Below are 72,089 nucleotides of genomic sequence, written 5' to 3' on the forward strand. Positions count from 1 at the left end.
AATAGCTCAACAAGCGAGTTAAGTTAGACAGTAAGATAGTAAAGAAGCTAACCAAGAACCTTTGTTAACCACAAACTTAAAGCCTGCAATGGCAATAAATTCATACCTTTCAATAATCAACTTAAATGTAAATGGACTGAATGCACCAATCAAAAGACACAGAGTAATAGAATGGATAAAAAAGCAAGATACATCCATATGCTGCTTACAAGAGACCCACCTCAAACCCAAAGACATGCACTGACTAAAGTCAAGAGATGGAAAAATATATTTCATGCAAACAACAGAGAGAATAAAGCAGGTGTTGCAATTCTGGTATCAGACAAAACAGACTTCAAAATTAAGAAAGCAACAAAAGACAAAGAAGGACATTACATAATGATAAAGGGCTCAGTCCAACAAGAGGATATAATCATTATGAATAAATATGCACCCAATACAGGAGCACCAACATACCTGAAACAAATACTAACAGAACTAAATTAGTAAATAGAATGCAATGCATTCATTCTAGGAGATTTCAACACACCACTCACTCCAAAGGACAGATCTACCAGACAGAAAATAATTAAGGACAAAGAGGCACTGAACAACACACTAGAACAGATGGACCTAATAGACATCTACAGAACTCAACATCCAAAAGCAACAAGAGACACATTCTTCTCAAGTGCACATGGAACATTCTCCAGAATAGACCACATACTAGGACACAAAAAGAGCCTCAGTAAATTCCAAAAGATTGAAATCCTACCAACCAACTTTTCAGACAACAAAGGCATAAAACTAGAAATAAACTGTACAAAGGAAGCAAAGAAGCTCACAAACACATGGAGGCTTAACAACATGCTCCTAAGTAATCAATGGATCAATGACCAAATCAAAATGGAGATCCAGTAATACATGGAAACAAATGACAAAACAACACTAAGCTCCACTTTCTGTGGGACACAGCAAAACCAGTCTTAAAAGGAAACTATATAGCAATCCAAGCATATTTAAAAAAGGAAGAACAAGCCCAAATGAATGGTCTAATGTCACAATTATCAAAATTGGAAAAAGAAGAAAAAATGATGTGTAAGTCAGCAGATGGAGGGACATAACAACCATCAGAGAAAAAATAAATAAAATTGAGAAGAATAAAACAATAGCAAAAATAAATGAAACCAAGAGCTGGTTCTTCGAGAAAACAAACAAAATAGATAAGCCTCTAGCTGGACTTAATAAAAGGAAAAGAGAGTCAACACAAATCAACAGTACCAGAAACGAGAAAGGAAAAATCATGATGAACCCCACAGAAATACAAAGAATTATTAGAGAATACTAAGAAAACCTATATGCTAACAAGATGGGAAACCTAGGAGAAATGGACAACTTCCTAGAAAAATACAACCATCCAAGACTGACCCAGAAAGAAAGAGAAAATCTAAACAGACCAATAACCAGCAACGAAATTGAAGTGGTAATCAAAGAACTACCAAAGAACAAAACCCCCGGGCCAGATGGATTCACCTCAGAATTTTATCAGACATACAGGGAAGACATAATCACATTCTCCTTAAAGTTTTCCAAAAAATAGAAGAGATGGGGAAACTCCTAAACTCATTCTATGAAGCTAACATCACCCTAATACCAAAACCAGGCAAAGACCCCACAAAAAGAAAACTACAGACCAATATCCCTGATGAACGCAGATGCAAAAATACTCAACAAAATATTAGCAAACCGAATTCAAAAATACACCAAAGGATTGTACACCATGACCAAGTGGGATTCATCTCAGGGATGCAAGGATGGCACAACATTCGAAAGTCCATCAACATCATCCACCACATCAACAAAAAGAAAGACAAAAACCACATGATCATCTCCATAGATGCAGAAAAAGCATTTGACAAAGATCAACATCCATTCATGATAAAAACTCTCAGCAAAATGGGAATAGAGGGCAAGTACCTCAACATAATAAAAGCCATCTATGATAAACCCGCAGCCAACATTATATTGAACAGCGAGAAGCTGAAATCTTTTCCTCTGAGATCGGAAACTAGACAGGGATGAGCACTCTCCCCACTGTTATTTAACATAGTACTGGAGGTCCTAGCCACGGCAATCAGACAAAACAAAAAAAAATACAAGCAATCCAGATTGGAAAAGAAGAAGTTAAACTGTCACTATTTGCAGATGACATGATACTGTACATAAAAAACCCTAAAGACTCCACCCCAAAACTACTAGAACTGATATCAGAATACAGCAAAGTTGCAGGATACAAAATCAACACACAGAAATCTGTGGCTTTCCTATACACTAACAATGAACCAACAGAAAGAGAAATCAGGAAAACAACTCCATTCACAATTGCATTAAAAAAAATAAAATACCTAGGAATAAACCTAACCAAAGAAGTGAAAGACTTATACTCTGAAAACTACAAGTCACTCTTAAGAGAAATTAAAGGGGACACTAACAGATGGAAACGCATCCCATGCTCGTGGCTAGGAAGAAATAATATCATCAAAATGGCCATCCTGCCCAAAGCAATATAAGATTTGATGCAATCCCTATGAAACTACCAGCAACATTCTTCAATCAACTGGACATAATAATTCAAAAATTCATATGGAACCACCAAAGACCCCGAATAGCCAAAGCAATCCTGAGAAAGAAGAATAAAGTAGGGGGGATCTCACTCCCCAACTTCAAACTCTACTATAAAGCCATAGTAATCAAGACAATTTGGTACTGGCACAAGAGCAGAGCCACAGACCAATGGAACAGACTAGAAAATCCAGACATTAAGCCAGACATATATGGTCAATTAATATTTGATAAAGGAGCCATGGACATACAATGGTGAAATGACAGTCTCTTCAACAGATGGTGCTAGCAAAACTGGACAGCTACATGTAGGAGAATGAAACTGGACCATTGTCTAACCCCATATACGAAAGTAAACTCAAAATGGATCAAAGACCTGACTGTAAGTCATGAAACCATTAAACTCTTGGAAAAAAACAAAGGCAAAAACCTCTTAGACATAAACATGAGTGACCTCTTCTTGAACATATCTCCCCGGGCAAGGAAAACAACAGCAAAAATGAACAAGTGGGACTATATTAAGCTGAAAAGCTTCTGTACAGCAAAAGACACCATCAATAGAACAAAAAGGAACCCTACAGTATGGGAGAATATATTTGAAAATGATACATCTGATAAAGGCTTGACGTCCAGAATATATAAAGAGCTCACACGCCTCAACAAACAAAAAACAAATAACCCAATTAAAAAATGGGCAGAGGAACTGAACAGACGGTTCTCCAAAAAAGAAATACAGATGGCCAACAGACACATGAAAAGATGCTCCACATCGCTAATTATCAGATAAATGCAAATTAAAACTACAATGAGGTATCACCTCACACCAGTAAGGATGGCTGCCATCCAAAAGACAAACAACAACAAATGTTGGCGAGGCTGTGGACAAAGGGGAACCCTCCTACACTGCTGGTGGGAATATAAATTAGTTCAACTGTTGTGGAAATCAGTATGGAGGTTCATCAAAATGCTCAAAACAGACTTACCATTTGACCCAGGAATTCCACTCCTCGGAATTTATCCTAAGAATGCAGCAATCAAGTTTGAGAATGACAGATGCACCTCTATGTTTATCACAGCACTATTTACAATAGCCAAGATTTGGAAGCAACCTAAATGTCCATCGATAGATGAATGGATAAAGAAGAAGTGGTACATATACACAATGTAATACTACTCAGCCATAAGAGAAGGGCAAATCCTACCATTTGCAGAAACATGGATGGAGCTGGAGGGTATTATGTTCAGTGAAATAAGCCAAGCGGAGAAAGAGAAATTCCAAATGATTTCACTCATCTGTGGAGTATAAGAACAAAGGAAAAACTGAAGGAACAAAAGAGCAGCAGAATCTCAGAACTCAAAAATGGACTAACAGGTACCAAAGGGTAAGGGGCTGGGGAGGATGGGTGGGAAGGAAGGGATAAGGAAGGGGGAAGAGTGTGGGGTATTAAGATTAGCATGCATGGGGTGGGTGGGAGGAAGGGGAGGGCTGTACAACACAGAGAAGGCAAGTAGTGATTCTACAACATTTTGCTATGCTGATGGACAGTGACTGTAAAGGCGTTTATATGGGGGACCTGGTATAGGGGAGAGCATAGTATCATAATATTCATCATGTAAGTGTAGATTAATGATAACAAAAAAAAGCAGTTCCTTTGTGGTGACCTCCAATGACTATAATACAATGGTGTAAAGGGCATATAAAAGTGTAGGAAAAGGGTCTGTTTTTGTTTATACAGAGGATCAAAGCCTAATTTCGCTACCCTGAAAATGATCTGAGATATGATATGAAAAAGATCTTCCAATGTCAGCACTCTCTGGAAGACTCATACCAGAAGATGATCATCAAAAAACCCCAACAAATATCCACGTGCTGCTACAGCTGTAGATGCACTCATCCCACCGGTTCCTGGACTTGCCATGGGAATGAAGAAAGAGATATCTAAGCTGGCCTGTGCATACAGTAAAACAACAAATTTGACTGGATCTATACTGTTGGAACTCAACCAAGAATTAGGAGAAGTGTATATTGTAGCGCTCCAAAATCTTACAACTACAGACTATTTACTGTTAAAAGAACATATGGGATGTGAACAGTTCCCAGGAATGGGTTGTTTTAATTTGTCTGATTTCTCTCAGACTGTTCAAGTTCACTTGGACAATATCCACCATACCTTAGATAAGTTTTCACAAATGCCTAAGGTGCCTAACTGGTTTTCTTGGTTTCACTGGATATGGCTGGTAATTACAGGTCTGCTTTGGTTATGTAACTGTAGTCCTATTATGTTAATGTGTGTGCGCAATTTAATTAGTAGTTTAAAACCTATACATGCTGAAATTACTGTATAAGAAGATATTTCAAAGAAATAATCAATCTTCCCAAGTTTTCTTCTGCCTGCTACTTGTATAGCTTTTCTTCTTCCTACCTAATTACAAAGCTTAAATAGAATTCATGCCTCATATCGAATTTACCGAGTATCATAATTCTTCCAAGTGGTAGAGACACCTCAAGACAAATGCTGGGCATAGAAGCCACAGAGCATAAATATGCAAAGAAGTAAAAAGCTAACCTTTTCGAACAATAAGGCTTCTCTCTCACTTACCAACTTTACATTTCCCTGTATGGCCCCAGAAGATGACTGGTTAGCCAGAGACGGGTAAGATTCCTCAAGGGAGGAAAAACCTAAGACAGGCACAGTCGCAGGGGAGCCATCAGGTGAGAAATTGGGGATCAACAGAGGTGAAGCTTAGAACCTCACCCCCTCATTCTGAGAAAAATCTTCTGCATCCGTGGATGTTTTATTGCCCTTGTCTAGCTTGGATTAACACATAGTCTACAGGCACACACCTGATCATATACATTTGCTCTCTTACAACACTAAACTATGTTTTCTACCTTTATCTTGCATCTACCTACCACTTCAGCATTTTATTAAAAATAATAATAATAAAGAGAGAAATGTGGTATCCACATATAAATCAAGTATAAAAATCAAACGAATATTCATATTTGAACTGATTGTTTATATTTCATAATGCATGAGCAATACCAAAAGTTTCTGTGATGACTGCCCTTGTACTGTTCACCATGTAACTTATTCACTATGTAAGAATTTGTTTTCCGTGTAAGAACTTGTTTGTTATGCCTCAGAAGATTGGAGACTGATGAAAATTAGGCTTGGGGTGGATTAATGATTGTGCATTGAGCATTGACTCCCCTATACAGAATTTTATTGTTGTTAACAAACATTTGATCAATAAATATGAGAGATGCCCTCTCAAAAAAACAAAAAAAAATACACACTTTCAATTGTAAAATAAATAAGTAACCAGGATGTAATGTATAGCATAAGGAATATAGTCAAAATATTGTAACAACTTGGTATGGTGATAGCTGGTACCTAGAATTATCATGTATATAAATGTTGAATTACTGTGTTGTTCACCTGAAACTAATGTAATACTGTGTGTCAGCTACCCTTCAATAAAAAATAATTACCTACAAAAACAAAAATAAATAAAAATTAAAATTAAAAAAAGTAGTTCCTCTTTGATGGTGTAAAATAGGGTCTTCACAATGGTATAAAGGTCATATAAATGTGTGGGCAAAGGGTTTTTTTGTGTTTATATAGAGGATCAAAGCCTAATTTGGCTACCCAGAAAATGAAATAAGATACGATATGAAGAAGAACTTCCAATATCAACATCCTCTGGAAGAGTCACTCCAGAAGATGATCATCAAAAACCTTCAACAAAGATCCTGGCACTGTTGCAGTTGTAGCTTCATTCATCCCACCGGTTCCTGGACTTGCCATTAGAATGAAGAAGGAGATATCTAAGCTGACCTGTGCATACAGAAAAACAACAAATTTGAATGGATCTATATTGTCAGAACTCAACCAAGAATTAGGAGAAGTGCAAGTTGCAGTGCTCCAAAATCATGCTACTATAGACTATCTACTGTTAAAAGAATATATGGGTTGTGAACAGATCCCAGGAATGTTTCGTTTTAATTTGTCTTTTTTCTCAAACTATTCAAATTCAGTTAGACAATATCCATCATATCATTGATAAGTTTTCACAAATGCCTAGGGTACCTAACTGGTTTTCTTGGTTTCACTGAATATGGCTGGTAATTGTAGGTCTGTTTTTTTGTTATGTAGCTGTATTCATATTATGTTAATGTATGTGCGCAATTTAATTAGTAGTTTAAAACCTATGCATGTTTATGTTATGCTACAAGAAGATATGTCAAAGAAATAACCACTTTTCCCATGCTTTCTTCCATCTGCTACTTTTATAGCTTTTCTTCTTCCTTCCTAATTACAACCCTTTAGTAGCATTTGTGCCTCATATCGAAAATTACCAAGTATCATAATTCTTCCAAGTGGTAAAGATACCTCAAGACAAATGCTGGGTATAGAAGCCACAGGGCATAAATCTGCAAAGAAGTAAAAAGCTAACCTTTTCAAAGAATATTGCTTCTCTCTCACTTACCAACTTTACATTTCCCTGTTTGGCCCCGGAAGATGACTGGTTAGCCAGAGACGGGTAAGATTCCTCAAGGGAGGAACAACCTAAGACAGGCACAGTTGCAGGGGGGCCATCAGGAGAGAAATTGGGGACTAACAGAGGTGAGGCTAAGAACCTCACCCCTCCTGTTTTGAGAGAAATCTGCATCCGTGGATGTTTTGTTGCCCTTGTCTAGCTTGGATTAATACTTAGTCTATAGGCACACACCTGATCATCTACATTTGCCCTCTTACAGCACTAAATTATGTTTTCTACCTTTATCTTGCATCTACCTACCATTTCAGCATTTTATTTAAAAAATAATAATAATAATTATAAGGGAGAAATGTGGGATTCACATATAAATCAAGTATAAAAATCAAACGACTAATCATGTCTGACTTGATTGTTTATAGTTCATAATGCGTGATCAAAACCAAAAGTTTCTGTGATATGACTGCCCTTGCACTGTTCACCATGTAAGAACTTATTCACTATGTAAGACCTTGTTCACCATGTAAGAACTTGTTTGTTATGCTTCAGAAGATTGGAGACTGCTGAGATATAGGCTTGGGGTTGATTAATGACTGTGCATTGTGTCCTCTATACAGAATTTTATTGTTGCTAACAACCATTTGATCAATAAATATGAGAGATGCCCTCTCAAAAAAAAAAAAAAACATTGCAAATCCTGAAATTCATTTCCTGACATTTTTCCAAAATAATTACTCTTAGTTTTTTTTGCCATGACTGTGCTTCTACAAAAGAAAAACTAACTAAAATGATCTGTTAAACATTATGCATGTTAAATAAGTACCTAATTGTAAAAAGAAACAATAACCTTCAGGATACGATCTCTAAACTGAAAACCATTGTTCTTTTAGTCCCCAGTGTATGGTCATTCTTTCTGATGCTTTTTTTTTAAGGTAACACTGAATCATTAATATACAATCGTATGACGGTTTTTACAACATTCACCATAGGTTCAAGGCCCCAGCACACCCCATTGCGGTCACTTTCCATCAGCATAGAAAGATGCTACAGAGTCACTACTTGTATTCTCCATGCTATACTACCTTCCCCACGAGCCACCTACATTATGTGTGCTAATCATAAGCCCCCTTAATCCCCTTCTACCTCCCCCCAACCCACCCTCCCCAACCCCTCCCCTTTGGTAACCGCTAGACCCTTCTTGGAATCTGTGAGTCTGCTGCTGTTGTGTTCCTTCAATTTTGCTTTGTTGTTATACTTCACAGTGAGTAAAATCATTTGGTACTTGTCTTTCTCCACCTGGCTTCTTTCACTGAGCATTACATAGCACCCTGCTTGTATCCTCTTCTAGGCTTTACTGCTGGCTCAGAAGGGTAAGTCTGGGAGACTTTGTTCTGGGGAAAGTGATGAGGTTTAAAAAAGTGCATGGACTAGGGAGGAGACTAAGCAGGAATTTCATGAGGAAAAAAAGGGTGCTCACAGACCAATGAGAAGAGAAGCACAAATCCATCTCCCCAAGCATCCTAGACATCTACATAAAACCACATCCTGGAGCATTCGAGAAATCTTAGAAATTCAATTTAGAGCCACACAGATACAGTAATTTACTCCAAATATCTAAAATGAGGATGGATTTAATACTAAATTGTTGGAATGACTGGATAGCCAAAATGGAAATGGATGGAGGGGGTCCTGGAGAAGCAAGCAAGAAAGAAGTTACTCCAACTCTAGGCTGAGGCTGATGGCTCCACACTGGCTGCCATTCCACTGGGGACACCAGGGCCACGACCACCTAGGAGAGGCATCGCAGACCACGCTGGGACTGCCGATGAGGTGCTGGGTGCCGCATGCTGGGATCAGACGCGCTGCAGTGTCTCCCTCTCCTCCTCCTCCTCCATTCTTCTTCAATCCTCCTCTTCCTCATACTCTTTTCTCCTTCTTTTATTTTTAATTATTATTCGAAGAGACCGCTGTTCTCTGATTGGCTCAATGTAACCAAAAACCTATGAGCAAGAGAAGTTGGGAAATATTCTGTACAGGCATCCAGCCCAGGCCACGTAAAGTCAAGAATATAAAGGTGAATGTAGGGCTTGTAAATGATTAGAAAGGAGACACCTGGGAGGCCAAGCACTGGGAGCCTAAGTCTGTACCTGCCCTGCAGAGCAAATGGCTGCTCAGCATAAGGATGGATCTGAAGAATTCCCTGCCCCAGTGATTGCACAGATACATAGGCAAAGGACTGATGTAATTTCCATAACTCTAAGTTACAATATTGCAATTTGAGGCTCTGAGGTGCCTCTGGCTTTTTGTCCAAACTGTGGAAACTTTGGAAATTACCAGGCAGCTTTCAGAGTAAAGCTGGTTAAGGACCCTCTTTGCTTTCTGTGTCCCTCTCACTTTATGGAGTCCCTTTTCCCCCAGGCAACTGCCCTGTGTAGACTTCTCCTGGCTCTTTCATTGATCCAGCAAATTCACCTAAGGTTTTGTTCTCTGTTCTTTAAAAAGTGTTTACAAAAGGAAATTTGGCTAATGCAGTTTTTCCTAATAATCACCTCCACTAACAAAACATTTACTTATTATCTGATTTCAAAATTTCGTATAAGATGGACCAGTTTCAGTTCTTTCCAATCTTTTGCCCTATTTTAGACTTGTTTTCTACTATGGAAATTTCAGAAGTTTTGCATTGTTTATTTAGTGGCATTATAAATATTCATCAAATATTCAATTCTTAGTATATAATTCATTAAAGTTGTAGTTTATGATGACTCAATTTCTTTTAGATCTTTTGTCTCATGTTTGCATGATTTTTGCAATATGCAGGTTTATACAACAAATCAACATCTATCTGTTTTTCTTCATATTAGATACAAGATTGAAAATATTTCCTGGATATTATTTAAATTATTTTTCACTTTAATTTTAACTATGTTGAAATCGTAAAGTATTATTGATTCATGTAAACTACTAATATTTTTATTTAAATATTTTAAAATAAGAAATTATTAAAAACAGGAAAATGTTTTTACTGCAGAGTAAAAATCACTGTTAACATTTTAGTTTATATCAGACGAATTTTACTATAAGAAATGTCTCTAGGCTACCTGCTTATAGATAGGTATAATTATAATTCATAAGCAATTTTGTTTGTTATAAAATAACCATTCCCATTTTTAAAAATATTTAGTCTCCACTGTATTTTATCAAGAACAAAGAACGGCGGTCATCATTTATTTAACAATTTCCCTACTATTGAATATCACCAATGTTTCCCTATTCCATTCACTCATTTATGTAGTAGTTGTTCTAAAGAGTTTTCCCCTCCATCCCCTCCACTTTTCCATCTGTTTCTCCTTTCTTTCCTTCACACCTTTTTATGTTTTCCTGATTTAAGATTTCAGGAGGATATATTGAATTATTCTTAATTCCTTGTTCATAATATGCTACCCATCGGTGCATATATACTACTGTTTTGTGCTGGTCTCAGCTTATTGATAACCAATGTTGTGGTTGGACCAGCCCTTGTGGTTCTTCTGATTGCAAGAGACCCTTCAGCAACACACACCTCTTTTGGAAAAATAGAAGTTTATTAATTAAAATACCTAGAAATAACACAGCACTCCTGGGGCCACATAGCGAGTTCAAGGGGAAGAAAGAGAACATGTGCTGGGTTTCTGCTCTTACTGGGGTTGAGGGTGGGGCCTAGGGTTTTGACGCTAAAATAATATTGCTGATCTTGGAGCATAAGCGCAGGAATTTACAACTCAAGGAAGAGAAAAGACACTTGGCCCAAAAGGTCATGTATAAAATCAGCAAAGATCCCTAAGACAATCATTTCTAAAAAATGTGCTTCGATGAACGATTATCCAAATTCTGGGATTAATGACATCCTCTCTGCTGGTTCATAATGGGCAGACTTTTCTTGAAACAGAGGTCTTTGCTTCCTGTGTGTCTTGGTATTGTTCTTAAGTATCCATTTACCATTAATTAATATTACTCTTTTAGAGTCTATCAAATAAAAAAAGTCAGTATTGTTATTGGAACAAACAGACAGACCCACAGCAGGAGCCCAGCCTTCTATCATAGCGCTTGACTTTGCTGGATCGGTCTCCCCTTCTTTCTTGAATCTGCAGCTTCTTTTGTACTGTAAACATGTATATCATAAACCTTAAACTCAATTTCCTTCTATGAGGCTGTTTAGCTTAGTTACAAGCAGCAAATTTTGAAATCTTATGATATATATTTGAACACTGACTCCACCATTGAATAACTTTGTAAACTAGACTAACTATTCCACTGCACCTCAGTCTCCTCTCCTTTGAAATGGCGGTAATGAAATGTTCCAGCTCCTAACACTGTTGTGGGGAATTACCATGTCTAAAACATGGAGAACACTGCCTGGAATTTGTTAAGAAATTAATAAGCATTGACTATTACTTTACTGTTGCTCTGGTCTCATTCTCTTCCAAAATTTTGTAAACACCAGTTTTTAGCATTAATGCACATCTAGGTCATCCTCAGTCTGACTAATGCTTGCCGTTCTCTATAGACAATATAGTGTAAGTCTAAAATAACAGGTACTTTGCATTTCTAATCCCTCAGAATCAAGCTGCTGTGGGTTGATGGCTCAATTTAACACCATCTCTCCCCTTGGCTTTCAACCCACATTCAGCTCTTTCCCTGAAAACCTTTCTGCTGACACAGTGATCACTAAAATATTCATCTGAGAGATGTGTATGAATTCAAACCATGTGGGTAAAGGGAAATAACCTGAAGGTCAGTTAAAGGTCAATGGCCAGATTTCCTTTACCTCCCCAAGTGTGATATCCCTATACAAAGCGCACAAGGAGGCCACCACCCACCTGTCTCCTTTCAAAGCTCACGGGACACCTGAGAGTTTCATTAAAGTCAAAGCTTCAACACAAAAGTTGCGAAGGACACACTAAGTAGAATCCCTTGAGTTTTTAAAAATGTGTTTGTGTATGAGTCCAAAATTAGCCTTCAATTTGTGACTCCAGAGAATTAAGAACAGAGGCTCCTCCATCTCCTAATCGGCCAGGCTCAGCCAGCCAGTCACAGCTGCCCAGTCTGTACCTGCCCTTCTGAAGGGTTATATCTGAGAACCACTCACAGATTCTCCTAGCATAGTATTTAGAATCAGACAGGAAACTAAAACAAAGGAAGCCCAGGTGGTTGAGCTTAAGGCTGTCAGAGAGAAGCTCCCCACAACTTTTGCAGAGGGTTTGATAATCCTGTTGGACAGTGGGACCGAAAAGCAGCACCAAGCCAGAGCTCATAGGATGAGCGTCCTGAAGCATCTTGGGTTATAGTTTGCAGTGCTCTCTTGGGGACCTAGCAAGAGAAATCAATCATCTGAAGTCCTGTAATTTAGTTATCAAACTACTGGTCCTCATGAACACAGACACCTCTCAGCCTCAGGTTCAAGATCAGAACAGCAGGAAGTCTTCTGAGCCACAAAACGCCAGAGCTTGGTAATGTCCCGATTCTCTGGTTTCCCTCTCTCTCTTCCTTCCCACTCCTCATATGACCTCTTTCTGGATCTCTGAGACCACCTGGGCCTTTCCATAGACATTCTAGTTGCTGGAGACTGAGCCCCAATTTAGGGCAGACTTCCACACACTCCATGCAGTGGGTCTGTGTGCTCACCTCTCTAAGCAGCTACATGGGAAATCCTGTTCGGCCTCAGTGACTGCAGTGGGCATGGAGGTTTCATGCATTCTGGGTTGAAACTCTGCAGTAGCCCTAGGAATACAATGAAAGCAGGGTAACTTCAACTAGACTGACAGTCAGGGAGGGATGGTGACGGGACATGAGTACAGATGGATATTTGCTCCTGTTTATGGTCCATTCACAAGTATATACAAAGTTCCCTTCTCTGCTATCACCAACTCTCTCCTTCAAAACTGACCAAACTGATGTAGGTGCTGTAGCACACAGGAGACAGGCAGAAGCCAACGAAAATTAAAGAAAAAAACCAAACGAAGTGCTGTTCTTATTACATACTTGTCCACTTTCATCCCTTCCTCTATTTCCAGAGCCTCCCTGACACCTGGGGGATTAATCCTGCCTCTGACCACCCACTTATCCCCTCCTGGGTCATCCCGTGATCAGTCAATAGAGGAAACCCCAAAACTCTCTTGTACCCTCTCATTAACCCATTGGTCCCAGTGTGATGGGAAATTGTGAAATTAACTAACAGTTTTACTTGAAATAGATTGGAGCCCAGCAAAGTGATAGGAATCTCTTGCTCTTGGTCTCACTCTCAAGACATATTTCCCTCTACCCATCCCCTAAGAAAGGGTGTGGTAAGCACATGTCAAACCCGGAGCTCAAATTCATCTCCAGCACTTGAAGCCTTTGTGACCTTGGGCACGTTGCCTAACTTCCTTTCCTAAATTCCTCACCTGTTTTTTTACAAAGAAAAGGATAAAGAAAGACAATGACCTCCATCAGGTAAGACTTACTTGAGAAATAAGTAGGTTAATACATTTCAGGTGCTTGCAGGGTGTCCAGTATCATCTTCACATCATCAGCACCATCATAACCATTACTCATTAGATACAGAGGTGTTAAAACTGAGCTGAGCTTGAAGTGCTAAACTGTATTTAAATGTATACTCATTCTAGTGGAGAAAACAGTAGGACAAATGACCTTTAAAATAACTCCCAAAATTCAACATCCTGCTGATCTGTAGAGTGTTTTTGGATAAATGTGTTCTCATTCTGCAACTTATACAGATTTGTAAACCCAGCTTTCCGTCAGGAGCGGCACTCTAACTCCTATGTTGCTCTCACTTTCCTCTTGGTAAAGATGAAGTACATCCCTTCCACTTCTTTGGATCCGGCTCAGTCACCCAACATTCAGTATGAATTGAAAACACTGTGATCTCTCTCTGCAGGGGTAAGTGAGCACCAGGGGCTGGAGGAGTAAATGTGGATTAATTAAAACAACTATCTGCTAATTCACACAGAAAATTCCAAACACAGAAATGTACATATTCTTATATATGTGACCTCAGTTTCATTTATGCTTCATTTTTTTTTTTGCTAGTATAAGTATGAGAGAAGATGTTTTCTTCCAACAGGATTTGACAAATAAGGAGATGAAGGCCTCCTTATTTCTTATTTTGTCCAACAGGCTGTTCCCCACATGGTGAACTTGAGTTGGTTTGAACCATATTTGCTGCATTATTAGCCTTGTAAGAAGACTTGTGATGTAAATGAAATCTAAAAACTTCCCACAGTCTAGGAAACTGTTGAATATACACTATTAACAGAGGATAAATGATGAGAGAGAACATTAACTTGGAAGGTGGCTGCTCTATGGGATTTAACTTGTGAGTGTGTCAGGCAAAACCAAGGTCACACTCTGTGGTATCAGGGCAAAGCCTGAGAATACAGGGCAGATTAGAGCTATAAAGGGACCGGTCAGAAGACTGTGTGATGCCACCAATCCAGATAATAGTTTTCATGAATAGGCAGAGCCTACGTGTATAGACACATATCAGGCATGAAACTGGGCACTGGAAAGGCTGAGAGAATAAATCCATGAATGCAGGGCAAGAGTGGCAAAAAATCTGAGGGAAAAAAAGATTTGTCATATAACAGTTGAACAGAGGAACAGAGAGGTGGTATCCTCTCGATACCTAGCGTAGTCTGGCATATACAGGCAGTTATGTGACAATTTGGCATCTGAAAAAATGGGTTTATAGAGTAATCATAGAAGATAGTTCTGTAGAAATGGAAAGAGGGATTGTGAAATTGAATCTTTGAATTACAAAGGAATGGATGACTAGGAAATGGACAAGGATAAGTGGAGGATGGATGGATGTGGGGATGGGTGGGTGGGTGGGAGGTTATAGGTTGAATGTCATGGTTTTCTAGTATTGTTGTTGTAAATATACATGACAGAAAACTTACCATCTTAACCATTTTTAAGTGTCACGGGTTAACAGTTTTTCTAGTATGGTCAAAATTTTGGTGTGGAGTACCTCGTCACATACAGGAGTCAGGTAGATACACACACACACACACCTCTTTCCCCTTTTCCCTTGCACTTCACCTTAGTCCTAAATATTTATCAAGCTTTATGGGCTTGAGCTCTTCTCCAAGAAACATTAACTACACAGTCTGTACAATGCACACCACTATTTTCTTTCTTCAATGAGCAAGATGAATAAATACTCATATGCATTTCCCGTCACTGTGCCAGATGTTCTGGGTACAAAATATTAAATGGCACAGCCACTGTTTTGAAGACATTCTGATGTCATTGGAGGGGAAAAGAAAGAAATACATGAGATATATATTAACACTAACTACGAGATCAAGAGAGTGATTCATGAGATATCATTTAGGGAAGAATTACTTAATGTGAGCTGATGAATTGTATCATACTGCAGGGAGACATTATGTCATACTTAGGAGGAAAACCAAAAAATGCTTCAGAAGGAAGGGATAGGACAGAAAACTTTCCTTTTTAAAATAGAGATCAGAGTTGTACTCATGCTGATGATTTTTGGGAAGATATCCAAATACGTTCCGTATTTTAAAAATCTGGACATAATGATTTGCCCAGTTTTTTCTAACAATTAAAAACCAAAGCATAGAATTCATCAGGATCTCACTAAACAATATTTCGCCTTTACATATTAAGGTAAGTTTGGAGAAGGAACTTACAAAGGAAGATCTAAAAAAGAGTTTAAGATGACAGTTAAAATAGGAATGGGATTTGGGTTGAAAAGCAGAGCATCCAGAGATGTTTGAGCAAAGGCAGGAAGAAATGATATCAGTGGGGTGCTGAGGGGTAAGTACACTAGTCTGCCCTTAGCAGTGAGTCTTTTCAAAAATGTGGATAACCTTAAAGATCCATAAATGCCCCATGATTGAGGATATTCATTGCTAAGCCTTCATTGAAAGATACTGCATGGCAGAAAGACCTCTTGCCTTGTGCCCCTACATAATGAACTCAAATACTGACTTTTCAAACTGGCAATTCAGACAAGTTACATCACATCTGATACTCAATTTTCTCTTCTGTAAAATCTATTTAGCAAGTCCCTCTCTCATTTCTCCTACCACGTCATCACATGCAGAGACAAAGAAATAAACACATACAGACACACTCCCGTGCTGGTTCTTGAACACATGCTCGTGTCTACACCTTTTAATCTTGTCCCAAATATAAAATAGGCAATGTATGTTAAATTACCATGTGAAAAAGCTAAAGATAAGCAAAAGTAATACCATTAAGCAGTTATGCACCTTGGGTGGGTCTTGAATAGGGGTAAAATACTTAAGGATGCAGAAAAAAAGAAAATTTGGAACATTAAGTCTAGGCAGTCCACCACAATATACAATGTATACTGAAAATAGTTGAGCACTCTTTCAGCTAACAGAAGGAGACTACATTAGATCATCATCCACTTTGGAAATATGTGTTAATTTTTTAAGAAATCTCAGAAATAGAATATCCACTAAAGAGTTATCACACTGATGTTGACCCAATGTTAAGGGCTGAAGTAGATCATTACCACAGGAAGAAAGGATTCTAAAGAATGAGTGAAGGCACATATGCAGGCTAAATTAGTTGGGATCCTGCATTCTGGTAATTGAGTTGGTCCATAGAGTTTTCACTTTTGTTGCTGTTTTTAATAAGTGTTTTACGGAAGCAAAATTTACATAAGGCAAAAGTATTTTTAACTGGATAGCTTTATTTACTAATGTTGTTCAATAACCATTTCTGTCAGTTTCAAAACATTACCATCACTTCAATGTAACACCTAAGACCACTGAGCATTTTAACTCCAACTACCCCTGACCCTGGCAACCACCAATCTCTGTTTGTCTGTATGGATTTTATCTGTATTATGTATTCTGGATACTTCAAATAAGTGGAATCATACAATACGTGACTTCCCTGTCTGTGTTCTTTCACTTAGCCTAATGTTTTGGAGTTTAATCCTCAGTGAAGCATGTATCAATACTTCATTCCATTTTATGACTGAATAATACTCCACTGTGTGTAATACAACAATTTGTTAATTCATTTATCAGTTGATGGGCATTTGGGCTATTTCCATCTTAAAGTTGTATTGAGTATTACTGCGATGAGCATGGGTTTATATATACTTGTTGGAGTACCTGTTTTCAATACTTTTGTTATATACCCAGAAGTGGAGTGCAGGGCTATGGTAATTCTGTTTAACTTTTTGAAGATCATCAAACTTTATTCAACAATGGCTGTATCATTTTGCATTTTTAACAGCAATATTCAAGGATTCCAATTTCTCCACATTCATGTCCAAACTTGTTACTTATTTTGTTTCGGTTAATTACTCTTATAGCCACCTCAGTGGATGTAAAGCAGTACCTCATTATGGTTTTTGGTTTAAATTTTCCAAATGACTCAAGCTATTGAGTATCTTTTAATGTTCATTTTGGCAATCTTGTATATCTTCTTTGGAAAATGTCTGTGAGTTTTGCCCTTTTCCTAATTGGATACTTTGCATTTTCTTGTTGAACTGTCAACGTTATTTCTGGATAGCAGATGTTTTTCAGACATACAATTTGCAAATATTCTGTAGATTGTCTTTTCATTTTGGTAGTGTTCTATGATGCACAAAACTTTTTAACTTTGATGATATCAATGTTATCTACTTTTCTTCTGGCATTCATGTTCGTGGTGACATATCAAAGAAACCATTGCCAAATCCAAGAATGTGATAAACTATGTTTCTTCTAACAGTTTTATGGGGTTAGCATCCATATTTAGGTTGTTCATTTATTTTGAGTTAATTTTCAGTATGAAATTATTGGGGGTCAAATTCGGTCTTTGCACATTGACTTCCATGTGTCCCAACTCCACTATTTGTAGAGACACTTCTTCCTTTATTGAATGGTCTATAAGTACCAGTGATCAGCCATAGTCTTATGGGTTTATTTCTGGAATTTCAGCTTTATTCTGTCGTCTATATGTTTATCCTTATGTCAGTACTACACTGTTTTCTATTAACATAGCTTTGTAGTATGTTTTGACATCGTGAAGTGCAAGCCCTCCAACTGAGTTATTCTTCTTCAAGATTGTTTTGGCTATTCATGATCTCTTCTAATGCTATATGAATTTGAGGGTCAGATTTTTCATTCATGAAAAAAAAACATTGGATATTTGTATGTTGATTGGGTAGTATGAACATCTTATCAGTAGTGTCTTACAATCCATGAATATGGAATATCTTTCCATTTATTAAGATCTTTCATTTTTTCAGCAATATTTTATAATTTTCAGAGTTCAAATCTCCCATTTCCTTAAGTTTTTCATAAATATTTTACTTTATTGGGTACTATTTTTTAATTGTGCTCTTGATTTACTTTTCAAATTGTTCCTTGATTATTTATGAAAATACAACTGATTCTTATATTTGCTCTTTACTCTTTGCTGAACTTTCCTGCAATGTTGCTGAATTTTTTTGTAAGCTCTAGCAATTTTGTGTTTGTTCATTGGGATTTTCTATTCATAAAATCATGTCATTTATTAATAGAAGTTTCTTTTTCTTTCCAAATTGGAATGCCTTTCTATCTTTCTCTTGTCTTATTTCTCTAACTAGAACTTACAGTACAATGAGTAGACATCATTGTCTTGTTCCAATTCTTATGGGTTAAGCTTTCACTCTTTCACCATTATGAAGTACTGCCCATTATGAAGACTACTATGCAAACTACATTTTTCTTTTCCTAAGTGCTCTTTGTCATGTTGAGCAATTTCCCTTTGTTCATAGTTTTCTAAGTGTTTCATTACATAGAAAAGATCTTTGAATGCTTTGTCTTGACAACTGAGATGATGAGCTATTTTTTTCTTTGTTGTACTTATATTGTGTATTACATTTACTGATTTTCTTAGATTGAATCACACTTCTATTTCTGGATTAAATCCTACTTGTTTATGGAGTACAAATCTTCCAATATACAATTGGACTCGGTTTGCCAGTATTCTCTTGGATCTTTTTACATCCATATTCATAAAGGATATTTTTAATTTTCTTATCTTGTGATATCTTTATCTTTTTTTATATTAAGGTAATGGTGACATCATTATGCATCTCAATAAAGCTGGAGGGGGGATGTTCTTGTCTAGTAAGAACAATGTCTAGGCTGCCTTACAGACAATTTATGTCAACTAACTTTTGTCCTTAGAATGGGCCATACTTTCTTGTTTATGTATCTTGTAATATTTTGTTGAACACTACACATTTAAATATTGTGATGTGGTGTCTCTGGAAATTAGATTCTCCTCCTTTTATGTTTTTATATTTGAAAGCTCTACTCCTCTTATTTAGTGATTTCTCCAAACTATTTTTGCAAAGATTATATATTGTACTATGTGCTTACTGAAGTCTCTTTTCGTTGAGCTTGAATTCAATCAGTGTTTTGCCAGAGATCTCCTTGATTTCCTGAGCTAAACATTTTTTAAATTTTGAAACACCCCTCTAGGTCTTTGCAAACTGGATGTGTGCTGAGGTACTCAACATTTCCCCAGAATGTTTACAATTCTGCCTTCAACTTCACTTCCTGCTTGCTCTGAAACTAAAAATCAGCCAGAAGTGAAAATGTAAAATCTTCTTGAGTCTCCTTTAAGCAAGAGAGAAACTGGGCTACTGTGTAGCTTTCTAAACTCCCTAGTACACACAGGCACTGTTGAGCACTCTAATTCCCCAAAGAAACTCTCTCCCTAGCTTTGCCTTCCAGGCTGTAGGTGGTCTATTATATGTTTCAGCCATAATCTTTTACCCAAGGCAGCTAAAGGTTTTTGTTAGCCTTATGATGTTTTCAAACAATGTGTGCCACATTTGAACCCTGAGTGATTTTCATGTAATATGAAAATGAAACAAAGTATCTTGCATTAGTCCTTCAGGAGTCCCTAGACAAATTAAAACAGCAAACACAATAATTTGTGAATCAGGTCTACTCTGCTCCCTCCAGATCTGGGACAAAGGTTCTGTACTAGGAACTTGGGCTGTCATCTTCAATATGGCCACAGTCACTGCAAGGGGGTAGACAAGGAAAAATAAAAGTTACACAAGGATTTGCTACTGTTTTTAAGTTGCACTTTTCTTTATTGAGTGCTCACTTGGTTACTACAAACCTTCGACTGCTTCCCAGAAAACCTACAAAGTTGGTTCTTGACGGTCTGATTGTTTTTTGATGTTTCTATAAAGGAACAGGAGCTTGGAGCTCCACACTCCATCACTCTATTGAAGTCATTCCCTGTTCCTCTTTTTATTTCTATTCTACAGTCTCTGCAAATGGCCTTGGGGAACCACAGCACCATCACCGAGTTCTTCCTCCTGGTGCTGTCTGCAGACCCTCGTGTCCAGGCCCTGCTCTTTGTGCTGTTCCTAGTGATTTACCTCCTGACTTTGATGGGAAACCTCACGATGCTGCTGGTGATCAGGACTGATTCTCACCTCCACACGCCCATGTACTTTTTCGTGAGTCACCTCTCTTTCCTGGATCTTTGCTACTCCTCAGTCACTGTGCCCAAGCTGCTGGAAAACCTCCTGTCTCAGAGCAAAACCATCTCTGTGGGGGGCTGTCAGACTCAGGTCTTCTTTGTGTTTGTCACTGTGGGCACTGAGGGATGCCTGCTGTCAGTAATGTCCTATGACTGCTATGATACCATCTACCACTGTCTGCACTATGGACAGATCATGACCAACCGGCTCTGTAATAGACTGGTGTATGGATCCTGGGGCCTGAGCTTTCTGGATGCATTCATCAACATCCTACAGGCTATGAGTTTGGACTTCTGTGAGGATCAGTCCATTCCACACTACAGTTGTGGGCTGCCCTCTCTCTTCCTTCTGTCCTGCTCTGATGTCTCCACTAGTTTTACTGTTTTACTGTGCTCCAGTCTTGTGCATGGATTTGGAACCTATTTGTTGATCATACTCTCCTATGCCCTTATCGCCTCCACCATCCTGAGTATCAGCTCCTCCTCAGGTAGAGGCAAAGCCTTCTCCACCTGCTCCTCTCACCTCACTGCAATCCTCCTGTTTTACTGCTCAGGTTTACTTTGCTATCTCATGCCAACCTCAGGTTCACCCCTGGAGTTGATCGTGTCTGTACAATACAGTGTGGTCACTCCCTTACTGAATCCCCTCATCTACAGCTTTAAGAACAATGAGGTGAGAGCAGCTCTGAGAAGAACCTTTAGAAAATATCTCCTATATAGATGACCAGACACAGAAGATGATGGGGGTTTACTACAACATGATCTATTGTTAGCTAACACTAAGAGCATTTTCTGAATGTCATGATGTTGGAGTTAGGAAAATTTTCATAGCAATTCACGTAGGTATTTGGGGATCAGGTTGAGAAAGGTGGAACAAATTCACTCTGCTTTAGGAACAAACAAAACATCAAATGATTGTATTAATCCAGCCATTTTCCTTGAATCGTCTTTTTGCAACTTTGATGTGACTTGAACCTAACCTATTTCCCTTTGCTATGCAGTTCATTGAACTATATGGAATAAAGTCACCTAACCATCACAGAAGGGAGCATAAAACAAAGCTGTTGCATCTTCAATATGGGGAAGATTCAACAACTGGGGGAAGGGATGCGCAGTATTATCAAGTATTTGGACTTTGAGAGACCCAGGCCTAAGAAAGGTGGGAGCATCCAAAGGGATATAAACCAGCCCAAGTAAGAGAGGATCCACCATGGATTCACCAGATGGAAGTTTCCAAAATCTAATGGAAAGTGACACAAGGAAATATTGAGACTACTTCATAAGGCAGACAATTTAGTAGAAAAGCATTTTGCTATCTGAGCAAGATGTTAAGAACTAGAGCAGAAGACATAGTTTGAGGAGGAAAGGGGGAGGATTGGTGAAAAACAAGAGTAAGAGAGTAAGAGAACACAGTGAGAAATCCAGACCAGCTGGGAAATGCAAATTCCTGGTTAACTTAAGTTTAGTGCCGGGCCAATAAACAATGACTCCTTTTGGCTACAGTGAAGGATGGACGTTTTCTCTAAAATTCCACTTAATAGATCATTCCTGGAGATCTAAAATACAGTAGAATGATTATAGACAAACATCAAACTTGCTGAGACTGTATCTTGGTATTTCCCACCACAAAAAAAAGAAATCATAAGTATGTGCCATGATAGAGATGTTAGCTAATGCTATAATGGCAGCAACACTGCAATATACAAATGTATCAGTTCAACATGATATAAACGTGTACTCAAAACAATTCCACAAAGACTCATGTCAATTATATATCAATTTAAAATTTTCAAATAAAAATAAAAAGGTTTTAAGGCAGAAATTTCACATAAGTTGAGTACATTCTCACTGTGGTCCAACACTCAGCCCCAGAGATGAGGATGCTTCCATGAGAATGTGAAGCTGGAACCTGTGATTTGCTGTAAGCTGCTCTTTGCCACACTTGTAGAGCATGAGCTTTCACAGGGGCAGCCAATGCAAATTGGATAATTGCATAAGTAACAGTTTCTGATTTTTAAAATATATTTAATCATCAAAATGTTCATTTCAGTTATGTTTAAAGATACAGATCCCTGTGATATGGGAAAATAAGCTGTCAGGTGAAACAAGTCTCACTATACACCTTCCTTAATAATTCCCAACAAGGTATCTCCTCAGTAAGTGGGCAATAGAAAAGACTTCCCAGCTTGCCTACATTCAAAGCCCACAAGACTCCAGGGTTTACAGCTAAAGTGTCAACCTTAAAGTTCTATAGCCTATATCTTGAGAATCCTGTAGGACTTCCATAAGCTTCACTCTTCTACTTAATGAGTTTAAAGTTTGGCTTCAGACCTTAGGGAATATAGCTTTCTAGCTCTACTGAGTTACACCAGCTTTATTAGCCTACCTGGTCCCCTTAAGCTAGATTATATCTGAAAGTTACTTGCTTCACTGGTATTGTTTGCCCATATATAGAGTCACAAAAGCAGGTAAATGAAAGGTAGCCTCTGTGTTGGGTTGGGGATGATCTGAGAGAAGTCTCTCTGTGCTCTTTCTAGAATCAGACTATTTCCCACTGAATTTACTTGTGACAGTGGCAGGACAAAGGCACAATTCAGATGATAAGTTTCTCAGATGGTTATATGTCCTTTCTCCATGAGACTTGTAAACAGAAAAACATAACATGCTTTCTGAAATTCGGTTATAGAAATATTCGTTCTACTGTGCATCATGATTACCTGAAGAAAATGAATTCTTTTTTTTTTTTTTTTTTTTATTGAAGGGTAGTTGACAACAGTATTGCATTACATTAGTTTCAGGTGTACAACACAGTGATTCAACATTTATATACATGATAATTCTAGGTACCAGGTATCACCATACCAAGTTGTTACAATATTTTGACTATATTCCTTATGCTATACATTACATCCCGGTTACTTATTTATTTTACAATTGGAAGTGTGTTTATATATATATATATACATATATATATATATATGTATATATATATATTTTGTGAGGGCATCTCTCATATTTATTGATCAAATAGTTGTTAACCACAATAAATTTATGTATAGGGGGGTCAATACTCAATGCACAATCATTAATCCACCCCAAGCCTAATTTTTGTCAGTCTCCAATCTTCTGATGCATAACGAACAAATTCTTACATGGAGAACAAATTCTTACGTAGTGAATAAGTTACATGGTGAACAGTGCAAGGGCAGTCATCACAGAAGCTTTCGGTTTTGTTCATGCATTATGAACTATACACAGTCAGTTCAAATATGAATATTCATTTGATTTTTAAACATGATTTATATGTGGATACCACATTTCTCTATTATTATTATTTTTAATAGAATGCTGAAGTGGTAGGTAGATACGAGATAAAGGTAGAAAACAGAGTTTAGTGTTGTAAGAGGGCAAATGTAGATGATCAGGTGTGTGCCTGTAGACTATGTGTTAATCCGAGCTAGATGAGGGCAATAAACATCCATGTATGCAGAAGATTTCTCTCAGAACATAAAGGGGGAGGTTCTAAGCCTCACCTCTGTTAGTCCCCAATTTCTCACCAGATGGCCCCCTGCGACTGTGCCTGTCTTAGGTTGTTCCTCCCTTGAGGAATCTTACCCGTCTCTGGCTAACCAGTCATCTTCCGGGGCCATACAGGGAAATGTTAAGTTGGTAAGTGAGAGAGAAGCCTTATTGTTTGAAAAGGTTAGCTTTTTACTTCTTTGCATATTTATGCCCTGTGGCTTCTATGCCCAGCATTTGTCTTGAGGTGTCTTTACCACTTGGAAGAATTATGATACTCGGTAAATTCGACATGTGGCACGAGTTCTATTTAAAGGTTGTGATTAGGTAGGAAGAAGAAAAGCTATAGAAGTAGCAGGCAGAAGAAAACCTTGGAAGATTGATTATTTCTTTGACATATCTTCTTGTAGGGTAACTTCAGCATGGATAGGTTTTAAACTACTAATTAAATTGTGCACACACATTAACATAATAGGAATATAGTTACCTAACCAAAGCATACCTGTAATTACCAGCCATCTCCAGTGAAACCAAGAAAACCAGTTAGGCACCTTAGGCATTTGTGAAAACTTATCTATGATATGGTGGATATTGTCCGACTGAACTTAAACAGTCTGAGAGAATTCAGATAAACTAGAACAACCATTTCCAGGGGACTGTTCATATCCCATATGTTCTTTTAACGATAAATAGTCTGTGGTTGTAAGATTTTGGAGTGCTACAATTTGCACTTCTCCTAATACTTGGTTGAGTTCCAACAGTATAGATCCAGTACAATTTTTGTTTTACTGTATGCACAGGCCAGCTTAGATATCTCCTTCATCATTCCCATGGCAAGTCCAGGAACTGGTGGGATGAGTGCATCTACAGCTGCAGCAGTGCGTGGATCTTTGTTGGAGTTTTTTTTTTGCTGATCATCTTCTGTCATGAGTCTTCCCGAGAGTGCTGATGTTGGAAGTTCTTTTTCATATCGTATCTTAGTTCATTTTCGGGGTAGCCAAATTAGGCTTTGATCCTCTGTATAAACACAAACAGACCCTTTGCCTACACTTTTATATGCCCTTTATATCATTGTGTAGAACTCATTAGAGGTCACCACATTGGAACTGCTTTTTTTTTTTTTTTAAATCATTATTCAACACTTACATGACGAATACTTTGTTTACTAGGCTCTCCCCTATACCAGGTCCCCCCTATACACTCCTTTACAGTCACTGTCCATCAGCGTAGCAAACTGTTGTAGAATCACTACTTCTCTTCTCTGTGTTGTACTGCCCTCCCCTTTCTCCCACCCCGCTATGGATGCTAATCTTAATACCCCTCTTTTTCTGCCCCCCCTTATCCCTCTCTACCCACCCATCCTCCCCAGTCCCTTTCCCTTTGGTACCTGTTAGTCCATTCTTGAGTTCTATGATTCTGTTGCTGTTTTGTTCCTTCAGTTTTTCCTTTGTTCTTATATTCCACAGATGAGTGAAATCATTTGGTATTTCTCTTTCTCTGCTTGGCTTGTTTCACTGAGCATAATACCCTCCAGCTCCATCCATGTTGCTGCAAATGGTAGGATTTGCCCTTTTCTTATGGCTGAGTAGTATTCCATTGTGTATATTTACCACATCTTCTTTATCCATTCATCTATCGATGGACATTTAGGTTGCTTCCAATTCTTGGCTATTGTAAATAGTGCTGCGATAAACATAGGGGTTCATTGGTCTTTCTCATACTTGACTGCTGCATTCTTAGGGTAAATTCCTAGGAGTGCAATTCCTGGGTCAAATGGTATGTCTGTTTTGAGCATTTTGATGTACCTCCATACTGCTTTCCACAATGGTTGAACAAGTTTACATTCCCACCAGCAGTGTAGGAGGATTCCCCTTTCTGAACAGCCTCACCAACATTTGTTGTTTTTTGTCTTTTGGATGGCAGCCATCCTTACTGGTGTGAGGTGATACCTCATTGTAGTTTTAATTTGCATTTATCTGATAATTAGCGATGTGGAGCATCTTTTCATGTGTCTGTTGGCCATCTGTATTTCTTTTTTGAGAACCGTCTGTTCAGTTCCTTTGCCCATTTTTTAATTGGGTTATTTGTTTTATGATTGTTGAGGCGTGTGAGCTCTTTATATACTCTGGACGTCAAGCCTTTATCGGATGTGTCATTTTCAAATATATTCTCCCATATTGTAGGGTTTCTTTTTGTTCTATTGATGGAGTCTTTTGCTGTACAGAAGCTTTTCAGCTTAATATAGTCCCACTTGTTCATTTTTGCTGTTGTTTTCCTTGCCCGGGGAGATATGTTCAAGAAGAGGTCACTCGTGTTTATGTCTAAGAGGTTTGTGCCTATGTTTTCTTCCAAGAGTTTAATGGTTTCGTGACTTACATTCAGGTCTTTGATCCATTTTGAGTTTACTTTTGTATATGGCGTTAGACAATGGTCCAGTTTCATTCTCCTACATGTAACTGTCCAGTTTTGCCAGCACCATCTGTTGAAGAGACTGTCATTTCGCCATTGTATGTCCATGGCTCCTTTATCAAATATTAATTGACCATATATGTCTGGGTTAATGTCTGGATTGTCTAGTCTGTTCCATTGGTCTGTGGCTCTGTTCTTGTGCCAGTACCAAATTGTCTTGATAACTATGGCTTTATAATAGAGCTTGAAGTTGGGGAGTGAGATCCCCCCTACTTTATTCTTCTTTCTCAGGATTGCTTTGGCTATTCGGGGTCTTTGGTGGTTCCATATGAATTTTTGAATTATTTGTTCCAGTTCATTGAAGAATGTTGCTGGTAGTTTCATAGGGATTGCATCAAATCTGTATATTGCTTTGGGCAGGATGACCATTTTGACGATATTAATTCTTCCTAGCCATGAGCATGGGATGCGTTTCCATCTGTTAGTGTCCCCTTTAATTTCTTTTAAGAGTGACTTGTAGTTTTCAGAATATAATTCTTTCACTTCTTTGGTTAGGTTTATTCCTAGGTATTTTATTTTTTTTGATGCAATTGTGAACGGAGTTGTTTTCCTGATTTCTCTTTCTGTTGTTTCATTGTTGGTATATAGGAAAGCCACAGATTTCTGTGTGTTGATTTTGTATCCTGCAACTTTGCTGTATTCCAATATCAGTTCTAGTAGTTCTGGGGTGGAGTCTTTAGGGTTTTTTATGTACATTATCATGTCATCTGCAAATAGTGACAGTTTGACTTCTTCTTTGCCAATCTGGATTCCTTGTATTTTTTTTATTTTGTCTGATTGCTGTGGCTAGGACCTCCAGTACTATGTTAAATAACAGTGGGGAGAGTGGGCATCCCTGTCTAGTTCCCGATCTCAGCGGAAATGCTTTCAGCTTCTCGCTATTCAATATAATGTTGGCTGTGGGTTTTTCATAGATGGCCTTTATTATGTTGAGGTACTTGCCCTCTATTCCCATTTTGCTGAGAGTTTTTGTCATGAATGGATGTTGAACTTTGTCAAATGCTTTTTCAGCATCTATCGAGATGATCATGTGGTTTTTGTCTTTCTTTTAGTTGATGTGGTGGATGATATTGATGGACTTTCAAATGTTGTGCCATCCTTGCATCCCTGGGATGAATCCCACTTGGTCATGGTGTATGATCCTTTTGATGTATTTTTGAATTCGGTTTGCTAAAATTTTGTTGAGTATCTTTGCGTCTACGTTCATCAGGGATATTGGTCTGTAGTTTTCTTTTTTGGTGGTGTCTTTGCCTGGTTTTGGTATTAGGGTGATGTTAGCTTCCTAGAATGAGTTTGGGAGTATTCCCTCCTCTTCTATTTCTTGGAAAACTTTATGGAGAATGGGTATTATGTCTTCCCTGTATGTCTGATAAAATTCCAAGGTAAATCCATCTGGCCCGGGGGATTTGTTCTTTGGTAGTTTTTTGATTACTGCTTCAATTTCGTTGCTGGTAATTGGTCTGTTTAGATTTTCTGTTTCTTTTTGGGTCAGTCTTGGAAGGTTGTATTTTTCTAGGAAGTTGTCCATTTCTCCTAGGTTTCCCAGCTTGTTAGCATATAGGTTTTCATAGTAGTCTCTAATAATTCTTTGTATTTCTGTGGGGTCCGTCGTGATTTTTCCTTTCTCATTTCTGATACTGTTGATTTGTGTTGACTCTCTTTTCCTCTTAATAAGTCTGGCTGGTGGCTTATCTATTTTGTTTATTTTCTCGAAGAACCAGCTCTTGGTTTCATTGATATTTGCTATTGTTTTATTCTTCTCAATTTTATTTATTTCTTCTCTGATCTTTATTATGTCCCTCCTTCTGCTGACCTTAGGCCTCATTTGTTCTTCTTTTTCCAGTTTCGATAGTTGTGACATTAGACCGTTCATTTGGGATTGCTCTTCCTTTTTTAAATATGCTTGGAGTGCTATATACTTTCCTCTTAAGACTGCTTTTGCTGCGTCCCACAGAAGTTGGGGCTTAGTGTTGTTGTTGTCATTTGTTTCCATATATTGCTGGATCTCCATTTTGATTTGGTCATTGATCCATTGATTATTTAGGAGCGTGTTGTTTAGCCTCCATGTGTTTGTGAGCCTTTTTGCTTTCTTTGAACAGTTTATTTCTAGTTTAATGCCTTTGTGGTCTGAAAAGTTGGTTGGTAGGGTTTCAATGTTTTGGAATTTACTGAGGCTCTTTTTGTGTCCTAGTATGTGGTCTATTCTGGAGAATGTTCCATGTGCACTTGAGAAGAATGTGTCTCCTGTTGCTTTTGGATGTAGAGTTCTGCAGATGTCCTTTAGGTCCATCTGTTCTAATGTGTTGTTCAGTGCCTCTGTGTCCTTACTTATTTTCTGTCTGGTGGATCTGTCCTTTGGAGTGAGTGGTGTGTTGAAGTCTCCTAGAATGAATGCATTGCATTCTATTTCCTCCTTTAGTTCTATTAATATTTGTTTCAGGTATGTTGGTGCTCCTGTATTGGGTGCATATATATTTATAATGGTTATATCCTCTTGATGGACTGAGCCCTTTATCATTATGTAATGTCCTTCTTTGTCTTTTGTTACTTTCTTTATTTTGAAGTCTGTTTTGTCTGATACCAGAATTGCAACACCTGCTTTCTTCTCTCTGTTGTTTGCTTGAAATATCTATTTCCATTCCTTGACTTTAAGTCTGTGCACATCTTTGGGTTTGAGGTGAGTCTCTTGTAAGCAGCATATGGATGGATCTTGCTTTTTTATCCATTCTATTACTCTGTGTCTTTTGATTGGTGCATTCAGTCCATTTACATTTAGGGTGATTATTGAAAGGTATGAATTTATTGCCATTGCAGGCTTTAAGTTTGTGGTTACCAAAGGTTTAGGGTTAGCTTCTTTACTATCTTACTGTCTAACTTAACTCGCTTGTTGAGCTTTTATAAACACAGTCTGATGATTCTTTATTTCTCTCCCTTCTTATTCCTCCTCCTCCCTTCTTCATATGTTGGGTGTTTTGTTGTGTGCTCTTTTTATGTGTGCTCCCATCTAGAGCATTCCCTGTAGAATGCCCTGTAGAGGTGGTTTGTGGGAGGTAAATTCCCTCAGCTTTTGCTTGTCTGGGAATTGTTTAATACCTCCTTCATATTTAAATGATATTCGTGCTGGATACAGTAGTCTTGGTTCGAGGCCCTTCTGTTTCATTGCATTAAGTATATCATGCCATTCTCTTCTGGCCTGTAGGGTTTCTCTTGAGAAGTCTGATGATAGCCTGATGGGTTTTCCTTTGTAGGTAACCTTTTTTTTCTCTCTAGCTGCCTGTAATACTTTGTCCTTGTCTTTGATCTTTGCCATTTTAATTATTATGTGTCTTGGTGTTGCCCTCCTTGGATCCCTTGTCATGGGAGTTCTGTGTACCTCTGAGGTCTGAGAGGCCATTTCTTCCCCTAGTTTGGGGAAATTTTCAGCAATTATTTCTTCAAAGACATTTTCTATCCCCTTTTCTCTCTCTACTTCTTCTGGAATACCTATGATTCTTATATTGTTCCTTTTCGATTGGTCACTCAGCTCTCTAAAAATTCTTTCATTCCTGGAGATCCTTTTATCTCTCTCTGCATCAGCTTCTCTGCGTTCCTGTTCTCTGTTTTCTAGTCCATTAATGGTCTCTTGCATCTCGTCCATTCTGTTTTGAAGTCCTTCCAGAGCTTGTTTTATTTCTTTGTTCTCCTTCCTTAGTTCTTGCATATTTCTCTGCAAGTCCATCAGCATGGTTATGACTTTTGTTTTGAATTCTTTTTCAGGAAGACTGGCTAAATCTATCTCCCCAGATTCCTTCTCAGGGGAAGATGTAGCAGATGCCGAAGCTGTCTGGGTTAGTCTTGTCTGGATCATATTTTTTTGCCTTTTCATGTTGACAGGTGCTATTGACTGTCAGCTGGGAGGGCCAAAATTTTCACTTGCTACTGGCCTTTCTTTACTGGGACAACTGCGACCCCTAGTGGCTTGTGTTGGGTAATTGCGTGTAGACTGGGTCTTTGTGTCTTGCCTGGCCGGAAGGGAGAAATTTCCCTTTCTGTAGGCGGAGTTTGTCTCAGGCTGCTTCTCTTCTTTCACAGCGCCCGGTGGGGTAATGGATGGGGGGGCTGCTTGACTGTTTGCCTCCATGAGGGGTCTCAGAGCTGTTGCCCAGGGGGTTAGTGCACCCGGTTTTCCCTGTATTTTCCAGCTGCTGTACTGTGACCTGGGTTGTTTCCGTCAAGCTGTTAAGTCCCTGTCTCTTTAAGACTTTCAAAAAGCCCCCGCTTTTCTTTGTCACAGGGGCATCAGCTTCGGCACCCGCTCAGAGCTCTTACTCCCTGTTCCCCCAGTATCCAAGGCCCCCTGTGTACGTACTGTGTCTGCGCTCTGGCCCAGATGGCTGGGGCTGGGTGTTCAGCAGTCCTGGGTTCCGTCTCCCTCCCGCTCTGCCTATTCTTCTCCTGCCTGGAGCTGGGGGGAGGGGCGCTCAGATCCCGCCTGGCCGGGGCTTGTATCTTACCCCCTTCACCAGTTGCTGGGTTCTCGCTGGTGTAGCTGCAGTCTGGCCACTGTCCTGCGTCTTCTGGTCTCTCTTTTAGGGCTAGTTGTGTTTGTTGTATTTTCAAAAGTATATATGTTTTTGGGAGGAGATTCCCACTGTCCTACTCACGCCGCCATGTTGGCTCCGCCCCAAAAATGAATTCTTATATCATGGTAAGAATTGAGCCAAAAGATTACTTTTTTGCAAGAAAATCTCAGACCTCCATGATTTTTCTAAAGGTTCCCCTCACTCCCACATTGAGACTTCCAATTTCTGCTTAATTCCGCCCACATAGCCTTCAGTGCCTCCCTGTCTCAGGTACCTCCTTTCACCTTGAGTTCTCTCACCATCTTCTCCTTTTGCTGTAGACTGAGTTCCAGACACTAAGAACTTTATGGTTGTTTCTGTCCCTGGAGGCTCTTGTCCTCGGTAGTTTTCCATATCTACTAATTAATCTCTCTCTGTGCTCTTCAGTGTTGCATGTGCACTGGGTGTGGAAACTGCAATGATCTGGGAAACTGAAACCAGAAGCGAAGAGTTTCACAGTCTAGGAAGGAGTGGGGAAAAAGCAAATCACAGTATAAAGAGACAAGTAGTCCGAGATACTCCTCCTTCCGTAAGTATGTAAATAGATCCTAAATACCTGTAGTAAAAAGTTTACTTTTCTGTTACTAAGCACTCCATCAGCTGTGGTCATAAACAATATTAGTTGTTAAAGGAGAAAAGGAGGAGCAGGATCCAGAGCAGATTCTAAAGGAAATACTGAGGTATGCAAATTTTGCCTTCCATGCACTCAAACCACAAATATTGTAATCCTTCCCTTTTCAGGTGGCCTAGGAACATTAAAGGCCTTTATCCTCTTCTAAGTTTCTTATATTCCCAATAATAGTTACCAGACCATCTTCCTTTCAGCACTAGATCTATCTCTCCTCTAGTCTTTATTAATCTATCCAGTCATTTATGTAATTAACTAAAATTTTCTGTGTGATTCCACTGAGTAGATAAATTTTGAGACTTTTTTTCTTAGACTATCTTCTTGGAAATGATATAAGATCATTGGATATAAACAAGGTAATAATTTATAATGACACTGATATTCACTGCCTCTCAGAATTCACTGAATTTTAAGTTTGGGCAAATGTTAATTTAGGTAAAATGAATTCACATTATATAGCAGTATAAACTTGCGGCAAAAGTTGTAAGATGGAAGGTGATAACTAATTGTGATTATTTTGTAAATGACCCAGAAAATGCAGTTTCTTGCTGTACTCCTCTTTAAGGTGATGCATGACACGAACATATACAGGAAACCAAGAGGTGACCTACCTGAGAAGAGCTCAAAGCACAGCTACCCAGGCAAATTGTGAAATGATATATTTGGTTAAGAGCTTCACCCCGGCCTCTACTTTCTTCTTACCCTCTACTCTTCTCTATGTAAGCACCCACACTTCTCTCTCTCCACCTCTTTCTGAATTTCAGAATGCCATTCAACTTCAATTGAACTGAAGCCTCTGTGTTCTCTCTTTCAAAGTAGGTGAGCAGAATTTGAAATTAGTGCTTATTTTTCACTGCAAGGTTGAAATAAGCCCAATTTTCAGTTGGTCACAGTCAGAGGATCTACTTTGGGAGCCAGGGGAGTAAACCACGGACACTTACGAGGTCGGCTTTCACCGGCCCTGCTGACAGGCTGTATGGACTGTCAGCACAGAAGAGAGGTTTTCGAGCATTGGATCTCTAACACACCATTTCCAAAAAGTCCTTTGGATGTGCTGGAGTGTCCTTTGGCTGAATATTGGAAACTAAAAGGGGATGTAGGCAGGTCTGCACTTTTAGTGAATGTGGACAAACTAGAGAGCAAATACAGGTCAAATGTGTGACCAAAATCAGATAGTAAATTACAATTTTGAGAAATTTTCCAGTTAAAGTGAATAGACTAAATTGACTGTTTTTACTGAAGAATACATATAATTGTTTATTTCAACAAGATTATACACACTCAAAGACAAGAAAATTGACTTTCCATCTGGTCAATCATCTTTGCTGCACAATCTGAATCAATTTGGGCCAGCAAACTGGGCTTTGAAGTACTCACCAGGTAGAGAAGTAATTCAAATATGGGATCTGATTAAGGGTGAGAGTATGGGAACTTGTGTAAATAATTAATAAGAACAGAAAGGAAAGTTATGAACACATGGGCTGGACCAGCAGGAATGGAATCTGTTATAGTAAAATCCTTGGTTAAGAACAACCTGAAACTGGTGAAATTTCCCTGGTGGAAAGCTGGGGAATTGAGAGTCAGTTGAGAGTTCTGGCCGACAGGTCAGGATGACTATAAGCAGTTACCACACCAAGAAGGAGGGCTCAACTGATTTTTGACAAAAGCACCAAGAACACACAGTAGGAAAGGGTAGTGATAAATGGTGTTGGAACTGAAAAGCTTCATGCAAAAAGTGAAACTAGACCCCATCTTACACCACTCACAAAAGTTAACTTAAAATGGATTAAGGGCTTAAACGTAAGACTTGAAACCTTAAAACTCACAGAAGAAAACACAGGAAGAAAGCTCTTTGATCCAAATGATTTTTTGAATATGACACCTAAAGCACAAATAAATAAAAGTAAAAATAAATAAATGGGACTATCAAACTTGAAGTCTTCTGCACATCAGAAGAAACAATAAAAAGAAGGAAAAGGCAACCTACAGAGTTGGGGTAAATATTTCTTTTCATACCATATATATAACATAGGGATAATGTTCAGACTATATAAGGAACTCATCCAACTCAAAAAGTTACAAAATCCAATTTAAAAAATGAGGAAATCACCTAAACAGACATTTTTCCAAGGAAGACATCCAAATGGCCAACAGGTACATGAAAAGATGCTCAACATCACTAATCATCTTGGAAATGCAAATGAAAATCACGGTGAAATATCACCTCACAGAGTGATATTTTGGCCACTATCCAAAAGACAAGAAATAAGAAGTGTTGGTGAGGATGTGGAGAAAAGGGAACCTTTTTACAGTGTTGGTGGGAATATGATTGGTACAGCAAACATGGAAAATAATATGAAGGTTCCTCAATAAAATAGAAATATAACTACCATATGATCCATAAATTCCACTTTGGGAATATATCCAAAGGAAATGAAATTAATATTTCCAAAAGATATCTACACTCCCATGTTCATTATAACATTATTCACAATAGCAAAAATGAAAACAACCTAAGTGTCCATCAGTGTATTAATGGATAAAGAAGATGTGGTATGTATATATATATATGCAGAGGAATATATGCCATGAGACAAAAGGAAACCTTGCCATTTGCAAAACATGAATGAAACAAGAGGACATAATGCTTAGTGAAATTATCCAGAGAAAGACAAATATTTTATGATCTCACTAATTTGTTGGGTGGGGAGGCAAAAAGCCAAACTCAGAAACAGAGAGTAGAATGTTGGTTACCAGAGGCCGTGGATGTGAGGGAGATGGGGAGATGCTGTGAAAGCCTTCAGTTATAAGATGAATAAGCTCTGGGTGCCTCATATAAAGCCTGGTGACTGTAGTTAACGATACTCTCTTGTTCACTGGAAATTTGTTGAGACTTTGTAACTATGTGAGATGTTGGGTGTGTTAATTAACCAGATCATGATAATCATTTCACAAAGTATATGTATGTCAAGTCATCACATTGTGTATTTTAAATATATAACATCTAATTTTCAATTATAACTCAATGAAGCTGAAAAGGAAGGAAGGAAGGAAGGAAGGAAGGAAGGAAGGAAGGAAGGAAGGAAGGAAGGAAGGAAGGAAGGAAGGAAGGAAGGAAGGAGGGAGGAAGGGAGGAAGGAGTGAGGGAGGAACGGAGGGAGGGGAATGGAGGGGAGCTTAGAAGGAAAGGGAAGGGAAGTAAAGGAAAGGGAAGAGAAGGGAAGGGAAAGCAGCAGACACCCAGCAGTTCCCATCCAGGGTTTCCATGGAGGGCCAGAAGCAATATCACCTAAGAAGTGATGTCACCCTGAAAGTGACATCACTGGATCCAGGCACAAGAAGGTGATATCACCAGAAGCAGAAGTGAAGACACCGGATATGAGATCAGTCCTGAAGTGACATCATTCCAAGCTGGTGTATATAAGTGGTGCTCAGAAAATAAACTGTGTCACTTGTCCACCATCAGCGGTCAGTGAACCTCCTGATCCCAGCTTTGGTTTCCATGTCTTTCTTATATACTTCTCTGTGTTTTCTTTAATCTCCCCATCCACTCCTCTCAGGTTCAGCTGGATTGTGGAGCTGGTCTCCGCAGGTTTCCAGTAAAATTTCAAAGCCGATTTCAGAAAAAAATCCTATCATTTGCAACAACATGGATGGAGCTAGAGGGTATTATGCCCAGTGAAATAAGCCAGGCAGAGAAAGACAAATATCAGATAATTTCACTCATCTGTGAAGTATAAGAACAAAGAAAAAACTGAAGGCACAAAACATCAGCAGACTCACAGAACCCACAAATAGAATAACAGTTACCAAAGGAAAAGGGACTGGGGAGAATGGGTGGGAAGGGAGGGAAAAGGGGAAGAAGGGGCATTACGATTAGCACACATAATATGGGGGAGGCATGGGAAAGGCAGTACAGCACAGAGAAGACAAGTCGTGGCTCTACAGCATCTTATTACGCTGATGGACAGTGACTGTAAAGAGGTATGTGATAGGGACTTGACAATGGGGGAAATCTAGTAACCACAATGTTGTTGTTCATGTAAGTGTATATTAATGATACCAAAAAAATTAATTTTACATAACTTTCTTTAAAAAAGCTACAGATAACAGAAGCCAGACACATTTAATATGATTTCATTTATATAAAGTTCAAGACAAAAAAATTAGCGAGTGATGTGAGGACAGTGGCTGCCAATGGGAAATGGGTTTACAAGAAAGAAGCACAAGGGAATATTCTAAGCTGATGAACGTTTCTGCATCCTGATCTGCGTGGTGGGTACACATGTGTACATATTGGAAAAAATCCATTGAGCACTACCTTTAAGATGAAGGCATCTTACACACTTGAATTGCATATTTTATGTGTCAATAAAGAGGAAAACTTAACCGAAAGATCCATTCCCAGGCAGGTTTTCCCAGTTCCCATGAGTACAGATTTCCATGTGGTACAGCTGGCAGGGTAAATAATCTCCGTCCTCCCAAAGCAGGCAGCACTTCCCCCGGACCAACTGTGCTGAGACTGACCCCAGCTACTGGTCTAGACACCACCGGGGCAGGTAAGGGCGGGTGAGGGACACTTCACTGGACAGCTGCCTCTGGTGAGGCTTCTGCATGGCATCGAAAAGAGGGAAAAACTGCTATAATCTCACCAGGGTTGGTGGGCCAATTCTGTGGCCCTGGTGATTCAAGGATTCGGGAACTGAAGCATATCCACCCAGATGTACAAATCCCAAGTCTCATGGTCTCACTCCTTTCCTATTAAGACCCTAAATATGGCATATATTTGCTGAACTGTGAATTAAGCCTCCTTTTGAATTCAACTGCTCTAATAATCAGGTCCCAGGCCCTGTTTTAAGCCCAGTCTACCTTTTGGTTACAGGAGAACTGTCTTCTCATAAATTCTCATAAAGGCCTTCTGGCTCTCACACCACACCCTAGCCTGGTAATTTTCTGACCCAAGCCTGTTGTTTCTGCCCCTTAGCACACCAACTACATTTCACAATGGCAAACCAGAGGCACACTTCTTTCAATTGCCATTGTGCCCACATCTCTCAATTGCTAAAGATGTCGCATATGCCAGTGCGTCCCCCTCTGCCCGTATCTCACCCCAATCTACCGCGGGTGAGAGCTGTGCAGCTGTGATGCGGGAACAAGGTGGGCAGCAGTACCTGAGAGGCCTCAGGAAAGCGGTCCAGAGACTGACGTTTTGAAGCTGGGCCCGTGAGCATTTGCTGGATAGGTTCCATCAACAGCTGCTACACTATGAAATGAAGTGTGAGAATGATGAATGTATAAAAATCCCAGGGAACATTCAGTCCAATATCAAGCACAAACAAATAATGTATTTAAGAAAGTGAATAAGCATAGTAAGATGGTAAAGGTTTCCTCCATTAACAAGAAAAATAAGACAACTGGCATGTACACCAAGGAATATAAAGGAAAGGAGAGGACCTGGTAGGCATTCCTGCTACTGAAAGAGGGGATGGAGGGCTAAGGACGAGTTTGGCCTGGCAGACTACGTGCAGATTCCTTCATCCACCATACTCTTTGGAGGCAGGTGGTATCCAGGGACTCCGGCATTCCCTGCTCCCTGACTTCTCCTGCCTCTGAGGCCTGGGCATTTTGTGCAGCCTGAGGTGAGTCTGTGCTGCCTCTTGAAGGAACGCCTCACGCCGCGTACCTGTTGAGGGGGCCAAGGTGAAGCATGTGAATAGATGGATTTTTCAGGGTATGAAAACTTAACCCCTTTCTTCCCTGTGACATGAAGAAAGCCTGAAATTATACATAAATGACATTAACAGCCATTCTAGGAGTAAACAATTGAGTAGACCTTTTTTACAGCCCAGTGCAATGAATTAACCAAGTTAATAGTGTTGGCACTTCTTCCAATAATACTTGGGGACAAACTCTTAAATTCTGGCCATAAAGTACAGAATAATGCTCACTAACTCAAAAATCATCTTCAGTCACCCTTTAACATTTATGGCAAGACCTTTACAACAATTTAAAACACTGTTCACTGGTTCTCCTTTGCAAAAATAAAAGCCCAGGTCCAGCCCCCAGGCAACAATGTCCTGGGGCCTGATTACCTTAGAAGTGCTCCCTTTCCTGGCCTCCCAAAAATCCTGTCTGATGGTGGAGAATGTGAAATTTCCATAAGGAAGGTATTTTGGGGTGACAAACTGGTTGCTAAGTGGTGAGTTTACAGTATTTCATGAGAAAACAACAAATTTTGTATTAAAGAATGAAGGTAATGAGAGATGCGCAGGCTACAGCCTTCAAGCCACCCTCCGACTCCCTCAGGAGTGACCTGACAGGAAATGGAGTGCGTTTGGAGAAAGGTGCCAAGTTTTATGGTAATGTTGAGTGTGGGAAGGGAACGGAAGGAGATGGAGCAGGAGATCATGGTCCCACCTCTGTCCGTGTCTTCCTATGTACAATACCAGTGATTGTGGGTCAGAATTCAGTGGCTTTCCCAAACCAGGATTTTCCACTGTAACTCTGATGTATTGGATTAGATCCAGACCTCGAGTGGTTGGAGTAATCGATATTCCAAATTTACTAAACTTGATAGCTTTTCTCTATACCCAAAAAGCATCAATCAAACCCCCAGAATGAAGGTGAACAGTGGAAAGGCTGAGGTAACCTGAGCTTCTCTCGCCACAATTGTTCGTGAGCCTATCCCCACTGAATCTGTACTGCCAACATCCCCTGTGAGTCCTGACATCTTGTCAGCTTGTTCAGAGCAAGGCAAAAATCTCCTCACCCATATGCCCATTTCGATCTGCTGCAGTTTCACCCACTTCCATGCATCATTTAAGAGGGGTGGGTGGTCAGGGGCTCTCAGTTGTGCTCCCCAACAGAAATGGGATACCATTGAGGCCACATACATACCTACCTCTTAGACCCACTTACTTGACTATTTCTACTCTACCGTTCAGGAGGGAGGCTGCATCCAGGCTGGTATTTAGCCATTCTGAGGCTCAGAGTCTGTCTGAGAAATGTCTTGGAAGCCAGACAAAGCTCCTTAGATGTTGAGAGGTTCCAAAACTTATGCTGAGAGGTCGTTCCACCACTTAATGTTTCTATTTTTCTTTCCACAACTTTATACCAGTATTCAGTCAGGACCCTGGATTACTGAGCACATTTTCAGGATCCAAAACATCTAGGACTTACCTTCTCAAACACTTCCCAGTTCCAGAATAGCCACACTGTTGTCTCCTCTCCCATTGACAGAAACATTAGCTCTTAACTTTAAGTGCATCCTTCCCATACCTACTAGCTGTGGCATGAGATTTACATGCTGAAAACTTCCAACTCCTATAACTTTATGATTAACAATTTTGTTTAAATTTCTAACACAGGTTTACTCCAGAAAGCATAATTGGAGGTTCAGTAATACATATTAAAGCTCTTTGAGAGTTGCAGCAAAGTGCTACATAAACACAGACTAACTACTGTTACGAAGACACTGACGTAGTAACTTTAAAGCTTGAAAAAAATGTAAATTTGGAAAGTTCACTCTTGGAAATATTACAATGTCCTAGATATGAATAAGAAGCTGAAGGCATATATGAGTGGTCTGGGAAGAGTAATAAATGATTTCAGATTCAGTGTTCTCTTATTTCCTTTCTTAACCTCCTGACCGCACCTATTTTCCACACAACACCTAACATACTTGAGATCATTTCCTCATCTTGACCTCTAAATCTCCCTTAAAAAACTCACCTGTCTTGGGACAATCTAAACTATCTATAACTATTTGCTAAAAGGGAATTTTTCCAATATCCTTTTGGTTTATGTGTCTTAAATTCAATATTCAAAACACAGAGGACAGTTTTACATATTGCTAAGTATATTTAAAGAATATTTGGAAAATACATAGTACCTTTTTTAATTAAAAAACACCTATAATCCTACTACCAGAGAGTTATAGTTACCATTTCCATGTATACTTTTTTCTACATATTGGATATTCTATCTGGGTTATTTTATACATTTGTTGTCCAATTATATATGCAATTTAGTATCACTTAATAAAATATCCTCAAGGTCCATCCATGTAGTCACAATGGCAGGATTTTCTGCTTATTCATAGCAAAATAATATTTTTTTTGTATACATAATAAAATATATATAAAATAGAATATGTATATCACATCGACTTTATCCATTCATCCCTTGGCAAGAATGTAGGTTATTTCCATTCTTTGTCTATTGTGAATAATGCCACAATAAATATGGGAGTGCATATCTATCTCTTTGAGATCCTGTCTTTATTTCCTTTGGGTGTATACCCAGTAATGGAATTGCTGCATTGTATGGCAGTTCTGATTTTATTTTTTCATGGAACCTGCATACTGTTTTCCATTGTGGCTGCACCAATTTACATTCTCACCAACAGTGTACAAGGGTTCCCTTGTCTCTACATCCTCACCCCCACTTGCAATCTTTTGCCTTCTTGAAAGCCATTCTAACAGCAGTGAGGTGATACCTCACTGTAGTTGAACACAGTGATGTTGAACATCTATTCATGTACTTGTTGGTCATTTGGATGTCTTCTTTAGAAAAATGTCCATTCAAGTCCCGTGCCCATTTTTTAGTCACACTGTTTGGCATTTTTGTTACTGAGTTGTATGAGTTCTTTACATATTTTGGATTTTAACCCCTTATCTGATATGTGGTTAACAATAATTTTCTCCCATTCTGTTGATTGCCTTTTCATTTTGTCATTTGTTTCTTTTGCTGTGTAGATGCTTTTAAATTTGATGTAGCCCCATTTATTGAGTTTTGCTTTTGTTGTTTGCACTTGAGGTGTCAGTTCCTAACATCATTACCAAGATCAATGTCAAGGACTTTCTTCACTCCATTTTCTTCTCGGAGTTTTGTGGTATCATTTCTTAAGTTTAAGTATTTTATCCATTTCAAATTAATTTTTGTGAGTGGTATAAGATGGGGGTGCCATCACATTGTTCTGCATGTATTCATTCAGTTTTGTTGCAGAGACCATCCTTTCTCCTTTAGGGGCTCTTAGCTCCCTGGCCAAGTTCAATTGACTGTATGTGCAGGGATTAAATATGGGCTCTATATTTTGTTACATTGGTCTGTGTTATCTATTTTTATTCCAGTTACACACTGGTTTAATTATTATAGATTTGTAGTATGGTTTGAAATCAGGAAGGATGATGCCTCTGGCTTTGTTCTTCCTCAGGATTGCTTAGGCTATTTGGGGCCTTCTGTGATTCCATACAAATTTTAGGATATTTTTTTCTATTGCTGTGAAGAATAACATTGAATTTTGAAAGAGGTTCCATTGAATCTGTAGATGGCTTTGATTAGTATGAACATGTTAATATATTAATTCTTCCAAGACATGAATGTAGGATGTCTTCCAATTTGGTTCGCTCTTCTTTGATTTCTTTGAACATCTTATAGTTTTCATTGTACAGATCTTTCATTTCCTTGGTTGAATTTGTTCCTAGGTATTTTGTTGTTTTTGTTGCCACTATGAAGGGAGGAGGTTTTTTTAATTTCTTTTTCAGATTTCTCATTATTAGTACACAGAAATGCAGAGAGTGAAATAGTGGTAACCAGGGTCTGGGGTTTGTGAAAAAAGGAGAGATGTTGTTTAAAGGTACAAATTTGCACTTAGTTGAAAAATAATTCCTGGAGATCTAATGCATAGTATAGTGAATATAGATAACAATATTGTATTATAATCATCAAACTCGCTATGAGACCAGGTCTTAACCATTCTTATCACAAAAAAGAAATAATTATGTATGATAGAAGTGCTAACTATAGCTACAATTGCAATCATATTAAAATACATATAATTTATGAATACAACATATTAAAAACCTTAAATTTATAAAATGTCATATGTCAAATATATTTCAATTAAAATTATTAATTTCAATTTTTTTAATGTGACCTTGAGAACTTCTAAAGGACATTTTTAGCCCTAAGGAGCCATCAGGAAAATGTACCTTTTCCAGCAGATTATATTTCTTAACTCCCTTTCTTATTCTTTTTTTTATCCTACACAAGCTTAATAGGAGTTCTTCTAGGTTTCAAATAATTGCTTAAATTCAGAAACTTGAAATGCTAATCTGGAGAGAAACCCCTGTGCCAGGAATCTCAACTTTATGGTTAACTGGAGATTGTGTGGTTAGTGAATCCAGAACTTGACTTCGGGCTGGGACTTTAGGGATACAGGGCAGTGGCTCAGCTCTCCCTGGACACCGAACCCAGCTAATTGCTGCCTAAGAGCAGATGGCCTCCTGAATGGTTCTGGTACAGCATTTTTTCTTTAAGTGACACTCTTAGAAGAGTCTTCAGAATCACAGATGAAATAAATGCAGAGAAGGCACGTTGCTGCACCTGAGAACACATGAGAGGTTTTTAAAGTATTTGTCTGTATTTCAGCTTCTTTAGAGAAATTGTCTTGTCTTTCCGTATAGTGATGTGCAGTGCAGAATGACACCACTCTAACATCTACTAACAAGGAGAAAATGCCTCCTGATACACTGAGCTTCAGACTCCTGTGACACATGCTCTCTTAACCAGGAGACTCTACCATGACGTTTCAACCCATGATGGGAAAGAGAACTCAAAAGTGATCCCTCCAGAAAAATCGACAACATGCTAATGTCTTCCCTGATTCCTTTCTATTCCCTCTTTTTCTTCATAGAAAGATCTGCATTTATGTTCTAATCAGCTGACCATCTTCTCCATTCCCCAATCTTTGCCACTTCATCATTCATTCTATTTATTGTCAAGCCTCAGGCTCCCACTCTATCCTCCCTGTCCCCTGATCTGGGGATGAAATCTTCCCACTCCCTGCATGTCATCTCCTGCCTGGATGGGGCCCAGAAATTGGCTCCTCCAAATGTTCCGTTAACCCCAGCTGCCTGGGATGTTTTCTCAGAATGGCCCCTCTTCCTGCCTGTATAACCTGAAGGAAAAGCACGTCGTAACGCCTGATCTTAAATCATCTCATGCTTTAGGATCCCAATATATATCAGAAAACTGACAGCTGGAATGAAAAGAAGACTTTGGAGATAAATATTGGGCCATTGAAGCAACTCACTCCCCTACCTGCCCAGAATTCCAATAGGAAACTGAAGTAAATATTTCATGCTTTTTAAACCACCTGCAGATAGCCACTACTAAGTGAATATTATAGGAGGGAGTACAGGACGGAACAGGTTTGGTAATAATTCAGTTGGATCCGGTTGGTGCTGGTTCGCTCATTTGCCAGCACTGGTATCCTTCTCACCAGTTTAGATCCTGCCCCCATGAGTCCAGGGTCTGAATGTTGTTCCAGGATCCCTGAAGCCACCTTGAAGGCTGACCTATGACACACATTATTTGTTTATTCATTTATTCATTATAATCATAGCTTTTAACAAAGAGTGTTGGCAAGTATTTTCTTGGACACTTCTGAATCCTCCTTTCACATCTTTTATCCTTTGCTGAAATCAACTACCACTTCATTCATTTGTATTCCCTGGTCTCACTCATGTGAAAATCTGACATCAGACTCTCACACATCAGGAAGAAATGAAGACAATGGCTTCCGTTTCAATTAGGGATGAGAGCAGAGATTCATTTTTGTGGCAAGGTGACCTAAATGAATTACAGGGCTTTACCATTTTTCACTCAAAAAAGTCCGTCCCCTCAGTTTAAAGTGATGTTTAGGATGGGGAAGGAGGACTCCTTTCTCTGTAAATCACAGTAAGTTCCTCGCTTGGGCACCCAAAATTTGAATATAGGACCACAGAGAAAAAAAGATCCTCTAAAAAAACTTCACTCAGAAATATGAGATTCCAGAAATAGTCTCACTTAACCTGAGACCCACAGCTGCCCTGAAAATGGTGGCTAGGTCTCCTTGTGAGTGAAAGTGGAGAGAGGAAGCAACATATATAAAAAAAATCCAAGTTATTTAAGTATATGAAAACATCTAAATTTTGTAAGAATAAGTCCAATTTATTGTTTCATTTTGCTTGTGTACACTCCATGTGTAACGTTTTCTTTCAAAAGTATTTACAAATTTGTTTATGCAGGAACCTCATAATTTCTCCAGCTGTTTCTGCTCCATTGTCACTGGAAGTAAGCCAACACCCTGCAGGTACACAAAGGTGAGCATTTGTCTTCTTGCCCCAGCACACAGGTAACCTACACTGGGGTCTAAGATGGGCCTAAGCTTTGGCTGATGAGTTTATTAATCGGATCAGAACTTAAGTATCTCTTGATGAGTTAGCTTGGGGTCATATCTTGCTGGCCAGGACTGAAGGGACACAAGGAGGTATTCTGTGATAAAGGAGTATTAAAACTTTTGTGAGTTCAGAAGTTACCTAGGGTCAGATTGTGAACTGCGAAACAAAAACAGAACACCGCTAAGTCATCTTAACTATCCATTCTCCTCAGGAAACTTCATATACAACACTGGCTGACTACATGTGATTTTAACTACTTTTAAGATGTTGCTACTGTTAAGATGTGCTCTCTGTTCCCAATGAGCTTACAGTCTGGAGGGGAAAACAGAAATACACACTTAATATTGATGAGGAAAAAAATCATAATTCAGACTATGACATATGGCACCTGAGAACAGAAGCCCAGGGATTGAATAGAGGCTGTGGGTTAGAAGAGGGGCAGTCAGGACAAAGAACGTGGGAGCTGAGGTGAGTCAGGGGGCTCGTGCGAGTTCAGAACCATAGATTAAAGTGGAGATCTTCTGAGTGGAGAATCCTGTAAGCATAGATAAAGAAACAAACAGAACATTCTGGTACCGAAAGTGGCCAGTTTGGTTGAAAGGTAGGTTGTGTGCAGACAAGGAAGAACTCTGGATGTCAGGTAGGAAAAGTGGTCTATGCACCAATGGATCTCGGCACTGATTTAGAAAAAGCCATATAATTTGTTTCCTGGGTTTCTACTCGTTGTCTACACGGCATTACAAAATCTCCCTGAATAGCGTATTTCTCAAGAGTAAAGCACATATAAGATTGCCTGCCATGAAATGACATAAAAAATTGTATATAAAATCAGTGTGAGAGAAGATATAGACACTGATAAAAAACTACTCTGAAAACAAAGGAAGTCCTATTAAAATTTGCTGTGCTGTTTAGAAAGTTAGAAGCCATTGGATGATTATAAACAAAAAGAGTAATGGTTGGGAAACAGGGAAAGGAAAGAGAACGTTCTGCAAATATGTGTTATAATGTTTCCTAAAACCAAATGACTATAAGAATGAACTATAGTAAAATCCAGATGAAAATGAACTACAATGAATGTATAGGTGAGCCAGATCAATTTATTTCCCCAGTAACATTCCTGTAGGAAAGGAATGGGAATCCATAAGCATGTGAAGACTGTAATCCAAGATAGCAACTGTCAAACCATAATAAAACATCTTCCTCAGATTCAGTGAGAGTGACTTTGAGTGTCTCAGCACAGCCTCCAGACAGGGTGGGGGATGTGTGAGAAGAGGGGTGATGCTCTGAAGGAGACAGGTGATCTCATCCTGTTTCTATCTTACTCCAGGGAAACATCCTCACGAATGGCCTTGAGTAACCACAGCACCATCTCCGAGGTTATTCTCACGGGGCTGTCTGATGACCCCCACTTCCAGGCCCTGCTCTTTGTGCTCTTCCTGGGGATTTACCTCCTGACCCTGACTGGGAACCTGCTGCTGCTGCTGCTGATCAGGGCCTATTCCCACCTCCACATGCCCATTTATTTCTTCCTGAGCAATCTGTCATTCCTGGACCTCTGCTTCTCCTCTGTCACTGTGCCAAAGCTGCTGAAGGACCTTCTGTCAGAGAAGAAAACCGTATCAGTGGAGGGCTGCCTGGCCCAGATCTTTGTGTTTCTCACTGCAGGAAAAGAAGCCGGCCTGCTCTCAGCAATGGCCTATGACCACTATGCCACCACCTGCCACCCTCTGCTCTACGGCCAGGTGATGAGCAACCAGCTCTATGTGAGGGTGGTGTGGGGCTCCTGGAGCCTGGCCTCTCTCAATGCACTTGTCATAGTGCTCTTGGGTGTTGACCTTGACTTCTGTGATGCCCACACCATCCACCACTACACCTGTGAGCTGCCCTCCCTCTTCCCTCTGTCTTGCTCTGCTGTATCTATGAATGTCAGCATCTTGTCCTTCTCTACTGTACTACTTGGGCTTGGAAACTTCCTCCCAATCTTCTTTTCCTATGCCCGTATAATATGCAACATCCTGAGCATGAGATCCACAGGCAGGAGCAAGGCCTTCTCCACCCGCTCCTCCCACCTCATTGCAGTGATCCTGTTCTTTGGTTTGGGTTTGATCCGCTATCTCCTGCTTCCCTCTAGTTCCTCCCTGGACTTGCTCTCTTCTCTGCAGTAGAGTGTGGTCACACCCATGCTGAATCCCCTCATCTACAGCCTCAAGAACAAGGAGGTAAAGACATCTGTGAGAAGGTCATTGGAGAAATATTTGCAATACCTTAGGTGGTGAACTAAGATGCATTTGCTCAATAAAATTGCAAGATTAAATATCCTCTTATGTTCACTCACCCTCCCACTCCACAGTGTCAAGCAGGGTGCATGAAAGATCCCGAGCTTCCCTGAGCACCCCAGTCTTTGTTCTTACTTCTATAAATGTCAAGGTATTTATTTTAGACCTCCATTCTGTTGATTGGAAAAGAATGTGGAGACATTCCTCACTAAGTACATTGATGAGACAACAAAAAAATTATGGTGAAAAGGTGAGATACACAGATGATCTAATTTCTCAAAAATATAGAATAAAATCCACAAAAATGTTTACCTGACCACTTTAATAATAAAAGCTTCAGAAAGTCTGCCTGTATTTCATTAAAAATATTTAACATTAATCAATATTCAGCCACATGCTTCATGATAAAATCATATTGGAGGAATTGCAGTTAATGTAAATAACCACAGACAAATACCGTCACCCAGGATACTTAACAGAACCACATAATTTCTCCCCAATACAGTAAGATGAGGGTAAGATATGAAATTTAAATTTTGGTTGTGGAAAGAAAATCTGTCGACTGAAATCAGCACAACTCTTATACTTATGAAACATAGTTTATTTGTAGTCTTTCTGAGGGTTACAGCCAGTGAACTTACCTGGGAGGAGTTTTGGCGAAATGCTCCAAAGCCACTTCATATGGAAAAACTTAAATACTTTCGTAGACTGGAGGATACATGCTGGAAAGAGGTTACATTTATCAATACATCAAGCAGTGTGGCCTGGACACATCTAGTTAGTGTCCGAAAAGATCATGCCACACCCATTCCAAAGCTATCTGTGTGAGGATGCAATGATAAAGGTCCCATTAGGTGGATGTGCTCATCTTCCTTTGGGGATGGAGAGGACACATATGACATATTATTTTATCAATGCTGATCAGAAAATTCCTGAATGACTACATTTCTGGGAGGAGGTTGAAACTGCTATTACGTTATTTGTTAGGTCAAGAAAGCGAAAGAAATTCAGGAGTCCAGACTGATGACAGCAAGATTTAATAGAAGACTTCGCTACAGATGTAGCGAAGGGCAGATTCAGAGAGACTACAGCCCCAAAAAGAAAGTTTTGTGGTAATCTTTAGCCAAGCGCATTTCTCCAGGGATGTGGGCAGGATGCACGTTCAAGAATTTCCATTTCTTGGTTAGCAGAACTCGAGCCCCACGGATGTTCTCAGGCTCTGGTCCAGGTGGTTTCCAGCTCCTCTCAAGGCCTGCAATTTCTCTAAGAATTAAACTGAAAATATCCAATTACTTTTCTTGTTTCTGCCTTCTTGACAGTATTAAGCCCCAATTTGGTGACCTTGCCTAGCAGGAGTGACAACATGGTGGGCCTGTGTCTTTCTTTTTAACACTACAAATATTGGCAATGATGTAATTATCTAACAGCAAAGTCTGAATATTCTATCTGAAATGAAAAATGAATAGTACTCCAAGAGACTTTTATGATATCCAATCTTATAATATTCATAAAATAAGTAGTTTCTACATAACAAAAATTGAATAAACACTAATTGAACAAATGAAAAATATGTATTTTCCTGCTTTTGCAAGAGCAATATCAAATCCTCAGGATTCAACCTAACAATGAATAATGCATACCTAGAGCCCATATAAACAACACAGCAAAAATGAAGTAGATGACATAAAAGATACTTAAAAATTAATATAGGATATACTTATTAAGCGTGCATTAATGTTCAAGTGACAGAAAATGTGGTAAACTTTAACAGAAAACATAAGAAAAATCAGCATAGGCTGGAGGTAGATGTTTGCATAGTCAGTTGAGCAGCTCAGGAGAAACCCCAGTGAGTCAGGTTCCTTCAGTCCGTGTGCTCTGCCGTCCTCATTCAATGATTTCCTCCTCAGCCTGGTTGCCGTGTAAGACTGACAGTTGGGGCATTATTTTTTCATTTTGTGATGAAGGGCCTGACATAAGCTTTGATTGCCAAGGGGCCCATTATGAAGAGGCATCCACTTTAAAGACTTAAATCTCCAATACACACCTTGCCAGCCACTCAACTACAGAAAGAGCCAGGTCTCAGCCCTGCACTGAGGCTCCCAATTTTTAGAAATCTTCCTTGATTTCAGTAACCGACCTTTTAGGACTAGATTATTTTTTAACTCTTCCCTCCTTTAAAATCCTGATGTTCAGTTTGAAATTCACCAATAAAGAATAAACCCTGGAAAACCTAGGCTCCCCATCCTCCATCACAATTAAAGAGACCACACCCTAACCCAACTTCAATGTGTGGCCCCAGGGTGCTGTGTAATTTCTAGTCTTGGAAGTAATAAAAAAGTTTATTTTTTTCAATGTTTTCTGATGGTTGTTGCTGAAGGGCATCTTGCCCCCCACAAGGGTCGGTCCAGCCTTAACCTTGGTTTGGGAAGGAGGGATGTCAGGTGAGGCTCACCACCACACCCGCCCCCCGCCTCCCCACAACCGCCAAGAACCCCCAGGCATTTCTAACCTGGCTTTACTCAGTTCTAGGTACCATAGTCTTAGACAACACAAACAGAACCAAAAGATGGGAAACTACCCCTTTTGCTGTTCTTGAATTTTATATAAATGAAACCACCCTAAATGCTTAAAATTTTAAATAGTCAAAGTCTTCAAGTCTTGATAGGGAACTAATATAATTGGACTCACACATACTGGCGTTGGGATGGTAAATTGGTTCAACCACTTCTGAAAAATTTTTGGCACTGTCTACCAAATCACATCTAAATGTATGATGAGGCATCTCCATGGCCTCAAACTCTGGCTCTTCTCCAAGAGAACTTTCTATTCAAGACAACCCACCTTAAATTTCTTTCTAACACTTAAAAAGAGTTGATTTTCCTTTTTTTTAAAAAGTCTTCGTGCCTGCCTGTGTTTTGCCATAGCGTATTTGTTCTGAATTTCATTCCTATTTATATATGAAGAGAAATGAGTATACTGTCCACCTTCAAAATAAAATGGCCAGTTCTTTTACTAGCAAGACGAGTTTATTCAGGAATAGCAAAAGAATTTGGCACAGTTGCAGAACAAAAAGGTACACACAAGTCACAAAGTGGTCTGAGGCTGCTGCAGCAAGTCACATGGGCACCCACTAGTGGCAGCAAGGTGCGCGGCACCGGCTTGGCCACCCCCATGGAGGAAGGAGCTCTCCAAGCTGCCTCCTGCAGGTGTGTCCGGTGTTGTGTTGAGACAGGGCTAAGAAGGCTGGGAGAGCCTTCCTCTGCCGACAAGAAAGCAAAGTCTGACGCTGCTGGGCGGGGTAAGCTGCCGTGACAGCAGTGCCAGGGAAGCAACTGGGGGCTGAGCCACCAGTGAGTGGGAGGGAGCACCTGGGTCCTCAAGAGGGTGCCCGACCTTTTGGCCACGGGAGGGCGGGGGAGGGATCATCCACCTGCCCTTTCTCCTGAGGAGGGAGCTCCATCCAACGCTCGCCCTTCTGGCACCCTTACCTCTGCTGGCAAGTCTCTCAAACTGCTGCCTGGGTTTCGGGTGCCATCAGGACCAGCAGAGTATGCCTGTCTGCCACAGGCAGCTGGAGTCTCAGCCTCCCAGACGGCTCCGGCTGCCCCTGGTGTCCAGCCCCGCTCATCACCAGAACTCAGTGTAATGTGGACTCCGGGTGCTGGAGCAGATCTCAAGGGCCAGGTGTGCAGAGTCCCTGGGCGCCTATCCCCACCCCACTCTGTTCCTCTTCCTGTGCCTACCCATTACCTTCAAGCTACCTTCTGCAAAACTCAGACTTTTCTCCTACAAGATATTTGTCTGAAAGTCATTATCATTATGGACGATTTTTATCAATCATAATCATGGTTGACTTTTTGTCAATATCAATTCTTCTTTCAAAACACTTTAATATGTATAATTGCCAAACTTTAGAATTTCACATAAGATAAGCATGTACAGTCTTCAACATTTTGTTTATTTTAATTTATTTTCCAGTTTTGATTCTTTGAGAAGATTTTACCCAACTTATCTATTCCTTTTATTGGCATGTTTTAGCAGGTTTTATATAATTAGCACTATTCATTTGTGATTTTTCTATGTTTAGGATTCTTATGTCTTTATGATGTAGTGAGTCCTTTATACTTACACTATCTCCCTGATGATCACTAATAACATATCTTCTTCTAAAACCGAATTTCTCTAATACTTATATATTCATTCCAACTTTGTTTTACTGAGTTGCATTGTTAATTCTTTTCATCCTTTATTTTACTCTATGTGGTAACATATTTTTTTGTAAAGACATTTTTAGGAAAAAAATATTAGGTTCACAGCAACATTGAGAAAAGGGACGGATATTTCCCACATATACCCTGCATCCACACAGACACGGCCTCTCGCGTTACCTACAGCCCCAACAGATGGTACATTTGTTACAGGATGAACCTATAATGACACTTTATACTCACCCAGGGTCCATAGCTTTTAACATATTTTTAGACATTTTCGAAAAATGTTCTGAAAACTATTTTTAAATCAAAAAATTTTTTCAAAAATAGTATAGAAATTGCCTGTGTACTATTCACCTAGGTCTCCTAAATTATACTATTCTACACAGTCAGAGCACAGTTATTAAAGCTAGGAGAGTGACAGTGACACAAAACCATTAAGCTTATTCTGATTTTACTACTTTTTACATGTAGTCTTCTCTTGAGGTGAGTTTATTTTTAACTACAACCACTACAATATTAGGAATGGCTAAAATTAATGAAGAGAACAATAACAGTATGGTCAATGTTGCAGAGTAAATGAATCCCTCATATATTTCAGGTAGGAATATAAAATGGTACAGACATTCTAGAAAATAGATTGGAAAAAACATTTTTATTAAGTTAAACTAACATTTACCACATGCCACAGTCAATCCTCCCCTGCATGCATAATCTCATGAAGTGAAAACTTATGTTCACACAAAAACCTGCACATGTACATTTGTAACAGTTTTCATTGTAATAGCCAGTAACTGTAAATAACCTGATACTGTTCCCAATCTGGTAGTACATATACAAAACATAGGAAAGCCTTAAGATGGAACACAACTCAGTAAGGAAAAGAAGCATTCCTCTCTCTCATTCTTCATATTGGTCTCATCACTACCTGAGTAGCTCTATGAATTTCTAAGATTCAATTCTGCATCCAATGTCTAAAGCAATTAGGAAGAACACTTACTGTCAAGTTACCAGAACATCTTGCTCTAGTAAACTAATTCTCCGCCATCCTCTGACTATGGTCAGCTCCTGAAATATTGCCGATATTTTCTAAAGGTCCTTCTCACAGCTGCTTTCACCTCATTGTTCTGCAAGCTGTAGATGAGGGGATTCAGTAAGGGAGTGACCACACTGTACTGGACAGAGAACACTAACTCCAGGGGTGAACCTGAGGTTGGTGTGAAATAGCAAAGGAAAGCTGAGCCATAAAACAGGAGGACAGCAGTGAGGTGGGAGGAGCAGGTGGAGAAGGCCTTGCTTCTACCTGAAGAGGAGCTGATGCTCAGGATGGTGGAGACAATAGGAGTATAGGAACAGACAATTAGGACACAGGTTACAAGCCCATGCAGGAGGCTGGAGCAGAGCAGAATAGTAAAATTGGTGGAGACATCAGAGCAGGACAGAGGGAAGAGAGAGGGCAGCTCACAGCTGTAGTGGGGGATGGACTGATCCTTACAGAAGTCCAAGCTCAAGCTGGAAGGATGTTGATGAGTGCGTCCAGAAATCCCAGGCCCCAGGAGCCCCACACTAGCCCATTACAGAGCTTGTTGGTTACCTTCTGGCCATAGAGCAGAGGGTGGCAGATGGCAACGTAGCGGTCATAGGCCATCACTGAGAGCAGGCAGGCTTCAGTGCCCCCAGAGTCAAACACAAAGAAGACTTGAGCCAGGCAGCCCTGGACAGAGATGGTTTTCCTCTGAGACAGGAGGTTCTCCAGCAGCTTGGGCACTGTAGCCGAAGAGAAACAAAGATCCAGGAAAGAGAGGTGACTCAGGAAGAATTACATGGGCGTGTGTAGGCGGGAATCAGCCCTGATCACCAGCAGCAGCGTCAGGTTCCCCAGCATGGTCTGGAGGTAAATCATTAGGAACAGCACAAAGAGCAGGCGCTGGACACGGGGGTCTGCAGACAGCCCCAGGAGGATGAACTCCATGACGGCGCTGTTGTTCCACAGAGCCATTCAGTTCCTTTGTTCCTTTGGAATAAGAACAGGAATTGGGCAGAGCCTTCAGTGCCCCTGCCACAGTCCCAAGACATGCCCATCTTCTCTCTAAACAATGTTTTGTTTTAAGATTTTAAAATCCTAACTTGCTCCCTCAGGTATTTTTTCTACCCCAACCATCACTCCATCCACCTCCCAGGTTATGAACCCCTATTGTCAGTTCTCCTGTATTTGAGCTCTTCTCATTATCTGCTCTAAAAGCTATGCCCATCTTCTCCACCTTCTTCAACTGGGCCTGCTGCCCTCAGCTCCATCATCTTTCACACACTCTAGTGTACTTCTGAGAGTGGCTGCCCTCACCCCTTCTCTGCTGTTATCCCTCATTCAATTATTTATTCAGTGTCTCTCCATATCTAATTAGTGCAAAGAGAAAATTGTGTTTGCTTAGATTTCATCATTTTTGAAATTATATTGGCACTTATATATATTGTCAGTTTCAATTCTCAGAATCAGATTGAGATGCCAGTGTGTGCAATAGTACGTGTGGATAAGTGGACAGGAATTCCACGGCAATGAAAGAGATTGTCTATTTTACAGGTGAGAATATTGGAGGTGCCTGAAAGAAATCTAACTTCACACCTTAGTTGGTTTTGCATTTATGTGATGTCTCTATGCCCTCAGTCCCTGCCCATGGATGTCAAAATACCTCTCAGTCCCTGCCCATGGAATAATTTTGAACTTGCTGCTTGATTTTTAAGAGCCTCCATCATCTAAGATTAACTTCTTTCTCCTGTCATAACTTCCACCACTCCCCCAATGGCCTCTCCACCATCCCAAATGAGGCTCACCCAGAACAATTGCCATTGGCAGTGGCTAAAATTCAGCCACTAGAGGTTTGTTCTATTAAAATAAGTGTGGCCCTACAGAAAAATTGGAAGAACACTTGGAGACACAGCACATGAATCTGGGTTCACAGGTAACTCCTTCATGTGCAGAAGATGTATAGCTTTCCCAAGGCATCAGGCAGTGAGGTTTCCTTTTTGGAAAAAGGAAATATAACAAGTGTTTGCAACTTCATCCACTTAAATCAAAAAGTGCTAGTGACCCAGAAAGTGTTAATTAGTGATTGAGTGAGTGAATTAATAGCAGACTGAGGTCTGGAGACTAAGGAAAGTGAGAACATCTCTTCTCCCAGGAAGGACTGGACAGATTGACCAGAATGGGGGCTTCCAGGGGGGCGGTGTGCATTCCTGTGTTCATGGGGGCAGGGATCCATAAAGACGAGAAATGCGAGGAAGCTGGTGCTAATAGAGTAGGGAAGACAAAGTTTCATGCAGTCGATTTCCCACCCCGCATACCTGCAGTGGCTCTTACCCTCTTTCCTGGTACCCCCACCACCTCCCTCAGCAGAGTCCGTGGTTGAGGTCGGCAGTAGTGGTTTTCAATAATATTAGATTCTGGGTCTCAGAAAATAGGATACACCTGGGCCACCACGAACCCACTATTGGTTCTTACATGTTCTCCCCTCTTCTACTAAGAATGGAAGTTTAAGCCAAAGGAATTTCACTCTGCCTAATCATCCAGGGCCCCAGGCCAGACAGCTTTTGCACAGAAATCAAAGAGTCCCTGTTGCCAATGCTCAATGTCACTCAGGAAGGAGACATGCTCTTCCTGGGCAGCTGAGCACAGAATCCCACCTGATCGAAGGCAGCAGTGCACTGAGGCAGAGAGAGATGGGCATCAGGAGGCATGGAGGGAAGGAGGTTCTGGGTGAAAGTACATACCTTTAGAGGTCAGGAGGAGACCTGAACAGGAGAGAAGAGCAGAGCCAGAAAAAGCTGGGAACATGGAAGGAAAAACCTTCAGAGAAATATCTGACCCACCGAGTTGCCTATTATTCTAGTGCAGAAGACATCCGTTTCTCTCTCCTGCCCCAGGTGAACTTGTCTCAGGCCACTAATTCTTCACACATAAGGGAACCAGTTCTTCTAAAAACAGCACAGATTATTTTCTTTCACATAGAAAACCACAAATGTGCAAGAAAACACTGTGGCCAAACTCTGGATATACTCGGGGAAAAATCTCCCTTATCCTCATCCCCCCAAAACCTCTCCACAGGCCAGTCTCCAACCTGGGAGTGCAGATTCCTCTCACCTGATCCTAGGTCCTGCCTTGCAGACGTCTCTGCATTTATTTCTCACTGGGAATCTAAATACAGTACTACAGCTCTCTGCAAATGAGTACTTTAGGATCTAGTCTTTTGGGATGGCATCTCTGTTTAGGAGGCCATGTGTTTTCCACTGGAGCCTGGCATTTCAGAGACATCTTGCCAATGACGTCTGTTCCCTGAAGTCACAGTCTGAAGCCAGATCCAATTCAATGCCTGTGTAAAATTAACTTTCTAACCCACAGGGAGTTCTTTGGCATGGGGGACTTTTGGAGCTTCTGGGTTGACATCACAGTTTTAACCTTGGGTAAAAGTTCCTGAGGACCGTTGCCCTTCAGAGAGGAGGCGGGGCTGGAAGAATTTCCCTGGGATACAAGATCTCATACATAGTAGCTGGCTGCCCCATGTGTGAATTCCCTAGGAGCTGGCTGTGCACCCTCCTCACATCCATATTATTGTCCTGTGGTCACATGAGCTGCATTTCTGAATATAAACAGCTTGATGCAAATGACTGAAGCAATGGATAACACAGAAATCTGTGTGTAAAGATTTTATGGGAGAAGTCTGTGAACCCTCAACCTACCCTCTGGTGCTGAAAAGGGCAGGTGGGAAACCAGCCTTTAAGCTAACACACCTTTCCAGGAAAAGTCTTATCTTCAGGAATGAATTACCATCTAAAAACAAATGCATCTTCATGGGCAGCATAAATTACATTTTTAGATTTTTTTTGACATGACTGTTTGATGGCAGAAATGTCAAAACGTGTTGTTATGACTCAATTAATTAACACATACAGGACTAAGTGGCTTCATTACTTAAGAAAACAATGGAAAAATTTTTTTTTAATGTTAACTAAAAAAGCATATGTTTCCTTCCCAATATATTCTTAGTCCTATAAAATAAATTGGAGATTCTCAGTAAGAGAACATATGCTTGTACCTGGAAAATTTACCGTCTATGCAGATCACTAAATTTACTGACCCAGATCACTAAAATGTTATTCTTCAGGAGAATAAATTCTATCCCATTCATCTTTTTAATGTCTGACTTTATCTCACTGTATTGACTGAATGGATTAGTTCAAACATTTTTCTATAGGAGGTCCTTTAAAATATGCTATCTTGCTATCAATTTACATTATATGGTGCATATTCAGCTTTGAAGATAGGTATTATCTTTGTAGGCTGCTCTGCAAATGGGATCTCCTATCTAATGATTTTGAAAACTTTCAAATGATTGAACTTGGTGACAGGATTGGCCTCGTCCAGCTGAGCCGGGTGAGTGACACACTGGCTCATAGTGACCTGTGAGGGATGTTTGGAAAACTGACACAATCTCCTTCTGAGTGAGCTCTTCCCACTTCCTGTTCTGGTCATTCAAGTACATATCTTGGGTCTAGACTTAAGAAATGACTGGTTCTAACTTATAATTTATGACAGAGCTAGGACCACATTTTCTTACATGATTTTTCTAATTCTCATTATGTTCCTTATGTGTAAAGAGCCAGGTACAGTACCTAGCTGCCTCTAAGTATTTAGATTTATAATTCTCTAATACACTTACATTAGAAAGCTAGTTTCAAATTATGATGCTCTATTGTTGTTGGCAAAGATCATGATGACTGACAATAGAGGAATTGGAAATAGGTAAATATTTGAAATAGAATAAAGAGAGAACTTGCAAAAGATAAAGATACATATAGATATAGATATACACATACATACACACACAATTTTTCAGCACATATGTTATCTTCCTCACGCAAAAGCTATTTTCATCACAATTAAGATATTAAATTTTTACTGGAGCCAAAAGAATAAGAATCTGAACTTGTGACGTCTCCGTAAGATAGTAGGGTTTATAAAACTGTTTGATTTCGGGACTTGAATAAGCTCCCAATGAGCACACTGTCTTCATGGCTTAAAAATATGCTAATAAGAACTTAGTCAAGGGTCATAATTAAATATTAGGGGCTACAGTTTTATATTGAAATAGAATGTTAAATATGGTATTAAGAGAATTAAATCTGGGTTGTAGATGGTGTAGCGTTTTACCTTAATAGCACTTGTTTTTATGTGCATTTGTTAATAGCTACACAATTGGCTTTAAAATTAGAGAATTTAACTTTAATTTAGAAACATAAAGAGGTATTTTCTGACTCATGTATGTGAAAGAAATTACTTTTCTTAAGTCCTGTGGTGCCAAGATACCTTCCTGGGCATCTATATAGCAAAGGGCATTTCAATGCCCAGAATGAGCTACAAACACAATTATGACAATGATTATGGCAGAGTCCCTGGCCTACAGAGATTATAACAGTACAATGAGGATCATATGTGTGGCGGGGCAGGAGTGAAGAAGCATGCTACATACTGAAAGGGCAGTGCGCAAATGGCAGTACTGATGCAGACAAGACGCTGCTTATCCAACATGTTGAAGATGAGCAGGCACATGTGCAATTTTAACAAAGTTTAAATAGATGAAAAATCATGGTTCCTGGATTTAGTAATTTGAAACTCAAATCAATTAGAGATGAGGCTCTAGACATACATTGAAGTTGATTTTCTGTGGTTGTATATGTCATGCTAAGTAACTTACTTTCCTTATCAATTTAAGATCTTTGAATTTTTTTCAGGAAATTTCTGGTAAGCACCAGAATAAGTAAAGAATAAGGATTTGAAGTTTGAAGAACATGGGCATTTTTCAAGATAACATTGTGTCACAAGCATAGAAGACAGGTTTGAGTGGAGCAGACCTGTGGGCAAGGAGATTGACAAGGATGATGCCTATAACTTAATTCTGAAATAATGAAGGTCTGAACTAGGGCTGTGTGAAAGGAAGATAAAACTAAGAAGTTGATTTCTGCTATGGATTGAGTTTATTCTCCCCACTGCAACAAAGAATTGAAAGGCAGAGACAGAGTAGTGAAAAAGAGAGAAAGTTTTATTTGAATACACACCAAGGGAGGAGCAGCCTAGAGTCAAGGTAGACAAAGGCAAGAAAGTGAAGCTCATTGAACTCCTGCTCTGCATTGGGCAAATCCCTCGCCAACTCCTAAATCCAGGGTCATCTAGCATCCAGTGCCCACCTGAATCTGCACAGCATGGAACTGAGTCCTACGACACCAGGATTTGGGAGAGCCACAGAGCACTAGATGAAGTGAGATTATATTCTGAAAACTTCCCAAAGACAAAGAAAGGAGATTTTCAGGCAGGCTATAAAAGAGCATGATCTTACAGCTTCAGTCTTGTCTGGATCACCCAGGTGGTGGGAACTTCCAAGCCCAAATCATAGCTCCCAGGAGTCCCTCCCTGTTTAACTGGAGTAGAATAGGGAGAGTAACACACATGAAGAAAGGGGAGTGCCGGCGACCTCAGAGAGGAGAGGTGACTGAGATCCTTAGGGTCTGAGGTTTTAGAGGGCCTTTTTGGGTAGGAGTCTGCAGAAGGCATGGCTTATACAGGTATTTATAATCCTTTGAAGTTTTGTCTTAAGAATAAGGTTATTTAACTGACTGTGTTGGTTTGGACTTAAGCATTCTTTGTCTCCATAAGCTTATTTACACTTCTAAGATCTGTCTCCTACCCTGGTTACAAGGTTACTTGATTAAGGGGCTAGAAGAAGAGGAAGAACTGCATACAGAAGAAGTTAAAGAATAAGATGGGACTTTTTGCAGGCTAAGAGGATTTTTCAATGGCATGATCTTGTTGGTACAAGGAAGACATGCACTGAGCTCTGATACTTTTCTTTTTCTGGGGATTATCTGGACATTCCAAGTCACTTCTGGCCTTTGAAACTTCAACCAATTAAGTCATTAACTCTGTGGGTCTTATCTGGATCTCTGGTTTATCTGGTTAATTCTTGAGTCCCTTTTAGTGGGCTCTACTGCCTTTATTCTCTCACCACCCAGTCATGTCTATTTTTCTGCCTAAGAGTTCTATCCGTTTTGGGATGCTTATGACAAATGAGAGACAGGAGTCAGAGTTACTGTTTTAAACTGAAGGGATCTGATGGAGGCTAGTGACACTGTGTATCACAAAGATTATTTCCAGCAAAGTAGTGAACTTGAAATCTCAAAACACTACTGCTCCATAATTTCTAAATCTGCTTAATCAAATACAAAACTGAAAAAAAACCTTTAAGGGAATTGTGTTAAAAACAAAGTTCAATCAAGTACATTTAAAGATCTAATTGTTACTAAGCAATTCACGAATGGGGCGCATCCTATCCAGCTAACAGACATGAGCACTGAGGAGCTGAACAAAACGGAAGATTTTTATAGGAAGGAGGGTGGGGCAAAACGTTATTAACAAAAGAAAAGGAAACGTTTCAGGCAACGTCACATTCCCTTAAAGGAAACCATGTAAAGAAAGAGATTTCCTTGTCTTTCTGGAGGTGGGGAATGAAAAGGTCCATGTGACAGACTACCTCATTGGTGCCGACCAGAAATTTCCTGAAAAAAAATCAAACAAAGATCCTAAATGAATTGATAAGGAAAGCAAAAGAAATAATCTGAGGACACAGTTAATGTAAAAGGATCTGACCAGTGGAATAAGTGTACACAAGGCATCTGATAACCTAGGGCACTATGGATCTTGATGGTGTAACTCTGGAGAGAGGAAATCCTGGGGCAAAATACCTCTAAAACCAAAATCAGTCAAAGGGAGAAATAAAGTTTAAAACCCATTTATTGGTTATAAACTGCAGTCCAGGGCTGTCTCTTTCCTGCTCCATCAAAAGCAAGTAAGACCTCCCCCTACCCTCCGTTGCCGAAGTAATTATCCATTGATATGGACATAAACAATTCTCCACCCCTGAGGAACACCTGTTGATACACAGATGCACTAATCCAGGCAAGATATTCTGGAAATATTACAATTCTACCTACAGATGGTTAGGGCAAAGGCTGGCAAACTGGCCATGGACTAAATCTGGTTCACTGCCTGTGCTTTGTGAATAAAGTTGTGTAAGAATGCTGCCAAGCTCATTCATTTACCTACTGTCTGTGGTTGCCTTTGCAGAAAAATGGCTAGAGCTGAGTAGTGACAACAGGACCTGTATAGATCTCAAAGTCTAAAATATTTACTATCTGGCCCTTTACCGAAGAAATTTGCCAACCTCTGGTCTTGAGCTGCATTGCCCAACATCGTAGCCACTAGCCTCATGTGTTCATTTCAATGAAAAATAATTGAAATTAAATAAAGTGAAAATTTCAACTCCTCATTTGAATTAGATATATTTCAAGTACTCAAGAGGCTCCACACAACTGCTGGTGACTTTACTGTACAGGCCACATGTAGAACACCTCCATGATTACAGGAAGTTCTACTGGATAACACTGGTCAAAAACACAGATGGACGAGGAGCACTGGGCACAGAACCTTGGGTCCACATTGGGAGACACACAGGTTCCTTCCTCCTCCCCTTTCTTGTACCCCTTTCCCACCCAGTGCCCTCAAATCACTTTCTACAGAATTCCCTTCCCACCACCTCCTTGAATTTTCAGAAGCTGAACAAATCATCTAGGAACAATTCAACAAGAGGACATTTCCTTAAGGAAGAAAGATTTAATCACCTCCTTTACTGAGATAATCATTTCCACAGCATATACACAGCCTTGGTTATATGCACAGACCTATGAATGTATGTGAACTTCTATATTCCAAGCAACATTGGTGCTTTTCAAAGCCCACTCTGGATATCTCATTCCCCACCTCCTCCTTTTAAGCTTTTGATTAGCCTATTGTTTTCCCCAGCTGTTATCCATTGCCTTAGGCAGCTGTGATGTTTCCTAATTGCCTCTGACATTCACCAACAGACATTCCCAAGGAATATACTGTTCACACTCAGCCACAAAGCATTGCAAGTGGGGTCTTTTAGGGAATAACCAGACAGTTAAAATAATGACTGTTGACCACAGTAGGGGTCTGGGTGGGTCTCTGAAAGAGAGCCAACCCCATTCCTCCAACTCCACAGGTTGCTGGCCTGCTGAATTTTACCATAATAAGGGATGTCACTTTTCACATCTACTGCAGAGCTGCAAAGGGTTAGATGAGAATAGGGCAAATCAAAACACCACAAATGTATCTGTTCTTACCAAGATTCAGCCAAGTTTCTTCATTAAATATTACAAGAATAGCTTCAAACCTTTGGTTAATTTCCAGGGTTTTGAAAGAGTTGATTTTGACAAGTTTTGCCTATCCTCTTTGTTTTTATGAAAGAGAATTTTAGGAGGTCCTTACATCACCATTTTAATAGGCTTTCCTCCTCAAGTATTTTGCGTATATTGCCTTTGAATTCCTTGACCTTGGTACATTTACTAAGTAGTTCTAATAGTTTGTAAACTTCTTTGGATTTTCTGGCTACTCAATAAAGTCATCAGTAAATTAAAACCAGTTTTTACATTTTTCTTTTTCACTTTAATGCTCTCCACTTTTTTTTTCTTTCATTATTGAACTAAATATAGATGCCAGGACAATGTTGAATGGAACTGGCAGTGGTACAATTCTTCTCTTGCTCTTATTTCAATGCTTCACAATCAAGTATTATATTAACCTAAGTTTTCTTACAAATACCCTTCATGAAATAGCGGGGTTGTTTTCTATGACTAGTTTACTGAACATATGTTTTATTTTCTAAATCATGAATTGGTGTTGAAGGTCAAGGATTTTTCAGCATCTATAAGACGACTTCTGCTGCTGCTTACTAAGTGTTATATTAAATTACATTGATTCATTTTTCTAAGTTTTTTGGTGTGGGTAAAAATACAGCATTTCCAGAATCTCTCACCTGGCCTTAGTGCATCTCCATATCAATAGGTGTTTCAAAGGGGTGGAGAGAAGCAGTCCTTCTCTATATCAATAGGTAATTACAAGTGGGAGTGAGAGCATATCTGGACTGGAGAGGTTAGGTGGGGCCGTTTTGCAGCAGGTGGCAAGAGACACAGGTGAGCAGAAGTGGACAACTACTTGTAAACAATAAATTGGTTTCTCCCACTTTATATCTCCCTTTGACTGATTTTGGTTTCAAAGGTAATTTGTCCCGGGCTGGGAACATATTTTTCCCCCGACTTATACCAGGAACTAGCCGGCAGGACCTCTGAAGCCTATACCAGTCAGTCTTCATGGGTGCAATGCTTGGGCAGGCTGCCCCTAGAGATGGTGCAGAGACACACAGAAATCCCTCTGTGGATAGTGGGAGGCCCCAGTGGCTGCTGTGGCAAGGGGTGCAGCTTTACCCAAGGGCCTCCTATCTGTGGGGCTTCAACTTGGAGAGCCCCTTGTGGAAAACTGGTCTAGGGTAACACACCTCCTAGATGGGTGGGCTCTTCCCCAGAATCGGGGAAGTGTTGAGACACCAGAAGCTGTGGAATTAGCCCTCAGTGAGATAGAATATTGCTTAGAGGTTCTGAGCGGCCATGTAGCAGCTGGGATTGTGGGATGTTTGTATCTCAAGGTAGTGGAAAGGGATATCAAGGAGAGAGACAAACTTGGGGGCTCCTTGGAGGAGCTGGGTACCCTTAAGAGAGACAGTTATTCAGAAGTCATGTTGTACTACAGGAAGATACATCAGCAGTGAGGGGGGAGGCAGCACGAGAATCTGCTTTGAGGAGGCCAAAGGGGAGGAGAAGGAAGGAGAGGTGCCTTCAGCCCCAGACATGGTAGGAAAGATGGGGGGTGAGTATGAGGGGGTGGGGCCAGGAGAAGAACTGTTGACAGAGAAGGCACCAGCCTCTCCTATATTAAAAACCCCCCAGGTGTAATTAATCAAATAAACATTCAACAACCGTGGTCTCTTCAGGGGGAGGTGCAGCTCCTTCCCCAGGTTGAGGAGCACTCCATGCTCTGGCCCTATACCCACGATGAGCTGGTGGACATGAGCATCTGGTTTCAGCAGAAGCCATCAGAACCTCTTCCTACATGGCTTCTGCATCTCTGGGATATGGGGGTGGAAAACATTGGTATATCTGGTTCTGAAATAGGTAGACTGGCTACATTCAATTTCATGTAATACAAACAAGAACAGGCTTATCACAACATTTAATTTTGTTTTCAATCTATTTTCAAGTTTTGATTCTTTGAGAAAATATTAGCCAATTTATTTCTTCCTTTTTTGGCATATTTTAGCAAGTTTTATAAAATAAGCACCACTCGTTTGTGATTTTTCTATGTTTAGGATTCTTTTGTCTTTGTGTTATAATAATTCCTCTACATCTATGTTATCTCCCTGTAGATCACTGATAATATATCTTCTTCTGAAACTGAATTTGTCTAATATTAATATAATTGTTCCAACTTTTAATTTGACATGCATTGTTAATTCTTTTCATCCTTTATTCTTACTCTATATGATACCATTTTAAGACTGTTTTAGAAAACAATATTTTATACTCACAGCAAAATTCAGAGAAAGGTACAGAGATCTCCCATGTACACCCTGCCTCCACACAGACACAGCCTCTCCTGTTATCTACAGATGCCAACAGACAAGCACATTTGTTACATGATGAACCTAAAGGATATATAATAGTCACCCAGAGTCCATTGTTTTTAATATATTTTTAAATGTTTTATTCTGAAAAAACAATTTAGAAATCAAAAACTTTGCAAAAATAATACAGAAAGCACCTGTGCACTATTCACCTGTTTTCTTAAATGATATTTTTCTACAGCGTCAGAGAGCAGTTATTAAGGACAGGAAAGTGACAGTGAATCAAAACTATTAAGATTATTCTTATTTCATCAGTTTTCACATGTATTCTATTTTTGGGGTATAGTTTATTTCTAACTACAACCATGGCACACTTAATTAAGAATGGCTAAAATTAATTTAAAAAATATAATACCAATATGGACAATGTTGCAGAGTAACAGAATCCTTCATATATTTCTGGTGAGAATGTAAAGTGGTACACACATTACAGAAAACAGATTTGAACAACAACGGTACTAAGTTAAACTTATATTTACAACATGCCACAGCAAATCCCCTCCTAGGTATATACTCTCAAGAAGTGAAAACATATTCACACAAAATCCTGTACATGAATATTCATAAAAGTTTTATTTATAATAACCAGTAACTGTAAATAACCTAAATGTTCCTAACCTGAATACAAAAATAAACATGGACCAGTGTTATGATGAAACACTGCTCAGAAAGGAAAAGAAGCATTCCTCTCTTTCATTCTTGATATTGCTCTCATCGTCATCTGGGTAGCACTATGAATTTCTAAGATTCCTTTCTTGGATCGAATATCAGAAACAATCAGAAAGTACACTTACTGTCAAGTTACCAGAACATCTTGCTGTAGTGAGCTAATTCACCACCATCATCTGACTATGGTCAGCTACCAGAGTATTGGAGACATTTTATAAACGTTCTTCTCACAGCTGCTTTCACCTCATTGTTCTTCAAGCTGTAGATGAGGGGATTCACTAAGGGAGTGACCACACCATACAGAACAGAGAACACTAACTCCAGGGGTGAACCTGAGGTTGGTGTGAAATAGCGAAGGAAAGCTGAGCCATAAAACAGGAGGACAGCAGTGAGGTGGGAGGAGCAGGTGGAGAAGGCCTTGCTTCTACCTGAGGAGGAGCTGATGCTCCGGATGGTGGAGACAATAAGAGTATAGGAAAAGACAATTAGGACACAGGTTACAAGCCCATTCAGGAGACTGGAGCAAAGCAAAATAGTAAAGTTGGTGGAGAAATCAGAGCAGGACAAAGGGAAGAGTGAGGGCAGCTCACAGCTGTAGTGGGGGATGGACTGATCCTTACAGAAGTCCAAGCTCATAGCTGGAAGGATGTTGATGAGTGCGTCCAGAAATCCCAGGCCCCAGGAGCCCCACACTAGCCCATTACAGAGCTTGTTGGTTATCTTCTGGCCATAGAGCAGAGGGTGGCAGATGGCAAAGTAGCGGTCATAGGCCATCACTGAGAGCAGGAAGGCTTCCGTGCTCCCCGAGTCAAACACAAAGAAGACTTGAGCCAGGCAGCCCTGGACAGAGATGGTTTTCTTCTGAGACAGGAGGTTCTCCAGCAGCTTGGGCACTGTAGCCGAAGAGAAACAAAGATCCAGGGAAGAGAGGTGACTCAGGAAGAAGTACATGGGCGTGTGGAGGCTGGAATCAGCCCTGATCACCAGCAGCAGCGTCAGGTTCCCCAGCAGGGTCTGGAGGTAAATCACTAGGAACAGCACAAAGAGCAGGGCCTGGATGTGGGGGTCTGCAGACAGCCCCAAGAGGATGAACTCAGTGACGGCACTGTTGTTCCCCAGGGCCATTCGGTTCCTTTGTTCCCTTGGAATAAGAAGAGGAAGTGGGCAGAGACTTCAGTGCTCCTGCCAAAGTCCCAAGACGTCCCCATCCTCTTCGTATACAATGTTTCATTTTGTCAACATTTAAAGCTCCTGACTGGTTTCCTCCATGCATTTTTCTCCCCCAACCACCCACCATCCACATCACAGGTCCTGAACCTCTATATCAGTCATGCTAAATTTGACTTCTTTCCTTTATTCTGCTCTAAAAGCCATGTCAGTCTGCTCCATCTTCCTCAACTGGGCCTGCTGCCCTCAGCTCCAGCATTTCTCATGCACTCCAATGTGCTTCTGAGAGTGGCTGCCCCTCACACCTTCTCTGCTATCTCTAAACCTTATCTTCAATTATTTATTCAACACCTCTCCATAATAAATTAGTGCTTACAAAGAGCAAATTGTATTTGCTTATATTTTATCATTTTTATTGGAGTTATATATACTGTCTGTTTTAATTCTAGGAATCAGATTGAGAGGCCAGTGTGTGCAAATATGTGTGTGAAGAGGTGGACAGGAATTTGGTAGCAATGAAAGAGAATGTCTGTTTTACAGGTGAGAATATTGGAAGTCCCTGAAAAAAATCCAATTTCCCACCTTAGTTGGGTTGGTTTTTGTGAGATGTCTCAGTGCTCTCAGTCCCTGCCCATGGAATACTTTTACACTTTCTGCTTGACATTTAAGAGACTCCATCATCTAAGATTTTGACATTTAAGAGACTAAATCATCTAAGATTAACTTCTCCTTCCTGTCAGATTGCCCATTTCTCCCCCAATGGCCTCACTGCCATTCAAAATGGGGCTCATCCAGAATAATTGCCACTGGCAATGGCTAAAATTCAGCCACTAGAGGTTCATTCTAGTAATTGAAGTGTGTAGCTACAGAAGCATTGGAAAAACTCTGGGACACACAACACATGAATCTGGGTTAAAATTTAACTCCCTCATTAACAGAGGATGTGTACCTTTCTCAAGGCATCAAGCAAGTAAGGTTTCATTTTTGTAAAATAAATATAACAAGTGCTTGCTCCTCGGTCCACTCTGCTCAGAAATTGTTAATGACCCAGAAAGTGTTAATGAGTGCTTACATGAATGAATTGATAGCTGGCTTTGGTCTGCAGGCTGAGGAGGGTGAGAACACCTCTGCTCCCAGGTTGAATGACTGGACAAACTGACCAGAATTTGAGCTTCCAGAGAAGCAGTGTATATACCTCTGTTCATTGGGGGAGGGATCCATAAACAGGAGAAATGGGAGGAAGCTTGTGCTAATCGAGTTGAGAAGAAGTTTCTTGAGTTGATTTCCCACCCCCCCCAAACCTGTGGTGGCTCTTGCCCTCTTTCCTGGTCTCCCCACCACCTCCCTCAGCAGAGTTCATGGCTTAGGTTGGCAGTGGTGATTTTCAATAACGATAGATTCTCAGTCTTACAAGAGGATAAATGTGGGCCACCAAGAACCCACAATTGGCTCTGACTTGTTCTCCCCTCTTCTCCTCAGAAAGGAAGTTTAACCTGAGGGATTTCATTCTCCCTAGACATCCAGGGCCCCAGGCCAGGCAGCTTTGGCACAGAAAGCAAAGAGTGTATATTGCCCATGCTCAATATCACTCAGGAAAGAGACGTGCTCTTCCTGGGCAGCTGAGCACAGAATCCCTCCTAAATGGAAGGCAGAGAGAGATGGGCAGCAGAGGGAATGGAGGAAAGAACATCGTCAGTGGAAAGACATACCTTAGAGAGTCAGCAGGAGACCTAACGAGGAGAGAGGAACAGAGCCAGAAGAGGCTGGGAACAAGGGAGGAGAATATCTGCAGAGAAATACCTGACCCACCGAGTTCCCTGTTTTTTCTGGTAAAGAACACATCCGTTTCTCGCCGCTGCCATGGAAGAACCTGTCTTGAGCCAGTAATTCTTCACACATAAGAGAACTGTTTCTTCTAAAAACAGCACAGAATATTTTCTTTCTTGTAGAATACCACAAGTAGGCAAAAACACCATGGCCAAACTCTGGATATACTAAAGGGAAATCTCCCTCATCCTTATCCTCGCATTTCCTCTCCACAGGGCAATCTCAACAATAGAAGTGCAGAATTCCTATCACTTGATCCTAGGCCCTGCCTCTATGACATCACTTCCTTTATGTCTTGCTGTGAATCTAAACACAGTACTACAGCTCTCTGCAAATGGGTGATTTGGGATCTGTTCTTCTGGGATGGCATCTCTGTTTAGGATACCATGTGTTGGCCACTGGAGCCTGGCAGTTTAAGAAACATCTGTCCAATGGCTTCTATTCCCTGAAGTTACAACCTGAAGCCAGATTTTAACTTGTTGCCTGTGTAAAGTTAACTTTCTAAGCCACAGGGAATTCTGTGGCATGTGGGACTTTTGGACCTTCTAGGTTGACATCACATTTTTAACCTTGAGTAAATGTGCCTGAGGGCCTGCTGCCCTTCAGAGAGGAGGCAGGGCTGGAAATATTTCCCTGCAATACAAGACTTCATACTTAGATAACAACAAAGCAAAAACTGAAGGAACAAAACAGCAGCAGACTCACAGAACCCAAGAATGGACTAACAGTTACCAAAGAGAAAGGAACCTCAGGAACTGGGTGGGAAGGGAGGGATAAGGGGATTAAGGGGCATTATGATTAGCACACATAATGTAGGGCGGTCATGGGGGAGGCATTATAACACAGAGAAGACAAGTAGTGACTCTATAGCATTTTACTCTGCTGATGGACAGTGACTGTAATGAGCTATGTGGTGGGGACTTGATAATAGGGGCAATGTAGTAACCACAATGTTGCTTATGTGAAATCTGAGCATAAGATTGCATATCAATGATACCTTAATTAAAAAAAAAGATTTCATACTTAGTAGCTGGATGCCTCATGTGTGAATTCCCTAGGAGCTGGCTGTTCACCCTCCTTGCATCCATACTATTGTCCTGTAGTCACACAAGCTGCATTTCTCAATATAAACAACCTGATGATGAAATGACTGAAGCAACTGAAAACACAAAAATTTGTATTTTATATATTTTTTGGGGGAAGTCTATGAACCCTCAACCTACACTCTGGTACCAAAAAGGGCTCATGTGAAGACCAGTCTTTAAGCAAACATACATTTTCAGGGGATAGATTTATCTCCAGGAATTAATTATCAACTAAAATATATGTCAGCATGGGCAGTATAAATTACGTTTTCAGATTTTTTTCAACATGACTATTTTGATGGCAGAAATGTCAGATGTATTTTATATGATCCAAATATAATAATTAAGCACATAGGACCAGGTGGTTACATTGCTTAGGAGAGCAATGGAAGATTAATTTTAAAAATGTTATCTAAAGAAGCATATATTTCCATTCCAATATATTCTTAATATTGAAAAATAAATTGGAGATTGTCAGTAAGATAATATATTCTTCTGCCTGGAAACTTACAATCTAGGAAGGGGAATTACCCACATCACTAAAATGTTATTCTTCAGGAGAATAAGTTCTGTCCCATTCATCTGTTTAATGTCTGACTTTATCTCACAGGGTTGACTGAATGGATTAGTTCAAACATTTTTCTATAGGTGGTCCTTTAAAAAATGCTACTTTGCAATCAATTTACATTGTATGGTGAATATTAAGCTTTGAAGGTGGGTACTACCACCGTAGGCTGCTATGCAAGTGGGCTCTTCTATCTAATGACTTTGGAAACTTTAAAATGATTGAACTTGGTGACAGGATTGGCCTAGTCAGGCTGAGAAGGGTGATGCACTAGCTCAGAAGGACCTGTGAGGGATGTTTGGAAAATTGATACAATCACCTTCTGAGATGAGCCCATCCCTCTTCCCATTCACATCATTCAAGTAAATATTTTGGGCCTAGATAGCAGAAATGATAGATCCTAACTTGTAAAGTAATTTATGACAGAGCTAGGCCCATAGCTGCTTATATGATTTTTCTAATTCTCATTATGTTCTCTATGTACAAAAAGCCAGGTACAATAACTAGCTGCTTCCAAGTATTTAGATGTACAAATCCCTAATACGTTTACATTATAAAGCTGGTTGTCAAAAATGTATGATGTTTTATTATTGTTGGCAAATATCATACTGATTGATAGATATTGATATATACACCCGAATAATATTTCAGCACATACATGTTATTTTCCTCCCACAAAAGATTATCTTCATCACAATTAAGATATTAAATTTTTATTGGAGCCAGAAGAAAGAATCTCGTCTTGTGAAATCTCCCTTAGATAGTAGGTTTTTATATAACTGTTTGATTCAGGGATTTGAATAAACTTCCAGTGGGCACAAAGTCTTCATGGCTTATAAGTACGCTAATGAAAATTTAGTCAGGGGTCAAAAGTAAATATTTGGGACTAAAGTTTTATATTATAATATAGTCTTAAAATACTGTATTAAAAGAATTCAAACTGGATTATAGATGGTGCCACACTTTGCATTAATAACACTTGTTTTGAAATGCATTTATTAAATGCTATGCAATTAACATTAAAATTAGAGAATTTAACTTTTATTTAGAAACATAAAGAGGTATTTTCTTGTAATGTCCTGTTTTAGTCACACATACTATCATTTGTGTTTGAGCGGTCCACAGATCAGCTTTGTTCAGCCAGCTGGTTAGTTTGATTATCGGCCTTGGCAGCCCAGGGCATGGGGAGGGCAACGGCTTTCATACTATATAGTCATAATCTAAAGTAGGACATAATTTTCAAGCACTCTTTTCAATATTACAGGGACCAGTGGGATGTCTTACGTGTGGCTTTCGAACATCTCAGTGATGCAATGACTCATAGTCATCTTTTCTAAACTCTTTTCTGAGTTTAGAGGAAGTTGAACATAGAAAGTGTGGCCAAAGGGTTATCTGCCTGATTACCCAAGCAGGAAAGGAATAATCTGTAATTGGCAGTCTAAGGGGTGCATCTTCTCTCTGGGACTTTTCAGGCAAAATCACCTCCTGTAAATTTGCTGTGTAGAAGAGATTTATTGACCAAAGATGTAAAGCAAAAAAAACAAGTTAACAGACACACTGAAATCATTATGCTGTACATATAAAACTAATAGAGTGTTGTATGTCAATTTTATTTCAATTTAAAAAAAGGAAATAGCAGTTTCTCTTACAAAGTATATGTCTTTTAATTTAACAATTATGTTGAAAAGAAAAATAATCTAAAGCACAGTCATTCCAGTAAAATAAAAATTGGTATTAACCAAGACAGGTTAGGTTTAGCACATTTACCACAGCATTCAAACTGATAAGAAAAATCAATAACTACCATATATTGGGGTGGGTAAAACAATGAAAAAGTATTTCCAGAAGAATAAGTATAATTAATAAACATAGACAATGCTTCATTGCCACTAATAACCAAAGATATATGAATTTATAAAAATTCATATCATCTCTTGCTTTTAAAACCAGTATATTTTTTTAAGGCAATGGTTATAATGCAGACGAGAAACAGACATGTGCATCCTTTCCAGCATCAGAAACTTTACTAGTTTTACTAATTTACTAGTAAACTTTACTAGTTGAGTAAACTAGTCAATGCTTTTGGAAAGCTATCTGTTAATGTGCAACAAGAGACTCATTAGTATTTTTATCCAGAAAACTAATAACTACAGCTCAGAAATTATTTTAAGTATTTTAAATATCATCACAGAAATGTTCTGTACAAAGTAGTTTAATACAATGATATTTATGAGGAGGAAAGCCTAACTCAAATTCTGCTTTAAGTGACCTGAAGAAATCAAATATAAAAGTTTAACAAGTAAACATGTCTAATAGCAGTAAAACTTAAACTCAGTAAACTTTGGGGAAGATGCTGAAAGGACATATAAATAAATAAAACAAAGGTTTGCAATGCATTTGCGTTAACATGGAAAAATTCTTATGATATAATATTTAGTAGGAAAATCTAGATACACTATTGTGCATGTTGTATGATTGATACTAGACATAAAATGTACAATATTGTAGAAGTTGTTGATTTGGACTTATCCTGCTGTGCCAAGATGGATCATAGAGCTCATAGAGAGGGGTGTTTATTTTAAAGGAGGTTGGTAGCAACTGGGGACAAAATCTTTTAAGGTGTCAGTACAGATCTGCCCTCATCAACCACCACACCACACCCATTTCCCCATCTACAGAAAATCTAGGCAGGGAAAACAAGAATAAAGGAGCCTATGATGTCTTCAACCTGGGAAAGTGGAGTTTTATTGGGCACAAAATTCTTCCTCACATATCCTTCCCCTGCCTGAGTCAGACAGATGACTGACAGTACAGTAGAATGAAAAACTTTCTTCTATTTGTAGATTAAAAAAAAATTATTTCAAAGAGGCATATTAGTATTAGAGCATCAAATTACCACATTTTAAATATGTAAACATTAAATAAAAGGCAATATCAAATAATTTGATGTATACAGTCTAAGTGCCCTGGCAACAGAGGAATATCTCACTACTTAGAAATGAGTATATGGTAGGTGCTATGATTGACACACTGCTAGGCAAAAAAGTAGAATCAAATGTGAATAGAAACAGCTTAAAAGCAACAAAGTTTCAAAAACACACTTAATATATCATATAACAACATCTACTTGCTGATAACCACTTTTTAGAATATAATCTATAGGAAAAATGCCTTTGGTTGACAATTGATTGGTTAACTGGTTAATAATTATTGGAATTATCCATGTATGCAAAGAAGAAATAGATATCAAAATATTATAGGGAATGAAATATGTCTGTCCAAATTTTGTGTTATGACTGAAAGAATGTATCATGATAGAAATTTGCTATTAGGAAAGTGGAATTTCAATGTTTCCTTTTGTGTAACACACTAACCAAGTGAGCAGCTGGTGGTATACTAGGAAGGGACTGCAGAGAGCAGAGATGAAGAGGAACCAGGTGCATAACAGGAAGGTAAAGACCTCCGTAGTTCAGTTTCAAAACTCTGCCTAGAACCCGTCCTATTTCCCCATATTTTAAAAAAGTTGTTGTAGATCCCTTTTATCCCAGGTCTTTCCTCTGAGGAGGAAGACTGGCCTTGAGC

The 72,089-nt window shown here is 39.6% G+C and overlaps 3 protein-coding genes and 1 pseudogene across 3 annotated transcripts; 2 read left to right on the plus strand and 2 right to left on the minus strand.

Annotated features, from left to right (window-relative positions):
- Positions 1-20,419: 20,419 nt before the first annotated feature.
- LOC130679230 (olfactory receptor 8S1-like) lies at positions 20,420-37,058 on the plus strand. The gene is made up of 3 exons (XM_057487859.1): positions 20,420-21,116; positions 36,336-36,404; positions 36,913-37,058. Exons 1-3 carry the CDS (start codon positions 20,420-20,422, stop codon positions 37,056-37,058), a joined length of 912 nt encoding a protein of 303 aa, XP_057343842.1.
- Positions 37,059-45,412: 8,354 nt separating this feature from the next.
- Positions 45,413-46,234, plus strand: LOC130678966 (olfactory receptor 8S1-like). The gene has a single exon (XM_057486525.1). It carries the CDS (start codon positions 45,413-45,415, stop codon positions 46,232-46,234), a length of 822 nt encoding a protein of 273 aa, XP_057342508.1.
- A 5,383-nt stretch (positions 46,235-51,617) lies between these two features.
- LOC118907724 (olfactory receptor 8S1-like) lies at positions 51,618-52,555 on the minus strand (annotated as a pseudogene).
- A 10,342-nt stretch (positions 52,556-62,897) lies between these two features.
- On the minus strand, positions 62,898-64,988 carry LOC130678965 (olfactory receptor 8S1-like). Its single transcript, XM_057486524.1, has 2 exons — positions 64,073-64,988; positions 62,898-62,917 (listed from the first exon to the last, which is right to left on the minus strand). Exons 1-2 carry the CDS (start codon positions 64,986-64,988, stop codon positions 62,898-62,900), a joined length of 936 nt encoding a protein of 311 aa, XP_057342507.1.
- Positions 64,989-72,089: the final 7,101 nt, after the last annotated feature.

This window comes from Manis pentadactyla, chromosome 10 (genome assembly GCF_030020395.1).
Source record: "Manis pentadactyla isolate mManPen7 chromosome 10, mManPen7.hap1, whole genome shotgun sequence".
Taxonomy (NCBI): domain Eukaryota; kingdom Metazoa; phylum Chordata; class Mammalia; order Pholidota; family Manidae; genus Manis; species Manis pentadactyla.

Excerpts from the sequence above, each read along its gene's own strand:
- LOC130679230 (XM_057487859.1), top strand. The coding sequence starts at position 20,420 with ATGGCCTTGGGGAACCACAGCACCATCACCGAGTTCTTCCTCCTGGTG. Across the intron at positions 21,117-36,335 it reads GAGTATCAGCTCCTCCTCAG|GCAGCACTTCCCCCGGACCA; the intron begins GTAGAGGCAAAG and ends CTCCCAAAGCAG. Across the intron at positions 36,405-36,912 it reads TCTAGACACCACCGGGGCAG|ATGTCGCATATGCCAGTGCG; the intron begins GTAAGGGCGGGT and ends CAATTGCTAAAG.
- LOC130678965 (XM_057486524.1), bottom strand. The coding sequence starts at position 64,988 with ATGGCCCTGGGGAACAACAGTGCCGTCACTGAGTTCATCCTCTTGGGG. Across the intron at positions 62,918-64,072 it reads GAGAAGAACGTTTATAAAAT|ATGTAGAGGAATTATTATAA; the intron begins GTCTCCAATACT and ends GAGATAACATAG.
- LOC130678966 (XM_057486525.1), top strand. The coding sequence starts at position 45,413 with ATGGCCTTGAGTAACCACAGCACCATCTCCGAGGTTATTCTCACGGGG.